This window comes from Pelecanus crispus, chromosome 11, assembly GCF_030463565.1.
Source record: "Pelecanus crispus isolate bPelCri1 chromosome 11, bPelCri1.pri, whole genome shotgun sequence".
In the NCBI taxonomy this organism is placed as follows: Eukaryota; Metazoa; Chordata; class Aves; order Pelecaniformes; family Pelecanidae; genus Pelecanus; species Pelecanus crispus.
The window spans coordinates 38624468-38694339 of NC_134653.1; the positions used below are offsets into that span (position 1 = coordinate 38624468).

The 69872-nt window shown below is 49.8% G+C and overlaps 2 protein-coding genes across 5 annotated transcripts; one reads left to right on the forward strand and one right to left on the reverse strand.

Annotated features, from left to right (window-relative positions):
* Positions 1-1134: 1134 nt before the first annotated feature.
* GNB1L (G protein subunit beta 1 like) lies at positions 1135-30550 on the forward strand. Of its 3 annotated transcripts, none has more exons than XM_075718783.1 (7): positions 1135-1261; positions 13367-13490; positions 13732-13857; positions 15886-16048; positions 19811-19909; positions 24677-24892; positions 29800-30550. In XM_075718783.1, the coding sequence occupies exons 1-7, from the start codon at positions 1135-1137 to the stop codon at positions 30064-30066; spliced, it is 1122 nt and encodes a 373-aa protein (XP_075574898.1). In that variant the 3' UTR covers positions 30067-30550. The 3 variants fall into 3 exon arrangements, with proteins under 3 accessions (XP_075574898.1, XP_075574899.1, XP_075574900.1); XM_075718784.1 differs by lacking the exon at positions 1135-1261 and adding an exon at positions 11463-11590; XM_075718785.1 differs by lacking the exon at positions 1135-1261 and adding an exon at positions 11463-11590 and having other exon boundaries at positions 24677-24850.
* A 12716-nt stretch (positions 30551-43266) lies between these two features.
* TBX1 (T-box transcription factor 1) lies at positions 43267-52718 on the reverse strand. 2 transcript variants are annotated; one of them, XM_075718835.1, is made up of 8 exons: positions 52685-52718; positions 51089-51497; positions 47803-47904; positions 46424-46595; positions 46085-46240; positions 44775-44842; positions 44478-44578; positions 43267-43697 (listed from the first exon to the last, which is right to left on the reverse strand). In XM_075718835.1, the coding sequence occupies exons 1-8, from the start codon at positions 52716-52718 to the stop codon at positions 43267-43269; spliced, it is 1473 nt and encodes a 490-aa protein (XP_075574950.1). The 2 variants fall into 2 exon arrangements, with proteins under 2 accessions (XP_075574950.1, XP_075574949.1); XM_075718834.1 differs by lacking the exon at positions 52685-52718 and having other exon boundaries at positions 51089-51558.
* Between the last annotated feature and the right edge of the window lie 17154 nt (positions 52719-69872).

Genomic DNA, 69872 nt, shown 5'->3' on the forward strand with positions numbered 1-69872 from the left:
CTGGGGCATCCTCCCCGTGCACCCGGCTCACTGCCCGCCCTACTCCTGATTGCTCAAACCCTAAACGTTTCTGTTTAGGCTACTGCTTCTTATGTAGCTGCTAGCTCTTTTATTGTTTACAGCTTTTCTTTTTTAAATTTATTTAGATATTGTTCGTTATCAACATCTGTAGCATTTAGAGGAGACCTGCAAAGACAAAAGGAAAAAAAGAAAGGAAAAAAAAAAAATCACTAGTTCACTTGAATATAGGGCACAGAAAAGTTCTTTAAAATGTTTCTTGTAAAAAAAATTGTCTTTTGTATGCTTTATTTTTTGAAACATTAAGCATATAAACAAGAGCATTCTCTGTTTTAATTTGAAGATGTGGGCTTTGTTCACATGGAGACTTTTGAATATTTGTGTAGCTCCTCTGCTCTGGGCACAAGCTTTTAGTAGAGATACTTACACAAGCTGTAAACTGTACCAGTGCAGCTCAGGTTGGGTCAGGATGTCTGAGGAAACTGGTAGCGCTCTGCTGTTGATGAGAAATCCGCTGTAAACAAATCCTGGCTAGTGGTCTCAGATGTGCTGTTGGGAAGCATGGTTGGCTTTTAATCAAAAGAAATTGAGTGTTTGGTTCTTAAGAGTATCTTTTTTTCTCTTGTTTCAGTTAAATAAATGTTAACACAAACGAAGAGCTTAAAACTGTCTGACTAAAGCCTCAGCAAATTGAGCTTTGGTTCCGTGAGAGTTTCAATGTCATCGCCCTTTTTGTTTTCCAGTTTTCTGGGGAAGTACTTCAGCTATAGAGCAAAAATAAACAAAAGAAACCTTTTAAATCTACTTCACACTTAAAAACATTTCTGCATATTTTTAGTTACTATTTACTTCTTGCAAATTTATCTTGATCTGAAAAACAGTTTCAGATGTATTGTTTTCTTAACAAAGATTTGACCCTCATCTTTATAGACACAGTTTCGCTATTTTTCCTATCAGCATTTAGTTCAAAGGAGCACTTCTAAGCACGCAGGCAAAAAAACCAGTTCTATTGTATAAAATAGAGATGTGTGTTTTATATCACGGGAGTTTAGAGAACAATGCAAAGGTCAATTGTGTTGCTTGCTCTCCTGTCACATGACGTGGGTGTGTGTATGAATGCATCCCTGGAATTCCACTGTGGGATCTGCATCTTTGAAGCTGATGCTAAAATTACTGCCGAGGCTCTTCCAAAGGCGGATACTGATAGAAGATTCAATGAAATCGAAGGTCGCCAGTCTGGTAGGCGTTGAAAGATACCTGGCTATGATACTATTTCTGATTTAATAATGCGAATGGGAGGCTAGCCCTTTGTAATAATTAGGACTAATTACTGAAGAGGTGTTGACAGATGGGCTAAGAGGAAACAAACTGCCTTTATCCAGTGGCTTAGAGTCAGATTACTAGTCTTGTGTTATCTGTTTCTCAGAAAGTAGAAGCTTCAATCATTCACTAAGTCTTCAAAGGGGAAAGGGATCCTAACAATATACAGGATTTGGGATGAAGCTATGAAATACGTCTTTGACTCAAAATGGCTAAATTAATCTCCTTTCCGTAAATTATCATACTTTTAAAGTTTGAGTTACAGATGGAGAATCTGATTGTAGTACTGAAAAATATGTGAAATCAATAGTAATGACTGTCCTGTGGTTATTTGTTGTCGCTGCTCCTGCTCATGGATTAGTCTAAACTCAGTTCCTTGCTGTTAATTGTATTAATATGAATTCTTTGATTCCCTCTTATGCCATGCTTGCTATCCACCTGAAATGGAGACAGGAGAAAATACTTAGTACTCACACGTTCAGTGTTTGTTTTATGCAGATGTCATATCTGCTCAAGAAGCAGAAAATACATCTGCCAAACTTAATTATTTATTTGCCTTTTTAGGAGACAAGATCATGCAAATTTTAGGAAGAAAACAAATGACAATATAGTTGCATTTATTGAGAAACTACTCACTGATGTAGGATTTCCTTAAAAAGTATTTCTTCTTTTCTTTTGGATGCAGTGTCCATCCAGTACATCTGCATGAAGTAAGCAGATATGATTGTCCAATATGAATGGAGTTAGCAAAGACATTCAGGGGTTAATGCTTTGTCACTAGAATGAGGACTCATGTGACTTACTTTAGGCAAATGATTTAAAAGTCCAAGAACCCTCCATCTTCTCAAATGACTGCTTTTAAGTGCATATCTTCCCACTCTCCACCATATACAGGTCCTGTTTTTCTGAGAAGCATGAGATAAATATGGTTGCATATAATAGCATTTATAAGAAGAGGTAGCTTTCAATTATTTATTTACTTTTAACAAAAGAGGCCTTTTAATTAATGTTTAAATATTTATAACAGTTTTATTGTGCTGTAAAATCGGTTATACTTTGATCTAGATTTTCAGGTTTGAGATAATAGGGTTGGTAAAAGTTTTCCTAATGAATTTGGTCAGAACATGACATAATCTGATTATCTGATGAAAGATTGACACTTCAGTTCCTGCCAGCATAAAAGTGCGGTACAATAGGGGGCTGTTCAGCACACATTCAAAGGCTGGGAGTTCAAGTTCAGGTACTGCAGAATTGTTCAACGTTTCAAATTAAGTCGGTGAAACAGTTTTGCATTTTTCACTACCTTTTTGGTCCGGAACAGTTTATCATGGATGAGAGGAGTGAAGCTTGAAGTTGCATATGTAAACTATATAACTCTATTCTGTAACTTTGGTTTTATTTCTCTCCATTTGCTAACTAGTAGTTAGTGTTACTCCTTAACACATGGAGAAACTAGTTGATCAGAACATCGTAGACATAGGAAACAGTGTGAGACGCTGGGGATTAAGCATCATCAGTATTGAACCGCTGTGAAATGCGGGACCCACTTTTTATTAATATCTCTAACATTTTAACTGCTTAACATATGATTACTCTTACCTCGGAGCCTTGGAGATGAGTATATTTAACTGATGCATCCTACGTGCTTATGCAAAATGGAGATAGACTTACGTGATCAAACTGGCGTGAAAGAACAATTGTGGGTTTGTATCTAAAGTGTAAGCTTAGCCTAAACTGTTAAAATAAACTTTTTTTTTTTTTTAAATTTGATATTCAGGTAATACTTGCCTTGTAAATATCATTCCTATTTGCACTGGAATTACAGTGATCCTTACTAGATTTCTCAGTATAATTTGCTCTCCAGTAACTTGGCTTATCCAAATACTTACGCTGCACTGGATGGGAATCCTAATAGACAAATGACACATACTGTTAGTAATTAAGCTTGAATTTGGGGAGATAGTTCATAGCATAAAAATACTTTATAATCTGTAACTTAGACTCATATATTTAAAAGTGATATACATAACACTAAGTCTTCCCTTTTTTTAAATACTGAAGGGGTTCTTGGAGAAAGCAAAATACATGTACCAAATGGTGTGATCTTTACTGAAGTGCAGTTGCTTCTGACCTTGAGAGTTCACCTGAATAAGGATTTAAAGTTTTAGCTTAGTGAATTGGTGCAGATTAAAGTACTGTCCACAGTGCTTTGTCTCTGAAAACACTGCGTGGCATGTGAGTCTCACCGGCCGTGGGAAGGGGCCGTCGGCGCCTGGAGTCAGCGAGTGGAGCCCAAACCCCAGTTCGAGCGACTGCCGCCTCGGGAGGTCACTCGCCGTCCCTGCCTCAGTTTCTCCACCTACAAAGAATGACCCGTGATAATGCCGGTCTCGGAGACGTGCTGTACGTTACACACAAGCAGAAACCTTTTAAAGAGAAAATGCTTTGTGAAATACTGCTGTAATGATTGAATCGTGCAAACCCTTCCTCGTTTGAGCAGTCTCACCAATATCATCTAGCAGTTTGGATGGGCGTAGATCAGATCCAAAATTTGGAATTTGAATCATGAGCTGGACACGAATAGGAATTACCTTTGATTATTTAATATTCTTTCTATGTTTACATCAATTTATCCCATTTGCTATTTGCAATTTCAAAGTATATTTTTTAACTGTTACGAAAGAAGTGTTGAGAATATAAACATGGGGGGTAGGAAACAGGTACAATATTCTGATATAAAGGCATCTCCCGCTACGGCAAGGCTGGTAGAGCACTTAGCCTGTTCAGTTATGTGCAGAATCGTTTTTTCCTCTTCTAACGAATATGTATTTTGTGAACGTTTTTTGCACTTGTCTTTTCAATTCTATGAAATGTGAACTGCGTGATTAAAGTAAAAGGAAATATTTTGGAAAGCACCGTCAGAGCTCAACTTGCAGTGCATTTTAATTTAATTGCCTCCTTCTGCAAGGCACCTCACTCTTAGTAAGGCGCACACAATAGGGGGTTATTTCATAAGCAGAAGAAAGCATGCAGCCAGGAAGCAAGCATAAGTTTTAAAAGTACATGAAAAATAGATTGCTTCATTGTGTCTTCATAAGAGTCCCTACTTGGTGTCTCCTCCCACCAAATGTGATTTCAGGGATGTTCGTATTCAGAGAAACTTCTGACTGTAAACGACAGTCATTTTTACTGCAAGTATAGTCAAAGCGAAGTAAAACACCACACTAATTCCATGTGTAATAAAATATTTGTACGTATTTCTTTTATCAGAGTTTGATCCAAATATAATATTTATAGAGTAAGAAAATAATTTATATACTTTGGTTGTAGTTGAATCTAAGGTAACTCGATGCAAAATTAAAATGCAGTGTCTTGTTAAACTTACTGAGATACTGAAATGAATGTAATTTTAAGCTAAGTGTGAAAATGGGTTTTGGTCTCTTTCTCTCTTATTGTTGACTGTATCAGGCCAGATCCTGAGCAGAGCTCAGTGCCAATGGGACCAACTCCATTTCTAGCAGCTCTGGACACGGCCCTGTAGCTCAGGAGTCAGTTGGTAAGTCATTGTGTGATGTATTTTAGAAGTATAAGATAATTTCCTATAGGTATATTTTTATTATGTAATATCATGTTACATACACATTTCCTTAATACTGAAAACTCCAGTTACATTTCACACTTTGAAGAAAAAAAGATAGAAGGCAAAATGTCATCCGATTTGTACTGTGTTTCATGTTCCTATGCCCAGTGGGAGGAAAAGAAAAGTAATAGAACAGACAAATAAATAAACGTGGTGTTGAAACTGGCATGACAGTTTCTGCTCTTGCGCAAGGGAACTGCAATCAATTTATTGTCTTCATTGGTCAAATGCCAGAATAACAGTATAATATTATACAAGAGTAGATTAATTAAAGTGTAATTAGAATGGAATAAATTAAATAATCATAAAAGTTTGTCATGGGAAAAATATGTGTTCAGAATTAATTAGTTTTCAAATAAAGTGATATTTTAATTGCTCAGAGTTACAGAATCCTTAATTGCAGACATATAATTCTGGCCCAAATAACTTCAGCTGCTGTAACAACTTGATATATTTCTTCTCTGTCAATTCTTTTTAATAGTTTGTTACTAAACAAGATTATTGCAGGAAATGTCTGCTAAAGTGTCTGGAGGATGTTTAATTAAGCCCATGCTATCTGAGGACATTATTAGCTCGTGGAAGCAGAAGATTTGTAGCTGATGCTGCACTATGCAGCACCCCTAATTAAGGAGGATGGGCAGACAGAGCCCCTGGCTGACGGATTGCTCTGCATGGCTGAACTAGAGGCTACTCCAAACAATCTTTTGATGGTCCTTGGCTTATCAATGTTCTGCGAGATTACAATGATTTATCAAGTGTACAAACTTAAATTCATTTTAGGTCTGATGGTATGGTATAGAGAGAGTTGTATAAATACTTCTTTTTGCTTATATAGTGCATTTTCATATTCTTTAATTTTTCAAAGTGATTAGGCATTTGTTGACTTTTTTTTTTTTTAATTAATTTTATGGAGAGTGTGTTGCAGAGCTCAACTACTATGGGCTTTTATGCCTGTTTTGTTTCTCCAAACAAGGCTGGCTGTAGTTATATTGTCACACTTTACCAAGCAATTAATGGTTTCAGAAAGTAAAACAGATGGGTGTCTTTTCCCTCATCTGCAGAATGAACCTGTTTATGAAGCACTAGAATTTCATCTGTTTCAGCTGTATTTCATGCTGTATTTTAGACTCCCTTATTAAAAGCTAGTGCAGTGATATTTGAGGCAGGGGCTCTCATGTTTTCAGACCCCATATTTTTGGCATAAATGTATCCCTGATATTTGGCTGTCTCCAAAATGTTTACTTCAGTAAGATTTGCAATGCCCAAAATGTTTAACTGTGTTAAAAAAGGTCAGCCAGCTGATAGCTGAAGGCGAATATGTCAGAATGAAAGACCGAAAAAAAATTATCAGTCCGACACAGTGGGAGTATTAGAATGATTAATGTTTATGTTAATTTATGGCTTTTACATATTGATTAATAGCTTTTTGTTTCGGTGACCAAAATGTGTAAGTGGCAATGAGATCCATATGCTAACTCAGTGTCTTTCAAATAATTACAATCATTCTTAGTTTTGTTCCCATGCTGAATCTATGTTTTCATATAGAAAATAATTATCGTACAGTGACTTTTGTAAAAATTGCAGATGGAAGTATTTGAAAGTGAACCTCAAGACACAAGCCTGGGCCTCAGTATTGCTGAAGGTTACACACTTGACATTTATATACATTTTTCTTGCAAATTTCATTACTTAAAATCGTAATATATTGTGGTTTAGCCTTATTCAGTTAGGGGATGCTTAGAGACAAAAAAGGTGCTAACACTGTGAGGAGCCATTATCTGAGTGGAAACCATTAAAAATGTGTTGCATTGCATGATGGTTATTAGTCATTTTCTTTTCTGCTCCCATAAGATTTCTTGGCGTATCACCAATTGCTGATAAGCAATTTTGTTTGCTGTCTGTCCATTGACTGTTACAATTAAAATGTGGAAACTTCCATCGTTCATTGTCTAAATGTCAGGAGATAAGGTAATTTTGGGGAGCTCCTGAGAGGGGATGAACTCCTAACTTCCCTTGAAGTCAGTGGGAAATGGAGGTTCTCGGCACTTCTCAAAACGAGACTTTCGAAGTGTTTTTCTGAGCAGGCAGTCATTGTTAGTCCTTAGAAATGATTTGGTGACTATTTAGAATGAAAGCCCCGACAGCATTTAGTGTTCCCAACCTACAAGAGGAAGGACTCTTGTCAATTGTAATGTTGGCTGTGTGGCAACAGGTTTACGATACCGGTTAATAAAGGATTGTCTAGCTAGGTCATAGACAGCATTGCATTCTCGTTGACATCGACGTGTCTCTAACTGGCAAGTTTTGCAAGCAAGAGAATTCTATCTAGAAATCTATCTGCAGTATCGAGATACTGTGTGTTCCAGTGCAAGCACAAGCACACTAATGAGCGCTTCCAGTCCATCGCTGTGATTTTTTTTCTTTTTTAGTTATTTTTTTAGATTTTGAAGTCACATACAAAATACAACTATACATCACTGTGCTTAATCTCTACTTTGGTAGCCATAGGTAGATGGTAATAGGAAAAGTAACCAATTTAAGAGAAATCATTTGGTTGTCCTTACTCCTGAAAATTAAGAGTGCTTTATTAGTACATTTTACTGGTTAAATCAGAAATTTCTACTAATTCTAATTTCTGCTTGAAATCAATTTCTTGATTTAAAGATTTCTACTGATTTCTAATTTCCACTTGAAATAAACTGGTTTTTTAAATTAGCTTTAAAGAAATCCTAGAAGCATAATACAGTTTATATCTTGATTTAGCACCAAAGATAGCAAAGGGAGCTTTAAACTGAAAGCTGCGGTATTAGTTGACTGATGAGTGAATTTTCATATATTCCGGGGCTCTGACCTTTGCGACTATTTGTGTAGCACTTCCACATCTCTTGATCTGTGCAGGCAGTTGCTATAGAAGCTTCTACTGATTTTATTTTTGCTAGTGCATGTTTCTGTCTTTGCACACGACAGATATATTATGTGTTTCGGGGGACTGGGGTAAGAATGCAAAAAGCAGGCTGCCTGGCTTTTAATTTTGGATTATAACCTAAGTGGCTGTTTCCTGCTTCCCTAAGTGTTTTGTACGTGTTAGCCTGTTACAGGACACAAAAAGGTGTTTCTTTGTACAGTCAGTTACTTTTCGTCTCGGGTGCAAAGAGATTTCTTCAGATGACTGTCTTGTAACATCCCTTTCTATTGCTGACTTCCCTGTTTCAGCGTGTTCTGTCATTTTTTGATTTGTACAGGCAAAATGAAAAGCTGGGCTTAAAAATTTGTCACAACACGTCTGAAGAATTATTTGTTTACCAAACCATATACCTGTTTTCAGACCTTTTGTAGTCAATAACCTATAAAAATTCACTTTTGCAGTCAGATGAGGTGAACTTTAACTCATTCAACTTGTGCAGATTTGTCTGGCATCGCTTTTTAATTACATATGGAAATGCTACTCGTTAAATGGGTTCTTGTAGCCCTAAACTCTTGTTCTCCACTTCCTAGAAGTGCCAGGTAACGAGGCAACGCTTTGCGTCAGCCAGGGATGTCTAAGATGTTTCCACGTCCTGCTGTGTCCCGGCGTCATTCAGTGAGGCGAATCGGGTGCCATCGGGACGCTCCTGATCTGCCTTTGCTGCTCAAGTAACTCACACGGCAGCAAAGCGACAGCCGCGTGGTGAGGGTGTTTCTTGGGCAGAGGACAGCTCATAGTTCCACCACTGCGAAACCCAATTGCCTGCAGTGGGTTACAGGCTGGAAACATGGGAATGTTGTGTTTGGAAAGCTCATGCTGCAAGGGCTGCCGGCTGTACTTTAACGCTGGAGATTGCAAATGTCATGGAATAAACGAAGTTGTTTGCATTGCATTATTAATTTGAGGGAGTCTTTTATTGCCACCGACTTCCTCTGCAGTCACGGCTAGTGATCTGCGTGGAAAACAGTCGTGCACCAGCGCTGCGCTGTACAACATGGCACGGTGTCACAAAACTTTTGAGTGCGTGCAGGTAGGCACAGAAGTGCAGGCTAAAAAGGGGCTTTTCTATGAATGAAAAAGAAACAGCCTGGAAAGGGGGAAGAACAATTTACTCGCATCTTTCTCAACCCATTCTTTGCTCTGATTCTTCCTTTGGGAGGGTGGCACCTGGTAGACTAGGAATTTTCAAAAAATAACAGGATTTCATATATCTGTTTGTGAGCACACCTGGATGTGTTGAATATTTTGCAGTAGTAATTATGTCTGCACACCTGCTGGTTTCAGTCCCAAATCAGTTTGCCAGACATGCCTTAGAGAGATTTATTTCTCCTATACCTGAAAAAGCTCTTTTACCACTGAGTTTTTACTACTCTAAATAAGCCTAAAGAAAAAAAGATGTTTTCTTGTCTTTGCTTACGCAATTGGTATCTCAAACTGAACTGTGGAGTTTGTAGGGGGAGGAGGGTGTTTGGATGATATTTTAATAGCAATTTGTTTTTGCTTCAATGTGTGATAGAAATACAAGTGACAGGAGTGGGAACAGGAGAGTTGCTGAATTCTGCTGGAATTTTTCCTGTGGGAATCTGTTAATGTTTTTAATTCTCTGAGAGATTTTTCTAAGGTAATCCTTTTGACATTTACATATTTTAAATGACTCTCATTAAATAAAAGCTTAACTTTTTTATATCAAATGCTGAAGTGATGATACCGGAATACCACTGCATAGAAATTGAAATGGTTTGAAGATTATTCTAACTGCAACGTAAACAAAATAAGTTGTGTGAGGGGTATTAATAGTGAATTGTTCTTTAAAATAGCACAATTTTGAAGGAAATTCAATGGTTCTGGCATTTAGTAGAAGCATTTTTTTAGACCAAGCCCTTTCTAGTACCTAATGTGCGGTACACATAGCCGTTCGCTAATTGAAACACTGATTTGAATGGCATTTCCACTCCTCACTCGCGTAGCAAATAGAATCTACGCAGGAGCCCAGGGGTTTGCAGGGCACCTTGTGAAAAGTGCTTTTAGTTGCCTGGATCGTTTCGGAGTGTAGCTCAGCCCCCAGAGGTGGATGCTTCCAGCACAGGGAAGGCTGGAAGAAATAAAAAGTGGAACATTGGTTAGCAACTAAGAGTGTGACGATGAAGTGTTGCATCTCTTACTGGTGATACCCTCTTGCAAACAAATAATGCCATAAGCAAAAAAATGATTCATCTTTTAATGTCCTTTCACAGGAGGCAGGAGTCATAGCAATGAGGATATCTCGGGGACAAGCATATAGTCTAGCCCTGAGATGCTTTTAAATGAACTTTCTTCTGTAGGCTGCACTATGCTTGTTCAAGCCCTTGAGCCAGATGTTGCTCTCAGACCAGCCTAAATACTAAGCAAATTCATTTAATTAAATTTGCTGCAGATATCCCCAGTTAACGAGAACAGATTGGTCTCCCTGAGGCTAGATGGAGTTAACAAGAAAATAAATGTTGTGCTAATTAGAGAACTCATTTTCAGACACCTGGGGTGAAACTTTAAAAAGTCCTAGAGATTTAGGATTGAAAATTCATTTGAAAATGAGTCTTAGGCTTCTAAATCACCTAGGCACTTTTGAAAAATTTAGCCAGGGGCTTTAATCATCGCACAGTCATCATATTTAGCATGTTTGTAGCTGTCTGCTTAGCAAAGCATGATATATAACCATTATCTATTAGTATACCACAATGTATTTCATTATCCCTGTAAGTAAAGTAGAGATATTGAGCTACCCGGTGAGTTGAAGGTAGGCTAAATGTCATTTTTTTGAGGACGCTTATGTGTCAACAGGAACAGATGGATGCTTTCTTGGAGTTTTTAAGGCAGTGGTGCACCAAATTTCCGTCTATTTGCGACCTCCTGGGACTTTCTGTTGATTTAGGTACCTAAGAAATTTTAATTAAATCTTGGTCTTAAGTGACTTGTCCAAGCTCATGGATGAAGACGACGGCACAGATGCAATTTTATAGTTCAGCACTTGCTGGAAGAAAAATGAGATGCTTAATACTGTCGCACTGCCGTTCATCTGCTGAGTCATGATAGGAAGTAATAAGGAGTCATCTCCTAACCCCAATAAAAAATGACATAGGTTTAATATTAAGCCCAATTTCCAGATTCACATATCTGATTAGCAAAAAAGCAAGCAAAGAACCAGGCTCCAAGGAGCAAAAAGTCACTTCATTTGCTTACAGCTTGAAAGTATCTTTTCAGTTGTTGGGTTTTTTTCCTGTAGCCAGTCTGAGGTTTTTTCTGAAATATTGTCCTTGTAAAGACATGCATTAGTAGCATCTGTTTCATGCCAGGTGAAACCCTTCCCACAGCCACGCACACACTTGCTGTCTGTCAGCAAAAACTTTTGTGTCAGTAATTAGAAAAATGCTATTAAAAACCTGCCTTGTAATCCCAGATAGCCTCTGGGTTGACTCAGTTCTATTTTGTCTTCCTTGCTCAGTGCAGAACCCAGGATCATTCCACCGGGAAGAGGGACCCCGCTCCTCTGACAAGCCGCCTTGCTGCTGTTTCAGGGACGTGGTTCTGCAAAGCATCGTTCTGAGGGCAACGCATACAGCTGTAGCGTCCCAAGGAGGTGACCTTTGGTGACAAAATCCTTAGTCTGACAGGTTTGTAACGCAGGTGAGGCACCTTACAGATGGGCACTTGGGAGCTGGATCTCACCATGGGGGCAAACCCGTACATCGTGTAATCATCTGAGAATTTACTTCAGCCTGTCATGATTCTAGATTATCAGACAACATCATAAAACAGATGAGTCAGGGCACTAAAACATGGAAGTTATCCACTGAGCTCATTATTTTCATACCTAATTACACAGTGTTATTGAGGGAGAACTGCACATTATGCTGAAGAATCCTGTTTCATCACTAGTCCTAAAAGATAGTCGTGTTTAATTAGGACCTATGGATACCGTGGTGATTACTGATCTATAAACACTCAAGGTAGACCTGCAAATGAGGAGCAATAGCAAGTGCAGCCATTAATTACAATTCAAAAGCTGATGCTGAGGTGAGATGACAATTAAAAGTCGAGCTGTTTTAATTTACCATGTAACTTGTAGCTGTAGCACTCTGTTCTGATTCTCTGCACTTCCTCTGCTGTGAAGCAGCAGGCAGAAAAACACCTGCTGATCTTCCCTTACTGGATGTAGAAAACTTCTTTAATCCCATCTAATATATGCATGAATAGGAGAGAGTGATGAGAGTTGACATCTGTAGTGGCAAAAGCTGTCCTTTTCTGTATGAGGTCAGGTCAAAAAGGAAGAAGCAGAAATACAAGCGTGGCTAGTAATGTCACAGATAAAGCAGTAAAAACTTTTCATGGTGAAAACGTTTCTTGTATGCATGTTGTAATGCATTTTCCAATGAATTCCAGCCGGTACTTACAGTCAAAGAAGCTGCTGGTTACCTTGTCCCTGCACAGGTCTGGAGGGTCATTTGCAGCAAATCAGAACACAGAAAAGTCATCCTTGTCCTTTGGTGCTTGTGCCAGCTGCCCGCAAAGGTGTTAATGCGAACGGAAATAGTTGGTGAAGGTGCCAGATCAGTAAGAGAGTGCCTAATCAGATCACACAGACTGCCCCTGTGAGTCCATAATAAATTGTCCTTCACGTTTCCCATCTTAGACAGGGCTTCCCCATACACCTGTCCTGTTCTTTGCTGACTCGGACCACATTTTAACCAATGACAGAAAGCTGAAAGCATCCGTCTCTCTTGATCCTTTGGGGAATACAAACCCCCTGGAATAAAACGTTTAACACAGTAGTCACTAAGTCAGTGTGAAATACTGCATTTCCTTTTTCAAGTAACCGTGCTTGGAACCAAATATTCAAACACTTGGGAGTAATGGGATTCTTGTGTAAAAATCTCGAATCTCATCTGAAATTCGTTTCCATTGATATGTTCACTGCAATGCTTTTCTGTAGATGGTTGTGAGTGGAAGGCACAGAAATATTATTTTTATGGGGAGGAAGGAGAAAGACTTGCCAAGAGGCTAAGTGGAATGATAAATTGCTTGCCCACTGAAATTACGGGTACCCAGTTTCTTGCATTTTGTAGCTCTTCCTTTTTGCAGCAGGGAGAACAGCTGAACAATTTTGTATTTGCAGTTGCACAAGAGGTGCATACACGTGGCCAGCTCAGCACTTATCTTGCTTAAAAAAGAATGCCGCAAAAAATAGATTTTACAGCTGCTTGATCAGTTGGAAATATTTTACACTGGACTGTATGGCAAATAGAAATAACACCCAATAATGATAATTCAAAGAGGAAAGTGACTAGAAAAAGCAAATGTCCTGATCAGAATATATTTAAAGTTGTAATTTCACTTTAGGCTACCTTACCCTCTATGATATCTGTGTCTTCTTCTCAATCCCCCAGTAGATTGCTCGATGGCTCTGCCACCTCCGGACCCACAGTTTGTTCTCAGAGGTACCAGTGCTGCAGTCCACACTCTGCATTTTTCCTGTGGCGGCCAAGAACCTGATGTCCCCATTCTTTTCTCTGGGTAAGTAAACCAGGAGTTCTGGCGGAGTTGAGCATCACATGGACATTTCCTTTTAAAACAAAGTGTGTTATTTAGATAAATTGTATCTGAAGAAAACAACAAAATGCATGATTGGTGAATGATGGGTGTGTTATCTTTGCACGTACAGCTTCGGTTTTGAAAATAAAAATGGAAAAGTATCAGACTGTCTTACCAGACTGTATGCAGTGGTCATGCTAAAAGCATCTGTTCTTACTGCCAGGTCTGAGAATGGGTTGATCCATGTCTGGAACCTGAAAACACACAGAGTGGACACAGCACTGGATGGCCATGGAAGAAAATCTGTCTACTGTGTGGAGACAATGGGTGGTAAAAACAGGCTCCTCAGGTTAGCAGAGCAGGCAAAAACCAGTGAAATTATTCTTGTTTCCGTGATGTACAGGATTGAAGAAGAAAAAAAAAAGGGGGGGGGGGGGGGGGGGGAAAGGAATCTCCTATTTCTGGAGTCACTGAAAGTCTCTCTAACACATACAGAAATGAACAGAAGTACAAAAATACAGAAAAACTGTAGAACAAAAAGTAGAAAAAATGATACGATTAATTTCTTTATGATATATATGTGATGACATCACAACAACTTGGGGTCCATAGCATCTTTCTTACCGCTTTGAGATCAGGTGAGGTCTTTGGGTAAAGGAAATACACTTGGATTGGAAGTTGACAAATGCTTCACAACTGGTTCTCAGGGAAGATCAAATTTGATATAAAGAGTGTATAAATAGAGGCAAGAGGGAGAAAAGGAAGGAAGAGAAGAATCAGAGGTGGAGAATGGAAGACTGAAAATGAGCAAGAATGCTGAGCTGCACGCCTTTGCTTTGTTGCAAAATATCTTCTGTTCTCGTTTAGCAAGGGAAGGTCGGGAAGATTTGTGTACTTTGGATTAGACAGGTGATCTAGAGTAGATGCCAAAGTGTCTGTATGACTAGGAGGTGTTCTGACATGTTTATCTAGAGAAGACATCTCTTATAATATACAGTGGAACTCATTAGCATTTATATTTGTTATCTGCTTAAGTACAATTATCAACACTCTCCCCCATAAAATCATATTGAATGAGCATTGTTTGTATAATTACAGAGTTTTTCCATACCTCTATTTTTGCTGTATATAACAGTTCACATAGCAGTGCAATTTTAAGACAGCAGTTACCTGTATTTTTTGTTTCTCTGTTCTAAAGCTAAATCTCAACAATTTCTTGCAGTACCACGTTGTTTGTATGCCCAGTGCCATAAATGTTTTGACAGTTTGTCACTCAGCTGAACAGCAGATGGGAGTTTCTGTACAGAAGTCCCAACAGTCTGTAGATTGCATCTACCTCTGTTTTGGTTTCTTATTTCCATCAGGCAGTACTGCTAATTAAAATGAGACATGGATAAGGGATTTTTTGATGACTCCTTGTCCCAGGTGATAACATGAGGACACATACCCCGTGCTGCTGTAGTTTGTGGATTGGAAGCTTCTCGGCAGTGGTACTCTGTTCCAGAGCTGGGGGATCATGTAAATACGTACCAGCTGATGCTGTGCCCTTTGTCTGGCCCGCTTGGTCTTGCTGTCTGGGACCAGCACACAGACTTCTCCGTGGGACGGAGAGGCGTGCAGAGGAGTCTCTGCATGAGCTGCACTAGTACATCAGCGATGCCGCTGCTGGTTCTCTCGTTTTGGATGTTTTAACCACAGCGTTTCATTAATTCCTGCTGCTCCCTGCACTGCCAGTCCCTCTCCTATTGTGTCTCCACACATGCACAGTCGTAACAGTCTCCTGTGCCCTCCCTGTGGCTGTGGGAAGTTGACCACTGAATAACTGTAGCTTTTTATATAGTTTCGATGTGGTCTTTGTTGTCTTGCTATTTGTCTTTCAGCTGTCAACACGCCTGACATTTCTATTTCACTGCTAGGGTGAAAGAGTATTGAATGTGTTACTCTCTGGATACTTTTGTTTCCTTTTAAATTAGGTCTAACCAATGGTAAAATGTGAGTATTTTTATTATGAAAATGTCCAAATACTCGTGAGACTCCGTAAATATATATGCACATATAAATAGCAGAACTGTGTTTATCAAGTCTCTCTCCACAAGGAAACGTGGCTGACTGCAGTGTATCCGCCGGGCTCTCAGGTCCTCCCTCCTCCCGGTAACTTTTGAACCCATTGGCCAGTTCTGCAGTCAGCAGAAGGGTGGTGGTCTGGGTGACACTGAGATCCCGCACGTTTCATGAAGGGCCCAGTTACCCCCTCAGAAGCTGTGCTCAGCTCATTCCCTTACTTGCATGTTACAGACCCAACTTTGAGATCCTGACCTGCAGAAAGCCAGGCTTCCTCAGACCTGCTGCTCGTGGATAACTTGTTCTACTCTAACAGTCAGGGTCGTGACCAGAGGATCTGCCTGTGGGATTTAGCAGAGGGACGGACTTCAGTGACAGATTCTGTCTTCACGGAGAATGTGGGATTCTGCCGATGCTCTCTGTTAAAGGTGGCAGCGGGCCGCTGGCTGATGGCCATGGCAGCCAAAGCCCTGGAGGAGGTAGGAAGCGTCTCTTTTTCTGGTGCTTGGGAGATGGCTTTTGGTTTTGAAATGAGATAGTTCCAAAGGGGAAACATCGTTGCTCTCAAATTCTCTGCTCAAGAGAGGGCAGCGCAAGGAACCTTTGGGGGTTCTAATCACTAATTTTACCTGCCAGAAAGATGACTGAATTATACAACTCACGCTCTAATAACAAGGATACCCCAAGATTTGTCTGACATTTAAGTATTTGCAGCTGCTGCTGGTCTTTCATGTGCAGCAGTTTTGAAAACTCCTCTGGTGCTGCTGAATACTGTTAAAGGGGAACAAGAGTCCTTCTGGGGAGCTAATGGTCAGAAAGTCTGTCATCAGATGGAGGTACTCATCTTCCGTCTGAAGCCGAAAGTCGTGTTTGGTGAGAGAAGGGGAGGTGTAGGTGATTTGTAATGCGATATGTGGTCTTTCACCCCAGGCTAATTCTTTAACTGGTACTTTGGCTGGAAATAGTTGAATTACTATTAGCGGCCAGAGGTTTGCTCAGTGTGAGATAATTGTAGGGTCCGCTTCGGTTCCTACTGGGTAAGTCCACATCTAATACCCATTATCACAGCAGTCGCTGACTGACAGCTGTGTTGGCAGTTTCCACTCCTGCTGTGCAGAAGTCGTGGGATTGTTTTCTTTGAAGGACTATTTGAGGACATCACACAAAAATAAATTATTTCAAATACTTGACATCAAAATACCAAAAATATGAAAAAAGAAAAAAGTGGCATGAAATGTTGTAGCTAATTGCAGATTGTTCATGAGCATAAAAGGTCACATGCTTTTCTGGACTATAGGATGTGTATCTTGAAACTGAAAGTTGGATATTTTACGTACAAAGTAATAAGTGGGAATGGTGCCTGTATTGCAAGAAAATGTGAACTTTTTATTATTCAAAAGTTAAGCACATGTTTAAGTACTTTGTTGGCTCACAACCAGAATGTTCAGCCTTTTACAGAACTAAGTCTGTAGACACAACCACTGTACCAGTAAATACAACCATTCTAAGTACCATACCTTGTTCTGATCAAACAAAGAACTCTCTCCATTTTACAGCAGTGTTCAGTAACATTTAATTTAAACAAAATTGACAAGTGCGTTCTTGTGTCAGCCAGAGGAGAGTTTTTGTGTCGGGCAAAGAGCGCGCACACATTCTGGTAATGAAGTATTAAGTAATGGTCTGATCCGAAGAGAAGACGTTTACCCCAATGTCTCTTTCAACTCATCTCTGTTTTATTTTCATTTGTTTGCCTGGGCCCTGCAAACTGATAATGATTTGCTGTCTCCTGAGGTAAGAGTTCCCCTCTGTGTATGAACCTTTCTATTAGAACTGCGTCAGGTTTCAATAAATTCACATAAGCTCCCATAATATATAGCGCTTCCAAATAGGCAGCACTGTGTGAGACACAGTACATTTGCAGCTTATGATTAAAATTAAGACTTAATAAGTGTTTATGCTTGGCTGGTGCCCAAAAAAAGAGTAATTTTGTCTTAAAGCAGGTTCAGTCCATAAATAATGAGATCTGAACAGGCATTTATTTGTTCATGATTGCATTTAAATCACCAATTATGAGTTACATGCACTTTTCTTGCCAATTTGCCAGAAACATGTTAAAAGCTTTATTAATGTGAAAAAGAAAAAGGGTGTGTTTCCTTGTGGCCAGTTTTAGCCACCCAGGAACACTATTAACCTCAGGCAAAGGCAAATCTTTCTCCTATTAAGCAAAACCAATATAAACACAGAACTTCAAGTTTTAGGTTACAGTTGTCAAAATATATGAAATAGTATTTATTTCTAAGGCTCAGTTGCCTCTAATGCAGACAGTCTCTGGAACTGTCAATCTAGCATAGGCAGCTCATGCCTGCCTGCCTTCTGCAAAAAGCTTTTCTCATCTTTGTGTTTTTCTTTGGCCTTCGCAAGCCCAATTCTAGACCTTGTATCCATTCATCCGTTTTTAGTCAACGTAAAGTGAAGGAGTTTCGGGGTGGGCTTTTTTTTTTTTTTCTCCTTATAACCCGCAGAAGTGCCTTTATCACAGTACACTTATCCTTCCTTATTACGTAAAAGTTGCAGTTTCAGTCTTGTCTAGGAAGCAATGCGCTTTGGAGAGCCAGTGATGAAAGACACAAGATGAGAACAGGTCATCTTCACATTTATAGCCCATTTACTGCAACTGCTAACTTGGTCATTATGCTGATAGCAAGGAAGTTGCCAAGAGAAAAGCATCTTTTGTTAAGAGTGTAGCTCCAAAGAACCGGAATTTCCAGATGATCAAACTTTGGTCTGTTCATAGGTTTGGTCTACATATTGGATGGCTCTTTGCTGTAGTCTCCATTCCTCAGATCTGGAGAATAGTTACCTGCTCCATTGTTACGTGGCTTTAGAAAGTGTTCTGTACATCGTGTTTAGTACGTTGTCGACTTGCAGTCCTAGAGTGCAGCTGGCTTTTGGCAGGCTAGCTGACAGCCTCTAGAAATAGGAAGATGTTCTGGCAAGCTTTGAACTAAAGGTATGGGATTGGAAAGCCATCGCAGCTGCCGTGGCCTTGATTGATGGCTCCCAGAGGAGCCATATCTGTGTAATACCTCATCTCAGATGCTTAAGGAAATTCGCATGACTGGGGCTGTCCAACAGCACTGCTGGGCTTTTGCACGTTCTGAAGTAGCCTAGAATGGCTGGTGATGCTGGATTTGTCAAGTGTTTGAAGTCCTTTAATTTTACGAGACAATGCAGACCATTGTTTGTTTAATTAAAATAAAAGATCACCTTAGTGATTAAGTATGCATATGAGAAACAGCGATGTTCCTGGCAGCGAGTTTTTGATACCTAAGAACTTTGATTTCTCTATAGTTCCAGCTTGATAATCAGCTCAGAGTGAGGCACTTCCATGTCAATCAAGAGACTCAAAACCTTCCAGTACCAAATTGCAAAGGCAGACACCCCTGATCTTGCCTGCAATCATCCTGAGGTGGAAATGAGCTACTTCCTTGGCAAAGACTTGCCCCATGCTAAAAAAAAAAAAAAAAAAAAAAAAAATCAGATCCATAATTCATTACCGTCAGTGCAAGCAACAGTGGAAGCTGCTATGTAGACAGAGAGCAGGTGTTTAACACAGTATTGTCTGACCCTGCTTTGAATAGGGTCAGACAATATTGTGTTAAAAATACCTGTATGCCATCACTGCTCCAGCCTGCATTAGCAGATAATTCTGGGTTTACATTTCGTTAGTGCAGTCAGCCAGTAAATAAAAAATCCACCTTAGAGATATATATGTAGCCTATATTTCCACACAAGCTCTGTGTTAGCATGACAGAACAGAGGAGACAGTGCAAGTGTCCACAAGTGAATATAACAAAAAAAGTAGCAACAGAGATGGAAATAGGGGAAAGGGAGAGGAAGCAGGGAAGTGTCTTCAGATTAAGCGGTCTGCAATATTATCTAGTGTAAGCACAATATCATCTACTGCATGGAAAGAAGACTGTAATACAGATTAAATAGGAGTGGAAGAAAGCATGTGTTCATTCTAGCAGTTCTGTCTGGTCTTTCCTAAAACCATGCATTTATTTAGATAGCTGTAGATTCCCCTACAGCTCCAACTTAACATGCATTCCTCAGTTTCCTCCAGACAGTTTTTACTGGAAGAGTTTATACTAGCCTTAATCACCTTAAAAGACTTGTGTTTTTAACAGCAGAATTTTGACCTGGCACCTGACCAAATACTCTTGTTTTCCTGATGTCAGGTTCGGGTTTTGGAGCTGCCATCCAAGACATCAGTCTGTACCTTGAAGCCAGAGGTGGGTGCCAAGCTGGGCATGCCCATGTGTCTGAAGTTATGGCAGGTAAGGCAAGAGCGCCTGCTAATTGTGAAATGTTTTCCCTGTGATTCATTTTATATGAAGCACATGAATCTTTCTTCACTTGGATTTTGATTTATTATCAAACCAATCAAGTAATTATACTATTAAAGGGGGGAAAGATTTGTGAACATCCCTAATGTAACTTTCAGAGCTTTCCAAGCTTTAATGGAAGATTTGCAAATGCTCAGGGAAAGCTTTGTATCCTTAGGATAGGTACGGTTTTTGCATCAATCAAGAGGAAAATGAGTGACTTACCAAAGCCAGTTGTTTGATATGGTTTCTCGCTGCATTAAGAATGATGAGAAATGCCTGGGTTACTTAAAAACAGTGATTTTAATGGCAGGTTACATTCACTTCAACGCCCTCAGGACAAGGAAGCACTCTATGAACATTTCTATTCCAGACATACAGTAGGAACAAAATATTTAAGGTTGTATTGAATTTGGACAGAAAGGTAAATAAAAGCAGTTAATGAAAAAACCCCACATCTGCAGGGTATTCAGCAAATAATGTTTACGGGGCGCCACCAGTGAAAGACAAGTTATACAAAAAGGTGGCAGTAGAGGGAGGAAGGAGTTCAGGTGATTGAATTGGTGGCAAAGCTGATTCCCAGTTTAACGCCCTGACCGCATATGGTTATAGCTCCACAGTGCCATCCGAGCTCATTTCAAGTATGTTATTCCTGCAGGTTCATCTGAACATTTGTATTGGTTTAAGTTGAAAAAATTATCCATCAGCTGTGAATTTGAGGCCTTAGTGTCTTGACTCAAGGTCCTGAACCGACTGCAGTCTAGAGGAATTCAGTTGCTGACTTCCGACAAAAGTAGGAGAGGCCACAGTTCAAGTCCCATGGTGTAATTATAAACTAGAAAAAAAAAAATTAGAAGGAAAATTAAATAGACTGATTAGGCTTTTATTAAACAGAAAGTTTCTCCTAAAAAATGCAATCTGTGTTCAGTACTTAGTGAAGTGAATGGGGCTTACTGTCTCCTGGACATATTTCAATAAGATGAAGATAACTGAGGAAATGTTCAGTGTTGAAAATTTTGTTGCCTGTATAAAAAGTCCTCTGTCTTGCCATATTTTCTACATGCATTAATATTGCTATTCCTCTAGGAAGCAGAGCAGGTGCAGAGTCTTAATTTTATGTAGTTTTTAATTTTGTTGCCAGTGGGGATAAAGCAGAGGACTGGGAACTGGGAGAGGTAAATTATTCCATGCAAATTCTGGCTTCGGGAAGTCACAACTTCCTAGACTGCAACAGGCAAGGATAGCTAATCCCTTACAGCCTCACAGCTGTATCTGCTCTTTTACAAATGTGTGCAACTCTGTTTAAAAGCATGGGGGAGGAGGATACTCTTAAGGGCAAATAATTAGATGTGGTGTACCAAAGCGATGCTCTGCGTTCTGTTTTGTGGTTTCGCTGGAAGTGGCTTGCTGAGTAACCCTGTAACCATAAAAGCAGAAGAACATAAGCTAACCCAGCTGCACCCCTTCCTGAATAGAGGCCGTCCAGGATTTCTTTGTACATTACTGCATTGGGCAATATAGGCATACCCAGGAGATGAGCACTCCCCAACGCATCGCTTATGGGCAATGTGTTGCCTAAGAGACTATTTGATGTTGCTTATGGCACAGTAAATTAACAAGTTGAAACAGAAGCTGACATGGAGAGAGCCACATAATGGTTTGAAGGAAGTATGCTCAGGGTTGTTGTCCAACAAGAGTTTGGGGCTGCAGCCGTGTATCACTGTATTTTTCTACAGGCCAATAAAAAAAGATCCATGTATCAGGGAAACAACGCACCTTACCAGCAGCAGCATGAATTAGAAACTTTGCTACAGAGCAGAAGGAAATCGAGGCTTAGGTTCGGCTTGTAGATGAAGCCTCACTGGCTTCTCCTAAGCAGTTAAAAAGCTGGCAGCTCTTTATTTTGTTGGTTTGAAACTTTTTTTTCCCCTCATTTTACTAGGTCTGTCCTTCAATGTATTTATTCATTCAATGTTTTTTTCCCTTGTGAAGGTTCATCTTCTTAAACGCATTGTCCCTTCAGCTTCACACCTTCCTGCTATTACTAATTGGGTGGGGTAGGATTTGCAGGCGTAAGAATAGTCTTCCCTTAAATTTTTTGCACTCCTTGGGGAAGGCATCATGTTGCGTAATGGTGCAAACAAAATAATTCAACAGGAATAATACATGTAGAAACTGGAAATGCAGAGTTATGACTTTATATAAACTATAGCAATTATTCCTGTTGAGTTGACAGCAGATCACCTTTTCTTCCTTCCTTGACAGTTATCCAAATGCAACAACAAAATGTTCTGCTTAGGAAGAACAGTGAGTTATAATTTAATTTTTCCACTGAAACAGAACATGAATGGTGAAGACCTTTTGCCAGAAGTGTCCGTTATTAGGAACTGAAATAAATAGGCCGTTGTGAACCACTGCTTGGTGAGTCCAGGTATCAGACTGAGCGCTCACTGATCTTTCAATAACTTTTATTATTTAAGTCCGAGTATATGTGCTCATTGAAATGTTACGCTTCAAATGGTTAGGGAAAGTCAGGAAGGAGCAGCGTGGGAGACCTTCATTTCATACAAAACAATACTTTGTTTTTAAAATAGACCAGTCTTAGATCTCACCTGCAAATTACTGGTTTTCAAATCTAAGCTAAGATAACCCACTGTACAAAAAAAAAAAAAAAGGTTTTGCTTGGCACTTCCCATAATGCTGAGCACTCACCTGTCTTCTCTTATCTTAGTGAAGGTTATAAGCACCTATGAAAATGTGACCATCCCGTTTTGAGTAAGGCAGAGGAGCCGACCCTGCCCATCCAAATCTTGTTCCATTGGCTGATGCAAGCTATGCCTTCCGTAGAGCCCCAGGGCACTGGAGGAGTCTTGTGCTCATAGAAAAGCAGTACAAATAATTGGGGGGGGCGGGTATGCCTGAACTGAGGGGGTTTTTTAAGCTTAATTGAAGTACCTATGAAATACTTTGTCTTGAAGGTTTTGCCCTTTATTAAATATAAATAAAATCTGGAATGTTTGTTTCATTCAATTTTTTTTTTTAACTTTTCCCCTGGTATTAAAAACCAGGTACTCTTCCTCCAAAATACCTGATGAGTTAACATTAATTCACATATATTTGACATGTATTCATTGCTCTGATATTATATTATTTTAGCAAATCAAAACTTTGACAGGAAAATTGTGCACAGTTCTGGGCATTATGAGACGCCTTCTCTGTGGGTGTTTCTAGCCAGAGCACGCTCCCTACCCTTTCAAAAGAAAAGGGGTCTCAGAGCAAGCCGAGAGGCTCCTGCAGGATCCCGGGTGTGGGCAGACCCCTTCAGAAAGATCATGTAGGGGATTTCCCCTTGTTTCCTTCTTTTAAGGGGCAATGTTCTTCCCCGCTCAGCAAGATCCGTTCCTCATTTAAACACTTCTTTAGGCTGAATAAATCCAAGAAAGAACATGAGGCTTTTACTCAGCAGCCTTACTACCCAGACCACCCATCTCTTGTTAGTTTAACTCCCCCTAGAACAAATAATAACCAGTGGGAGAATAGTCTGGACCATTTATAGAGGCAGTGAGCCTTTGGCCACTGCAGGTTTGTATCATGACATTGACAGCCAGCAAGTTTGAAGAACCTCATGCAACAATGTGATGCCAAGAAAAATTAATTCTTTAGAAATGTCCTTTACCTTTATTTTGAACTGAATACCAAGCAAATGAATCCTGTAGGATCAGACAGTGTTTGGAAAGAGCTGAATAAGCTATTGGGATACATTTCTTAGGGTAAGATGTCCCCACGTGAAGTGGTCGTAATCCCAATGTCTATTTGGGTGTTTCTTCTCCTGTTAAAGAAATAACTGGCATTAACAGATGCCTGTTTTTTAGTTGCTTTTCATTAGGGATTTGCATCTTCACTCACGTAACCAGTTACTGCTCATGGGGTCATTAGTCTTTTGGCTGGAGCAATGATGAATATTTTCCTTAAGTGTGACATGTAATCCAGTAATGTTCCCTTCTTTGAGTTATTTCAGAGGCTTAAATAAATTAGGTGTCTGCCCAGGGTGCCATGCCCTTTGGCCTGTGACATCATTAATCAAAATAGCTTTCAATTGGTTACAGTGGGACTCGGGCGCCCATTAACCCCTTGGTGACTCACCCAGAGATTCCTGACAGAGGTTCAGTGTTTACCTTTAGGCACTGTGGTGCACTTGGGTAAACGATCCGTATGTGTAACCCTACACTTGGCAATGTGAAACTGGAATCTTTAAGCATGGCGCTTCTTTCAGTGTCCATACGGGTTTGTATAGCTTGACAGTAACTCAGCTGCTCTAAGTAATTTTTTTTTAAGGCGTGCAAGCAAAGTTCAGGCCATGAAGTAAACTTCTGAAAACTTCAGGCAGCCTTTTTTCAGGTGTTGTAGAGGGCAGTAGTTTGGCTTTTCAGAGAGAAATTTTCTGTATGTACACATATGTATGTATATTATAGATATAAAACATTGGGCTTTATATCTACATATAAAAGTCTTAAGTGTATGTCAGCAGTTACCTAGTAACACTTTTTGTAAGTGGATGGAGTATCAAGATTTGACATTCAGACTTCTAAACTTTTCATTTCCATGCCAGTCAGCATTTTCATTTATTTTCTTGGTGCTTGGACTGAAACCTACCTGGGGATGATAATTTTCCTAACAGACTATTTCCTTCTCAAACAATTTTACTTTTTCCTTGATCAGCTCAACTGTGGTTCACAACCTTTGCTTCTGGCTGGCTATGAAGATGGATCAGTGGTCCTTTGGAATTTGTCGACGGGAAAAGCGTTGAGCCAACTTGATTGCCACCAGGAGCCAGTGATGAGCCTTGACTTTGACTCGGAGAAGGCCAAGGGGATCTCGGGCTCATCTGAAAAGGTGCTTAGCATCTGGAGCCTCAATGAGCAACAGAACCTCCAGGTCAGGATCACTGGCCCTCTAGTGTCATTTATCCCACTTTGCACTAACAGTTTGATAGACTGAAAAAATATTTAGTCATGAAGAGGAGTTGTTGCAGATCTCTAGCTAATTAATCACAGACTGGTTAGAATGTCTGTGCTATGTGACTAGACTTAGCAAAAGATGGTGAGGATTTAAAAAAAAAAAGAACAAAAACCCCCCTCACATGTTTCTGGTTTTACCAAAGTTGCAACAGGCACACAAGCCCAGCATTACTCAAGCCATTGCCTCTGTATCTTCATTTATCACGTTAGTAGTATCCAGCTCTCGGAATGTCCTAAATGTTATAAATGAGTTATAAAAATGAGAAACAAAGGATTGCTTTTCCAAAGGTTCTGCTTGAACGGATAGAGCTTTCTTTCCGCTGTGGGAAAGACAAAAATATTCCATTAAATACTTTACAAACAAAAAGGAGTAGCCCAGCTAGCACCAAGAGGACATAAGGTTTAGGCCACCAGCTTCCTTTGGCACCTTTAGAGCCCTAGCTGGAGACAGGGAAAATAAGTTAATTGGATATATCAGTTTGTGTCTGAGCTATGCATGCCTGGAATGGCTGGTTTAGAAGGAGGTCTCATAACCACCAGTTCAGGCTATGCTAGTGAATGGCAATAAATACTGCTTAATCTAGACAACTTTAGCAAGTGTTCCAACAGTGCCAAGGGGTTAAGTAGGTTTTAACTAGGTGTGGAAATGAAGTGCATAAATAAAGGCTTATGAAAATTAAAATGGCCCACGCATAGCCTCTCCACTGCTGAGTGCTTTTACCTTTTCTAAAGTGGCAGTTGTCTGCTAAACACATGCTGAAGAGGACCCGAACCGGCCCCTGTATGCCCCCATGTCATCCTTGAGAAGAGAGCTGCTGGATACACCAGTTCAGGGAAGAACAATAACCACTCCTCCAGCTTGTAGCTTTTGTGGAGATTTTTTTAGGTAGTGTGTGGCAAGTTAATGCTGTTTTCTGAACAGTGCTACAGAAAGAAAAGCAAGTGCTTGGACATCCAACGGAGACTCGTCAGCTGGGGGACGCTGTGAAGGTGTGTGATCTGTTAGGCATCACCACAGAACTCCCATTCATGGAGTGGTAGGGCACGAAGACCCCAGTGCATGTAGTGTAAATGCGTCCAACTGAGATGAAGTTTGGACGACACAGTGCTCACCGAGAACATCTGAACTGTAATAAGCAATACAACATGAAGTAAAAGAGGGACTCTAGACTCTGAATAAGTAGCAAAGGTGTTCTAAGCCGATGTGACAAAGAAGAGTTTTAACAAGTCTGATGCACAATTGTCACAGTTTGGGGGTTTTTTGTTATGTCTGCCCTGGCCTTTCTGTCACTATTGGCACACATCTGCACCTGGTGTCCTCAGCTCAGGGAAGCAAGAGGAACATGAGCAGACAAGTCCCAGTAAGAAACTTCGTATTGAGACTAGTTTTCTAAGGCCGAAGTGTCAGAAATCTGACATCATGGCAGGCTTCTTAAGGCTTCAAATACTCTGGTGCTGGAGAGGAAGCTGTTCCTTTATGTTAATTATAGCATAGCTTTTTCCTAAATTCAAAGAAAATATTGTTCGCAGCACATTTCAGTTATGAGTTAAGCGTAATGCAGGGGTACAGGTATGACTCATGGGAAAAATAAACAGTTGTTCACCTGAAAGATTCCAGGTATTGTTTTCCACAGGGTATCCACATTCCCAGGAGATGCAGGATTAGTTCCATCTTCAGCACATCACACTGAGAGATAGTAGCTTTTCTCAGAAGAAATTTAAATGCCAAGTATTATAAACTATAAGTAATGTTTCTATGCTTCATGCATAGTGTGAATGCCCTAATAAAATGCATCTTTCATATGAGCGCTAGAGATTGTCAAGGACATAGATTAAGTTTTTTTCCACTATTGCATTAATAATATAAACCAGATGGGGATTTTTTTCCCTGACATTCCAGGTACCTGAGGTAATGGTAGATGTTGGAAAGCCACTCAGTGGCACATTATTTTTATTCTAAAAGGTTTTAATAAGTAAACGTGGTGCATAGCTATCTGCTGTTGGAGAAATAATGACACAATGATGGTACTTCAGCTCTGTTTTAAGTGGCAGCGTTCCAGTGTGTCAATGAATAGATGATGAAGGTAACTTCATAGTTTATTGCTATGAGGAAAGTTTGGTGTATTGTCTTCTACAAGAAAGTTGCTGAAATCATCACTGTCAGCAAATGATTGGAATGGTTGTGAGCCTTCTGATTTGGATGAGATAGTGTAATTACAGGATGATGTTTGTGGTAGAATGTAGGAGGTAAACAGCTTCTGCAGGTGAATAAATAAAGCAGAACTAAGAAATCTGATGATCACAGAAGGTCCTTTATATATGACAAGAAAAAAAAAATCTGTAAGCTGTAATGTAAGTAAGCACACAAGTTTTGTTGGTTGGGTTGCTGAGGCTTTTCCCTCAAATGCTGAAGCTAAGGCTGCAACTATCTTGGCTATTTATCTAATAAGAACAGGGCGTAAAGACATCATTTGGGTGTAGGGGAGAGAGATTTGGAAAAAAAAAAAAATCAGAGATAGCATGTGTTAAGGAGGGAAAGAGAGTTGGGTATCTGTTGGCCTCAGCATGTCAAAATTTCTTAATGCATCTGCCAGTAGATGCACGTGTCCTTGGTCATGACTGGCTGAAAGCAGCTCACCTGTTTTTACCTCTTTGTTTTCTTAATTACAATCTGGTTTTCTGGTTAGGAAATGATGTTGGTACGCATTTGACTGCAGTAGTTGCCCATAAGTGACTGGATGGCTCAAATCCTGGCACTGGGATTTCACCTGGCTGCATACACCTTGAGCAAGTTGTTCTACTTTGTTTTCTTTTTCTCTCTCACCTCTTGTATTTGCAGATCATGCACAAACGCCCACTGTTCCCTCATGTTCCATAGCCAAAAGGCATCACCATTATAGGCTTCATTTTCAAGTTGTAGCTTGCTGATGACATGCAATTTCTCCCAGTCGTCCTGATTTTGCTGTATGGATCTTGCCCACATAATTGACAGTAATGATGGGAAGCACCACGCCCGGGATTGGTTATAGCCATTAGCTAATAATCTCAGTTACAGAGTAAGGCCCATCTTATATTTGCCAGGCTGGTGATGTCAGCAATAAATCCTTCCCTTGCCAGGACGCATATGCCAACAAAAACCCCACTGAAGCCATGCTACGTTAGCGTAACTGGGGAGTTTGGAAGAACATACATACTAGCAAAAAGCACAAGTTTCACAGTAGCAGCCCTACAAAGAGGCCCGCATACAGCCTCCTACTGTTCCTCAGCCTTGAGCAAAACTTGCTGTCCTCTGTTCTGAATTGGTTGTAGACATATTCGTTGGGTCCTGTTTAAAAGAGGAATGTATGGAGCGTGCAAGAAGCGCATCGAGGTTTATTTAGCCTTCTTTCTCACTGAGTTGCACATCTCTTGCTCTTTAAGTAAGTAGCTGGGCAGTTGTTACGTAGTTGAAAAATAATTGCTTGTAGCTTTGGGCCTGTAAGATTCAAAGATGTGTTCAACTGCATCTGAAACCTACTTTGACCAGCATTTCTGGAGTTTTAGTTTTCTACATCCAGTATTACAGTTAAAATTATCTGCAACGAATATATTCTTTATAATCCTGTACTAACTATGCATCATAGGATCGTCCTTTGAGGAGGAAAGCTACTCAGAGGTAGTACGCTTTGCAGTCCCTTCCCGCCTCAGAAAAACAGCAACAACACGCAGCGTAGTAAAACATGCACTGAATTACATTAAGCTTTGGTACAAGATAGTTACACATTCAGTCTTAAGTAGATGGTGGCATTAATGTGTCATTTCCAGTTGTGCTTATAAATAACAGCACTTTAAGGTCAGCATACACTCAGAAGGTGTTTTCCACATTGTGACAAACGCCAGGCTGTTTCAACATACGTGCACATGCGTGTGCACACACATGTGCACACACACACTGGTGCATATGCTGCATGTGTTTCAGAGGTAGACTGCTGACTAACACAAGTTACCTGAGGTGAGAACAGCAAAAGTGTATTATACTGAGCTTTTCCTCTGTGCTTCAGGGCAAGCTCATGTCAGTGAAGTGAAAGCTTTTTTTCCAGGGGCTAAGTCCTGCGCAGCCCCAGTGCCTCCTGAAGGAAGCTAAATGCCATCCAATTTAATTGTGCCCCTCAGAAACTTGTGCGCCAGTAGTCTCCAAACAGTAACAAAAGGCTTCCAAGCTTGAAATCAATAACTTGTTCGTAAGCCCCTTCTTGGAATTTGGTGTAAATAAAAGTCTCTTGGGAAGGAGTACTAGAAATACAGATTTCCTGACACTGTAACCTAATTCCTGGAAGCATTCCTTTCTCAAGACTGTGGTAAATGCTACCACAGCTTATTGGGGTTTTTGTGAGGGGCCACAGTAGTGGAAATAAGTAGCAGGTAGTTTAAACATCAGCTCGGAGTCTCAGCATGAGAATATTGCAGAAGCAGGGAAAATATATGGCCATAGCTCTGAACATTGCAGCTCCTGCAAGAATAGCTGGAAGAAAAGAGCGAAGCTGTGTCGTCTGGTTCTCAAAAACCTCGACTCGCAGCTTCACTTGTGACAGAATATGAATAGTTTTAAATGCAATATAAACTAAAAGCATACAAGGGATGCTTTTATTTTTAGAGACTGGTGCTGGAGATAGATAAGCCCAAGTTAATGTCTTTTCCACCCTCTGTCTGTAATTGTTCTCACTAAGGCAACATCCACTGTGTGGTGCGTATGGGTGGGCACTACACCTTCTAAAATCCCAAAAGGTTCCTTTTTCTTCTGTTTGTTTTAAACAATTAGAGCTCATCTATAACTTTCTCACACAGGTTTACAAAACACACAAACTTGTCAACGCTGGCATATCTGATATCACCATCCGTCCAGACAAGAAGATTTTAGCAACAGCAGGGTGGGATCATCGCATCAGGATCTTTGGCTGGAAAAAACTGAAGCCTTTAGCAGTGCTGGACTACCACACAGCAACCGCCCATTGTGTGTCCTTCTCAGATCACAAAAACCCCAGTGAGAGACTGCTGGCAGCTGGCTCAAAAGATCACCGCATCAGTATCTGGTCAATATATACTCAGATGTGACATGTTCTGCACTGTCATGGACTAGAACAGGATTGGGTGAAGCGATTCTTTACACTGTAATTCAAACCTGGATGTGGGGAAGTAGCACAATGTATTTCCAGGCTGAAGTGAGAGTCCTGGGTTAATTTTTATGCTGCTTGTTCAAGCTGCAAGTTTTGTTTTCCAGAGAGGGAAGTGGATTTTTAAAATTCGTAACAAGCAGAGCAAGGCCGGTCACGAACGAAGACACAGAACAAGTCACTCTGAGTTCTGCTACAGGTTTTGCAACAGCTTTTCTTTGGCAGGTTGCTTAAATAACTTGTGCCAGTATCTTCTTTTGTGAAAAAGGACTGGAATCCCTCAGACTGCAGTGGGGGCAGAATACGTCTGTTTGTGAGTCATTTATGTATCCAGGAATCTGAATCAGTGTAAAATATCACTCCTTCTTGACAATTTATACCCATTAAACCACCTCCAGTGGTTTCTCATCGTCAGTTACTTTTTCTTCCACGTAACTGAAAGGCTATCAGAACAACCTTGATTTGTTCACACTCCTGTCAGTTCCTAACTTAAACCAACAGCCAGGAATGTGACTAGGGACGGCCTTTGGCATTTATGAATTTCATTATGTCTCCTGTCACCTCAAGCCTCACAATTAATCACAAGAAAGAAAGGGAAAGAAAAAAATCTTCCCCTGCATTGCACTGCAAAGCTATGTAAAGCCTTTTACAGAGCCAGTACTAAATCCCTTCTATAGACTGACTAGCTGAAGGATTTAAACTCAGCAATCCAATTAGCGCCCTTCTCCTTGGAGAGTTAGGGGTGGGTTTCAGCATGGCAAGGCTGGGATTCAGCTACACAACTCCCATTAACATTTAGGGGAATTGCATGGATAAATCCTTATCCACACTGTGCGAACTGCCCCATTAACTTGTCATCTCTACGGTCATGGAAGCTGAAATTCATTCAGGAAGGGGTTTTTTTTTGAGTCGTGAAGCAGCATTTGCAGTCTTTTAAAGCATATTAGACATACAAGTCTGTTCATAGACACCTTACTGTTGTATTCAGTCACCAAGCTGCAGTTACAACTGTCCTACTGAAGCAATTAGTAAGGGCCAGTTTGTTAAAAAGGAGGTGGCCTGGAAACTAGAACTCAGCTTTACAAACTGAAGTGGTTTGTGTCCAGGCTGTGCACTGTTGATACTTTATTGGAAATATTTGTTTCTGCCTCTGTGCAGAGCTGACATCAAAGAAAAAGTCACCAGAACTGTAGTGAACAGCAACATCAAAAGACTTTAGAAATTTCAGGGAAAACACACAAGCAAATTAAGGTCTGGGTCTGCCATCCAGCTGTGCTTTACAGGCAGAGAACACTGCTGGACTAAAAGCCTTAAGCACCAAGCCCAATGTTCTTTCCATTAAAACACAGAAACAGGATACAGTTGCCAGGTTTTTCTAAATAAAACTCGGCCTTACACATTTTGGAGTGTGACAACACTTTAAATAATGCATTTCTTTGATTATTTCTTTACTATTCGGTAGCTGCATGGAGGATCACATTGCAGCTGAAAGCTAAAGCCTGATTTTGTGTGATCCTGAGTCAAGGGGAGGTGCTGGTGCTCATTACATCTTCCAGAGTTGCGTATATGGCGAGTGCTCCATCTCCACCCATCATCCACCTCCCACGCAGAGGAGGAGCTACCTACGCCGTACAAGAGGCTCCTGCCAGCAGCCTTAGGGAATGAGACAGGCTTTTCTCTCCACAAACCTGCTGCTGGAAGAAACCTTTACAAGGCTTGGGACTGCTCAGTGCTGGAACCCAACATGCTTTTAGACTATCTGAAAAGCTTAGCTTCTGAGCAAAATTGAAGTTTCCACAGCTTATCACTAAAAAAAACACCCCCAAAACCAAACCCAAACCCAACCCCAACCCTCCAGACACATAGTCAGTGTCTGAAACTCGGCAGAAAAGGAAAGGAAATCCAGGGCTCGCCCATCTTGGGTGAATGGTTGCCTTTGGAAACGAGAAAGGCCAAGCCTGATCCCGGCAGAGAAGAAGTAATCGCTCTCCTCTCATCCTTCTGACAGGAAAAGGCAGCTGTGCCACCGGAGCCTATCCTGAGTGGTGGGTGAGAAGCCAGTTTCAAGACTGGAGCAGGGACTCAGGTGCAAACCTCCCCAGCGTCTCAGGGCAGCTCCACGCTCAGCACGCCCCTTGTCCTGAATGCCAGTTATGCCCCATGCTCCGGGGCCATCGTGCGGCTCCGAGGCATTGCCGCAGCCTGGCCGCTGCTCCTGGCACGGCTGCCACATGGGCTGGCTCACGGCCACCCCCACGCTGTATTTCCCTCCTGTGTTCTAGACCTCAGGTCCCAAAGCCGTACGCAAAATGCATCTTTAATGAAGGCCCATGCATCTTACATCCACCGTAGGAAAAAACTTTTTATGCAAATACTGTGATATTGGCATGGTGGCGGTGCCCTAGGAAGAATGGATCAATACCCCATGTCTTAATAGGAGTGCTATTAGATCAGAGCCTGAAAGTTAGGAACATTTGAGTCTATTCTTTCTCTGAAAAATGCCATTTACTGTCAACGTCAGTGTCTAAAGTAATTATGGAGACTCATAAGGGATGTTTAGCTTTACCAATAGGCCTTTTGGAAGATACTCTAAAGATTACCAGGTGCCTTTACATCTAACTAACCGCCCTTTGCTGGTGATAAATATTTATGTTTGTCTGACTAGGTAGATTTAAAAATAAACTTGTCATGCAAGCACAAATTGAAAATGAGGGCATGAACTGCATCTGTAATCTTACTAGCAGAGAGACACAGAGGTAAAGAGTTTCATCAGCTTCAAGAGAAAGGACACGTTGCAGATCTGCTTGCAAGAACAGACCCATCCTATACGCCTTTACTTCCCATTACCAAAGCAGTATCCATATGATACTTTTGCACATTACAACAATTAATTAATTAACACTTTGCATCAGTCCTGATTTTATTTAAACACTCAGTAAAGGGAATTTTTTTTTTTCTCACATTATAGTTCCCTTGAAATGAGCAACCAGCCAACATTAGTTTGATTTAGAGTTGAGCCTAAATCACCAGAGTTAGAAAGTGAATTACAGTCTTCTAGAAGTTTATTTGCTTAAGGAACTGACCTGGACTTTCCCAAAGCAGAATGATTTCCAGCAGGAAGGATGGCCTGTATTGCTATACTGTAAAATGCAGTCGTCTGATTGCATCTAGGAAATGAACAAGTCTTCTTTTCCCAAAAAATTTTAGAGCTTTTTACAATGGTAACATGAGCACGGTTATCGCTCCCGATCTCAGCTGACTTGCTAGCAGGCAGGCTGTGAGTGAAGAGCCACCTTAAGCTGCTGGAGTTAGCTCTGGAATCTCACCTGCCAGAAAGGAACAGGGCTAGCCTGTACCTGGCCTAAAGGATTCAGGAGTGAAGGTGATGACAGCTAAATTATTACAAAAGGCTTCCTCCCAGGAATCGTCGTCTTTGGCACTGTGAGGGGGAAGAAAGCAACCAGCATTCGTAAACTAATAGAAATAAATCCCAAACACTAGCATTTGTGCAGCAATTACATGGAATATTTATCACCACTGGAATGAATGGTGATCTCTGACCCTCTAACATTTTTTGCAAATGAATCCATTAGTTCCAACCCCTTTCTCTTATCAGTACATGAGCCATAAAGCATTGCAGTCCTAGGTGTAGATGAGCAAGGAAAGAGGAGATTAATTGTATTTGTAGTAGAGAGTGAAAAAGGAAGTAGGCTGAGGGCCTGCAGTGAGACAGTTGTTAAATTTAGCCCTATACAATGCGATTGCATTAGTAAGCCAATAAATTCTCTGCAGCTTGACTTGGATTGTTGCAAAGGTTTGCGTTTTAAAGAGCAGATTTTTATAGTTAAGTCAATACTGGCTTCTGGACTGCTTCAATTTTTAGTACATTTAAGATGCATCTTACAAAGCCAACTTACAAATTAATAAATCTTTCCTTTAATTCAGTTTGCCAAGAACAAAGATAGAACACTGACTACTGCAGAAGCCACGTTAGTGATGTAAACCAAAGGACTGGGGATTAAACACGGATTACTGAGCGCTAAATCAATGTGTTTCCTTTTCTGGCTGTGTGTCTGTGGTGTGAAGTATGGATCATTACATAAAACACGGCACATGACTGCCTGGATTAATACTAGACAATGTTACAGCAGTGCTGAGACACAAAGTTTGATGTTTAAGTGTAGCCAGTGTGCTACCAAGAAAGTGATGGCGATGACTAGGGCAGAAGGCATGTTTTTTCTGTTGTTTGCAGTATTTTGAAATTCCAGCCTGGGTCCCCCTCCTAGAGTAATTTTTCCAAGTAAACCTGGCTGTGTTTCATCCATGCCCTACTATTCTGGGGCATGCTGAAGGTTTCTTTTATGATGTGAACTAGCCAGAATTAAGATCATACTGGGGTTTTTTGGCAATTCATTTAAGGATCTCACAGTATGAAATGAAAGGCAAAAAAACCCTCATGTCTGTACTACCAGATACAGCAGACAGAAATGTAACTTTTTAAATAGACTTAAGTTGAAGCATACCAGTCATGAAACTTGCCAACACCACCAAAGTAAGCGTGGAGCAAGTAGCCATATTCTGGATACCAAATTCTTTGTCCCCAACCTTACGGCATACTCTCATCCCTTTTGGTCAAGACAAGACCAGCAGCCAGTGTGCGGGCTGGTTAGTCACGCAGCCTTTCTTGTGTATGGTTTTATTTACCACCACCCCTTAGCAAACACCACAAAATAACAGGGCTGTTTGGCTTGAGCCATCTGCTCCTCTATGCCTTTTTAAAGCTAGCAGCTCATTTACTCAGCCTATTGAGAGTTTTGTTCCAGAGTAGTGACACCCCCCAAATACATTTAGTAGCGATACACACCCCCAAATACATTTAATGCTCATGTCTGAGGAGGTAAATTTCATTTTAACTATTAGTGGTTCACAATCCATCACAAAAACTTTGAGACTATAATGTATTATCAAACCGTATAATTGGGATTGTAGCAACATAACCTTTCAGTTGTGAATGTTTTGCTCATCTGATTAATGGCATGAAATACATCTGTCTGTTCTAGCGGCATTACTGCGTACTGCTTTAGTCTGACTTAGAGGAATTTGATTTGCAGTTCGGTATTGTAAGAGGAGAGGAAGGGGGGGTGAGGGGAGCAAATAAAAAGAAGCAACTTGCCCGTGTAAGTTAGGTGATGTAAAGATTCCGGAAAGCATGAAGGGCCTTGAAGTAAATCACCTCCAGCAAGGTGCCAGATTCATTATGGGAAAAGGACAAGGGTGGCAGGAGGAAAAGTACCCAGAACAAGATACAGCGACAGGTCTGTCTTTTTAAACTGGTCACCAGCTCATTTCAGTTTCAGAAGTACCTCCCCACCATCCATTTTTAAAGGTGTTGGAACACTAGGAAATCCTGTAAACCGCAGCCGACACCTGTAAGTAAGCCTGTGCTCACCCAGAGGAGCATATCCTCGTTTCTCTGCTATGAACAGCTGTAATGCCAAATGCTGCAGTGCCGCTGGAGACGGCGGCAGCAGGGGCTGTGGTCCTGAAGCAGCCACATGCAGAACCGTCCCAGAGCAGTACTGACTCTCTGTGCAGGAGAGTGACATGGCAGTGAAAAAATATTAATGCTAACAATTCTCTATTACAATTCAAAGTTCTAACTAAAAAAAACCCCACCACCCACAAAAAACTGTGTTGCATTAGATTGAGATTACAGGTGGATGCCGTTTCCTCCTAGTTTTTATTCACAGTATATGTAAATTCGGGCAGAAAAAAACCTATAGAAATCCTTTGGCACTTTGTGGACAGCAACGATCTCTCTTTCCTACCAGCTGCAGGGCTGATTGATCCTGATTATGTCCAGCTCAGGGAATCTGGGGAGGATGTTAAAATGCTGAGCCATTATTCTGCTCCATAGCTCTGGCATCTCACGCATGCAAAGGTAGATTTTTCCAGGCACCCATGGCACGTCTTGCTATAAGCATGTTCTGACATAGGTAGGAGGAAGGTTGGTGCACTGGGCCTACATAATAACTTTAAACATCGCAGAGAATGTGGACATAGCCATTTGTCTTGATGGTAATTAAAAAAATTGCTGATATAAAATCTCAGTGATACACGGATACATTGTGCTCACAAAAAAAGCATCTGGGCTGCTTTTAACATAATACTTATGGTAAGTACTGTCTTCGGATTTTTTTTTTTTTTCTCCCCCTCAGATATTTTGATGGCATGCAGATTTGGCATCACGCTAAATAGAGACATCGAGTCTTTATAGTTTTATCTCTTGAGCCCATCTGGTTTGAAGTAGTTGACAACAAGCGGGAAAGGGAATAGAATGAAAGACTCGCTCCATGTTTGCTGAAGCACAAGAAATGTGTAAGGCAGCGCTCAAATAAGATCAGCCTGGGAGGAGCGCCGCTGCACTCCCCTCTCCCCACCCCTCCGCTGCCCTGGTAAGGTGATGGGAACGGGACGGCTTTGCCCGCAACCCCTCCGCGCTCGGTGCGAGCACTGACTGCCCGCTCCTGGAGCTCACCCCCAGCCAAAAGGCAGGAGCAGGCAGGAGTGCCGAGGGAGAAGGAGCACCCTCTGCGCCCCGGAACGAGGGACAATGGGAGCGCTAAGCAAGCAAAGCAAACACAGAGGCAGAGCCCTTGTCCGTCAGCCAAGACCACTGAAAGACTAATAGTGCAAACACCTCACGCAAAGGTGCTTCAGTAAGTTTCACATGTTGTTTATTCTGGTTTTAATTTCCATTTGCAATTTACAGATACAGCCCAAGGACTTCAGTCTGAGTACCTGGGCACTTGTGCAATCACCCCTCGTCCAGGCAGGTACAGAACACAGCACTAGCACCGAAGCGTCCTGCCCTGCCCTCTGAAACAACCGGTGGGTTAGTTACCAGAACTAGCTTCAGTGGGAGCGTGTTTGGCTGCAGGAAAGCACACCCTTTCCTTCTCCAGCTACCGATGACCCCTGCGAGCTGTTCATACAGGAGCTACAAAATTCTGTGACTAGAACTCGGGCTGGAACAGACGTGAGAGGGCACTTGCTTTCTCAATGAGGCGCACAGTGCGAAATGCTCGTCCTCCCCCGGAGGTGATGAGAGGCTATCCTTTATCAGCTGCAGAATCGCTCTGGGAACGTAAGATGGAAGTTGCTATACAAGTTTGCATGATTTCACACCGTGTAGCAGCTAGCCTTGAAAATGCGTGTGCTCGCTTTCCCTTTATGCTGCTCCGTCTCCTTGTAGAATTAGGTCCTAAATGTGACTTTTCTGGCTTTTGTTCTTAATCACTTTACTAGTTCAAATTTATAATTTTAACCTAAACGGGAGTGAGTGATTTATTGTAATTATTTTATATAGGCTGCTCTTCATAAACTTTTTTTAAAAAATCTGGAAAAACATTTAATTTCCCATATGGAAAGACACATTTATCATACTTTACTCGGATATACTTGGCCGGCTATTGCACATATATGCAAAACATATGTGACATATTCAAGGCTGAATTTCATAAAACAGAAATGCTATGAAATGTGATATAATAAATATATTACACAGACATATGTGGCCAATTTATAAAACTATGGTATCTTTGGTAAATTTATAATAGGTCATTTCTATTAATGGGGGGGGCGGAATGAGTGCATTTTTCTGGCATGTGCAACACATACAGTACTTTCCATCGATTTCCTGAAAGGGGTGGACCTTTGAAAAGCTGACTTGTACATGTACATAGAGAGCGTATATGGGACATGTCCATATTTTTCAAAATTAATGTTTATCTTCAAAACCAGCTCTTGCTTTTTGCATTGATCATGTGTACAACATACGGGGCAGAAAAAAGGTATGAAATACTATTCCTGGAGATTAGCAAACCTCTGATACACTAACTAGAGTCCCACAGACAGCGGGTGTCTCTCACTTTAATAGCGAGCACATTTTATAAGCAGACCCTGTGCTCATGGTAACGGCCAGTAATAGAAATCTTTGGGTAGCTTTCATCTAGCTGTGTCAAACACTCATGTAAATGAAATACCTTACTGATCAATTGAATTGGAATAATTAAATGACGAAAACCAACCTGCATACATTTAGAAAAAAGTTACATACGTACACACATACTAGCCTGTATGCTAGCAGACTGGACTCTTCATAATACCGGCTTACAGCAACGGCGGAATTATTGCTGGCTGATTAGCCTCAAATTCCACCCCACAGGTTACTGCCCTTCCCTATTTATGCCTGTGTGCTTCAAAGGCCGAATCTCTGCTTTATAAAACAAATCCATATCTTTCTCTCAGATGGCATATTTGCCAGATCTCTGCTAAAAGTCCTCTGCGGCTTCATTTTCCGTGCGTGGGTGAGCTGGTCCGTGCGATGCCCGCTCTTCCCTCTGGAGGGAGCCTGCCCTGCAGCAGCAGCAGCGTATTGATTCCTAGTTTTACTGTCATCATATTGATTCCTAGTTTTACTGTCATCATAATGATTCCTAGTTTTACTTTCCTTAAAAAATAATCCATCCACCAAGCCAGGAAACATGAAATTAATTATGACTCTCCCCTTAATTGGTTCAGTGGTGGACTTGGTAGTGTTGGGTTAATGGTTGGACTGGATGATCTTAAAGGTCTTTTCCAACCCAAACGATTCTATGGTTCTGTGATCTCCTCCGCGGAGCCACCGCGCCGCGACACCCACCCCGCATGGACCCCCCCCCCCCCAGCGCCCGCCCCCGCGGCAGCGCAGCACCTTGGCACCCGTGGCGGGTCAGAGCGTGGCACCCACCGGCTCAAAGCTCTGCCAGCAAAAACGCGTTTGTTTTCAACCCGTTGCGAAACTGAGCAACGGAAGGAAAAGCACTCAGAACGTGTATGTGCACACAAACACACACGCTCTTCCTCCACCCCAGCCGTGTTCAACAGGCTCACAGCAGCTTTTTGAGCTCCTTGGACGAAGCTGCTAAAACTTGCTTTGCAAGTACTGCTGCGTTAGCTCTTCCAGCACTCCTCCGGGCAGCAGGGCTGAGCTTCTGCACCCCAGACCTAACCTGCGGGCGCCTAACTTGTTTCCAGCGGCTATAGGCATCCCTTTGTGTACGCTGAACGTTGCACAGCACGAGGGAACCGGCTTTCCGTATTCCTTTCAGACCAGATCAAGGTGCGACTGCCCCTTGGCCGGGGATCCAAGCGTCACAAGCTGAAATCCGCTTGCTGGAGAGAGCGAGGTCCGTTGGGCAGGGAGGACAGCACACCAGCTGAGGTGGCCCTGAGCCACGCGGCCCCACTAGCCGCGGCTCCTTGGAGGGGTGCACTAGGAAGCCCCTAGCTCATGGGAGACCCACGCTATCCCCCAGTGGCCTGGTGGCTACAAAAATGCCTTTTTATGCTTGCGGCAGTCCTTGGGTCATGCTCCCGCTGCAGCCCGCTGTTACACAGACTGCAGCGTGAAGGAAACCAGAGTACTTGCTCCCCTGGCAATGGCCAAGCGCACGCGTGCTTAGGATTGACTGAAGAGCTGCCAGCGCCCCAGGATGCTGACAGGCATCTACTGGAACTACCTTCACAGTTCCACCCAAAGCATCTCCCTGAACAGGAGGAAAGATTAAAAAGAACATCCATGAAGCATGTAAAGGGTGTGCATGAACACTGCAAGCACACAGAAGTCTCGTCTGCACGCTCCTGTCCTACATTGAATTTAGTCAGAGCCATTAGCAAGGAAAAAAATAAAACCACCGCCACCAAAAAAAAATTCCTGAAAACCTGAGCTATCCCCAGTGTTTGAGCAGGTGATCAAGACCTCCCTTGTTTCACCTGTGGGTGCCTAATCCTGTATTTATCCGCTGAGGTAAGTGATGTGGTTTTCAGACCTTTGGAGCAATCGGTAAATTCAGCCCGTACCTCTGGAAAATGGAGCTACATATTCTCTAGCCCTGTTTGGAAGAGACAAAGGGTGCTTGTAAGCTCTGTGCTTGGGCCTGTTTTACCAGCAGCTTTTAAATACACAGTGTTACGTGGGACTTGAGGCGACCGTAAGTGGACGCGTTGTCTGGAAATGCTCCAGCCTTCTTTCCGAGTGTGTGCCACGGGCCTTGGTGACAGCATGTACTGCGTGAATTTTAAACATACATGTAATCAAATCATACAAAGTCATTTTTCGAATGAAACCGGAATACATACAGATAAAGCATGGCCTGTACATGATATACCTTGACTAACGGGCTGACAGGTAACATGAAATTAAAGTGTTACAGCTTTTCTGTGATTTTCAAAAGGCTTCTACTACTCAGTGTGCAGTGTTATGGGGTTTTTGTTTGTTTGAAGTCGATTTTTTTTGTTGTGATAGAAAAAATAACCCTGCTTGCTTTCCATATCTGGAACACTCCCATCCAGTGAGATAGACACAGCTATACAAGGAGGAAACACCAGTCACAGCTCCGAGGAAGCTTGATTTAAGGACTAGAACATGTCATGAAATGGACTGCCAACGTGCTTAATACTAACATGTATGAGCACCCTGCATGTTGATGGCCTAAAAGCAAGGTTAGAAATACCATTTCCATAGTTAAAACTGCAGTCTTGATACAGCTGCGTGGTCTCCTCTTCCCATTCAGACACCGGACTTCTGTAGCGGGTCTTCTGGCACAGAGGATAGACTAGTGATCCCGAGGGCCCACTGCCCACAGCCAGAGGTTGCAGTTCCGTGATTTTTCTCTTCTTCTAGCAGAGATAAATTAAAATTCCTACAATCGAGGCAAGGACCTTGAGCCACTTTCTGTAAGAGCACAGTTTAGTCCCGGTGTCTTGGATCATGCGGTCCTCTCAGCTCTTGTGCAGTAAAGTACGTTTGAAAAGGTGCGCGGCCAGCCTGCACTGAGAGCCAGCGGCACTTCCTGCAACACTCTGTGTATGTTTAAAGAAAACAGCTGCTTACAAATACGAACGGAAGTGTACCATGTGCATGCCAGCCTGGGACCCCAACCCTGCACCGTGACCGGTCACTACAGCCACGGGCGCCTCCAGCAGCCAGGCAGCGAGACGGGAGGGAGCCGTCGCCGCAGACCGAGCAGCTCCAGTTTAGCAGCCCTCCTTATTTAGTGACCTCGTTTTGCAGGGCAGGTTTAGACTTCGGAGCAGAGAAACTGGCAAATACACACAAGTAATCAAACACGAAATGAAAGAAAGAAAGAAGAGGAAAAATATTTATAAATGTCACTGTCCAATGTCTTTTCCATTTAAATGAAATAAGATTATCTACATATATCTACAAATATCTACACGTATCTACACTGTTTGCAGATATGATTTGGTTGTCTTCACTTTTTCCTACACTGCAACTATCGAGGAAAAAAAAAAAGTGTTTGTATAATCTTTGAAAGAAATAATAAATATAACAACTTCATTAAACGTTTGACCAAAGCTTTGGCACTAATCAGTTTACAGATACAAATCATACTGAAAACTCTGAAATAATAGCGGCAAAGCAACAAAGCACATCCGAGAGCCATTTCCCACTGACTAATAATAAGCACGAGGCTATTTTACATCAACCTTTCTGAGAACATTAATTATGATTTAGTCAGACACCAAGAATCTCACAATTCACTGCAAATGTCAAATAAAATACATATTTCTTGCACAAGTCTTTTTCACGGATCCAGATATATTTTTTTTTATAACAGAAAAAAAAAATACATAAAATAGTCATGTTAGCCTGTATCCCCTCTTAAACCCTTCCAAAAAAAGTTTTGGAAGCCCAAAGCCCGCTGCCAGAGACGGAATAAACATCGCTATTAGCACTGCCACCTGCACAAGGGAAGGATTGTTTTAAAAGGTTTGTAGTGAAAATGCACGAACACGGATGAACAGAGGACTTAAAAAAAAAAAAAAATACCCCCCTTGTTTTCATGGAGTCACGTGGAAGAATCAGAAAAGCGTTCCCAATACTGTACAGCAACAGAGCTGAGGAGCTGTTCAATACCTTCTGCGAACGCAAAGCGGCTGCCCTTCGGCGAGCATCTGGCAAAACCACAGCCAGCCATGCAAAGCGCATCGCTGGAGACACTGTGATGAACAAGCCCGTCTTTTGAGCGATAAGGAAAGACCGCTGAAGGAAGATCTTAAAGGAAAAAACGAAAAAAAAAAAAAAAAAGAAAGTACTTACCAGCCGTAAGAGGGAAGCTGCAGCAAGCAGGTGGGTGCAGAGCCGGCGCTGTGGGACCGCTGCAAAGGCCAGGGGCGAGGCCCTCGGGGCGCCCGGCGCCGCGCTCAGGGGCCGCGGCCGGGGCCAGGCAGCCTGCGCTCCGCGGGCACCCCCGCCCCGGGCCGCGGGCCCCGGGCTCGCCTCGGCCCCGCCGCGGCCGCGGGCTCTGAAGCGCCCCGGGGAGGCGCCGCGGAACGCGCGGGCGGGGCCGGGCCGGAGCGGACAGCGAGTCTGACAGCGACGGCTCCACGCGTGCCCCTCAGCTAACCCCGCTTCCTGTGCGCGGCTCCGCAAGAGCCTCCCGGGCCAGCTGCGGGCGAGAGCCGGCGTCCGCGGCAGGCGAGGCGCGGCGGGCGAGCGGCACCGCGACGGCACACGCCGGCCTGGGCGACTCGGCAGCCCGCGGTGCTCAGGGCGGGCCCGCGGCCCTCGCCGCCCGCTGCTGCCGTTACGCGTCCCGCCGGGCCGGGACCGCCCGTGTCAGCGCCGGCACCGCGGGCAGCCCCAGGCCTCCGGCGGGCGGCTGGGGCGGGGGCAAAGCCCCTCAGCGCCGCCGCTCCCCCGCCCTCCCGCCGGCCCTCGGCGCGCTCCGGGGCGCCCGCGAGAAGGGAGGCGCGGCGGCCGGGAGCAGGGCGATAACGACACATGGCTTCGTTTATCAAAGTGCAGCTGCGGGTCACACCGCGACGGGGAAGCACCCGCCGCGCCCCGGCACCCCGGCCCCTCGCCGCCGCCCGCCCTCAGGGGCCGCCGACGGGCGGCGAGCGGCACGGGGGCCCGGCCGCCTGCGATTGGGCTCTCCGGCTGTCGGTCAGGTCGGGCCGGCCTATCAGCGCACTCGTAAGGCGGGAAGAGAGGAAAGGCGGGAAGGGGGGGAGGACGGCGAGGGCGGCGCGGGCGCGGCCGCCGCAGTCTCTGACGCCGCCGGCGGCCCCGTTATCTGGGCCCGTAGTCGTAGTTGGCGGGCGCGCCGGCCGAGGAGTACATGTTGGCGGCCGCCGCCGCCGCGTTCATGTGGTGGTGGTGGTGGTGGTGGTGGTGGTGGTAGCTGTGCCCGCGGATGCTGGGGAGGGGGTACGGGGCGGGCCGGCTCTTCGCCCCCAGGTAGTGGTCGTAGGCGGCGGCCGGCGGGTACTTGTAGGGGTGGTGGTGGAGGGGCTCCGAGGCGGCGGGCTCCAGGCGCAGTTCGTGGTGCGGCGGGCTGGGCCGGCCGCCGCCCGCGCCGCCCACGGGCACCAGGCCGCTGCCGCCGGCCGGCAGCGCGGGGCTGAGCACCCGCGACATGAGCTGCTGGTGCGCGGCCTCGGCGTGCAGCGCCGGCCCGCCCGCCGCCTCCCGCTCGTACTCCCGGCGGCTCTCGGCGGCATCTGCGGGGGCACACAGCGTCAGCACGGCCCGCGCTCGACGCCCGCTCGCGCAGCGGGCGTGAACACGCGAGAAAGCGGCGCGGGGCGGGGGGGAGCCGGGCTGCGGGGGGGGGGGGGGGTGCGGCAGCGTGCAGCGGGGGCCGGGCTGCTGGGACGGGGCCTGACTGTCGTGAATGGCGCTGAACCGGCGGACAAGCTGGTACGCGCCTGAGATTTTTGCAATTGTGCAACACTAAACAAATACAGACTTCCCTTTATTTTGCAGGCCCGCAGAGCGCTGGAAGAAAGGCCCTCGGTTGTCTTTGCAGTTGTTTGCTCTGCGTAATGGCAAAGGAGTCGGCGGGGCAGGGGTGCCGTTCGGCCTGGCTGCGGCTCCCGAATGGGCGCGGGCCGGCGCTGGACGCGCTGCCGAGCTGCGTTAAAAGGGCAACGCGAGGAGCAGCCGGCGGCCCTCTCCGCATCCCTGCTTAAAAGCTGAACTTGCTGCCCAAAAGTCGAAAAAGGGACGCTGAAGGGAAAGGGCGGTGCTTTGGAAGCAGCAAAGCTGCTTAAGTGCAACAACGGGGAGCGTTTTACACCCAAGAAAAAATGAGTTGGGCTCTGAAGGTGGCTATTTTTGTGGTAGTGCAAAGCTGAGCAGCAGCGGAGCTGTGCCCGCTGCAGGCGGCTGCACACCAGGGTGGTGAGCGAGGCTGGCCCCAAGCATGCATGCGCTGAGGCCGGCCGCGCAGGCCCGCAGGTCCAGGGCGACGGGCCGGCCCGGCTCTTGGGGGCTCTCACCTTTCTCTGTCCCGTTCTGGTGGGCCGGGGAAGAGACTGGATTCCGGGATCTGGCAAAAGCGCTCATGAGAGGAAGAGCCCCTGGCCTGTGATTCCTGGGCCTGGAAGAAGAAGGGGAGAAGTGATACGGGGCCGACAGAATGAGCGCCTGGACCGTTGTTGCTGTGAGCTGGAGCTGAGAAATGGGGCCTGACCCAGTGCACCCCGAACTCTGTGCAAGCCTTGTGCAAAAGTAAGCCGGGCAGGTGCACGCTAAACTGGGGGTGAGAGTCGTAGTCAGTAAAGACGCAGCCTTACCAGTCCTCAGGATCGCAGTCTCGGAATCCCTTGGCGAAAGGGTTGCTGGCGATCTTCAGCTGCGTGATCTGTAAGGAAAAGCGGAGAAACGTCTCGAAGCGGCACACACGGGGCTCCCCGGTCAGACAGCGAGCGTGTCCCCGAGCAGGCTTCAGGAGCCAGCGGTGCCTGGTGTAACGGAGAGGGCCCAGGTAGCCGGTGGAGCTGGGCTGCGCTCTGCCGCAGGGCACAAACGTGCTTTCCCTCGCTCAGAAAATGCGGGCCGGTGCGCTACCTAATACGAGTTCAAGGCAAAGGAAGGGGCAGCCCGAGTCGGCTGCGAAAGCTGTGTAAATGCACTTGTAAGAAAATGCCACATTATATGGGTCACCACCGGAGCAGCTAAGACAAATCACTGGATAAATCATACTTATGTATTTATTTAATTCGCCGGGGAGAAGGCAGGACATTTTCTATATTTAAGCAAATCCACGGATAAAGTATGTGATTGTGAGTTTCCGGAATGGGTTGAAAAACAAACTTTAAGCCCCTCAGTGACAGTTCCAGCCTTAGAGGTCAAACTGATAGAAAGCAGGAGAGAAGGAGCAGCTGTCCGGAGCCATCAGGCAAATGCCAGCCGGGAGGGACTCCGGAGCCCCTTAAAGGCGCAGCCCCGCTGCCACCCGCTGCCGGCCCGGGGACCCGGCCCGATGCCGCTGCCGAGGCTGGCACCGCCCGGGACGGCACCGCCGGGGGCGGCAGCGCCCGGGGGCGGCCCCGCGACGGCTGCGGCGCCGGGAGAGCCCCCGCCGCCGAACCCCGCTCCCACTCGCGGCGGGGGGTGCTGCCTGCGCACCGCACCGGTGCCGTTTGGAGCAGCCGCGGCGTTACCTGCTGCCCAGAAACCCGCATCGCACCGAGGGGGGGGGGGGTGGTTCGTTTCGTTTTGTTTCCTTTTTTTTAACGTGCAATTGTATTCTGGGGTGGCGCAGACCGCCGCGAGCGCGGAGAAGTAAAATCGCAGATTTATCCAAAGAAGCTGCGCGGGGCATTTCGCGGCGGGAAGCCCCTCGCTTCCCCGTTGCCCCCGTCTCGCTGCACACCGGCAGCGGGGCTCCCCGGGGCTCCGGCCGCTCCCTCGGCGGGCTCTGCCCGGCGCTCGGCTCCCCTGCGCGGCCCCGGGAGGGCCCGGCGGATGGGGAGGGGGGCGGGAACACCCCCAGGCACCCCCGCCGCCCACGGACACCCGCAGCCCGGCCTGCGGCCCCTGCTACCTCCGGGGAGACCCCGACCCCACTTCCTCGTTGCCCCGGGCCCCGCTGCCGCCTCACCCGGTGGTTCTGGTAGGCGGTCACGGCCGTGAAGCGCGTCTCCTCGAAGACGAAGGTTTTGAAGTTCTCCTCTGCGTATTTCTCGCTGTCTTTCCGGGGGTCCACGTAGACCACGTGAAAACGCGGTTGGTATCTGTGCATGGAGTTCAAAATGATCTGAATGATAAAACGAGCAAGGAGACAATAACTGATCCAGGCGGAGCATGGAGCGAGGCGAGCGCGGCCCCGGGGGGCAGCGGGGGCTGGGGGCGGGCAGGGGCACCCCACGGGAGTCAGGGCGCGGGGAGCCCCCCCCGGCGCGGCCCCGTGTTCGACACCCTCGCCCCCGGCACGACTTACATGCCCGTTGTCATCCAGCAAGTTGTTGGTCAGCTTGAGCTTATCGAAGGAGACGATCTGCTTCATCCACTGCGCGCCTTTCGCCGGGGAGTCGGGGTGGTAGTGCACCCTCCCGGGGGTGGCGGGGTCGGCCTTGCCGGCCACCAGCCAGGAGGAGCTGTGGAAGGCGTACCTGCCGGGGGGAGCACCCTCAGCCGCGGCCGGGGGGGCCTGGCCAGCGAGGGGGGCTGCAGCCCCCCGGCCCCGTGCTGCCACCCCCCGCTTCTTGGGGCGACGAGGGGAGCGACTTGTCCCCACAGCCAGGCTCGTCGCGGCGGGTGGGGTGGGGAAATAATATTTCATCAGGTCGCTGATGGAACTGGCGGGAGAGAAATCTGCGGGGCGGCGGAAATTTATAGCTACCTGCGCAGATTTGGGAGAGGAGCCACGAAAGCCCCCCCTTCCTCTAAAGGAAAGGGTGAAAGGCAGCCCTCTGTACAGTAATGTTCTGGCTTTACGTGAAGAGTGGAAATTTATGTGTAGATTAATAGCAGGTCCAGAGTCTAGCAGCCTTGTTTCATTCTTTGAAAGTACATATTCAACAGTAACATTTAAAACAGAGAAACCAATCTTCTATACACGTGTTTACTTTAAAAGCCAGTGTTTGCACAGGGGGAATTAGACACCATTGGACTCCAGCAGAAACATTACTTTTTAAAGATATACTCAATTGGATGTTATATATCCCACTTCCCTTGACAAGCAAACATTTCTAGGACGCCCTGAGAATTTGGATATCTGTCTAAATATTTATATATCGGACCCTGAGATTCCTACGCGGGCTGCCTGCTCGGCGTCCTGATCTGAAGCTAAATACATAATGCGCCTTTCACTGTCTTTACATTAAAGGGGTTGCGAAGCAGCCCGCATCGCGGCCCTTGCCACTCGCCGGTTTCCAGGGAGTGGAAACCAGGGCAGGGCTTTGTGGCCGGGACGGCCGCTGCTCCTTCCAGAGCACAAAACCCGCTCTCTTCACCCGAGCACCCCGCGGGCTGCCCGGCGAGCACGGCAGCCCCGGCACCGCCAGCAGTGCCGGCACCCCCGGGCCGCTGCCCCGGCCCTCGGCGGGCGGCGGGGGGGATTTTTGTTAGGGGGGACGCGGCGTTTGCGGGGTGGGGACGGGGAGCAGCGGGACGGGCTTTTCTGGGCAGCACAAGGCGGCCCCTGCCCTGCCGCCCCCCCGGGAACCTGCGCCGCTGCCCGCGCCGCTCCCGGCCCCAAACTCGTCGCGACGGTGTGAGACGGACCCCGGGGCGGCCGCATCGCCTCCCCTCCCCGTCCCGCAGCCACCCGTGCGCCCGGGGGCAGCGGCGGGGGCCGGCCGGCGGGGCGTTACTTGCCGGTATCGCTTGTCGTCCACGGGGACGAAGTCCATGAGGAGCATGTAGTCAGCCATGGGGTCCATCCCGAATATCTTCACCTGGAAGGTGGGGAACATGCGCCTGGCACAGAGAGGAGAGAGGGGAGCTGAGCTGGGGCGCAGCGGGGAGCCCCTCGGGGGTCCCCGGCCCGGGGGTGCTCAGGGCCGGGTGCGGGAGCCCCACAGCCTTCCCGGCCCTTCCCCTCCGGCTGCCCCGGCGCCCGCCGGGCTGCCATGTCAGGTCCCCTCGCAGGAACGGCCGGAACGGGGGGAGAAGGCAGATGCGGGCGGGCAGAGGGGCTGCCGTGTCCCCCGGCCCTCGGCAGCATCCCGCAGGCCGAGCCGGGGCAGCCGGACACCCGAAGTGTGTCCCCGGCGGGACGCGGGGGCCGGGGGGGACAGGCGCGACCGCCGCCGCTGCCGTGGGGAGACACGAGTGAGAAGAATTCGCCCCATGCTTCCAGCTGCCCTGATCTGGGGCAGATGCAAGGCATTTCCCCGTCTCCCGACCCACACCCGAGCCGCGGGTAGAGCCCCAGGAGGCTCGGGCAGCCGGGGGGGCACATCCAGAACCTCCTGCGGGCGACGCGAGGGGACCGAGTTCCCACTTCTACAGCTTCTGCCCCCGCAAAAAAACCCCTGCGCCCGTTTTACAGCAGCGGTTACAGCAGCAGCGTGGTCCCTGGGGCCAGCGGGAGACCTCCCGCAGCCCGGAGGGGCAAACACCCCGCGGGGCAGGGCCCAGGGGCAGCGGGGGTCTCCCAGCGAGCCCCTCCCGGCTCCGCTTCGCTGCCGCAGCCCGCTCGGGCTGCCGGTCCCGGCACCTTTGCGAGGCGAAAGGAGAGCGGGAAGGAGCCCGGGGGTCCCGGGCAGGGCAGGTCGGCCCCGGGGCTGTCCCCGCTGCTCTGCTCCGCGCAGACCCCGGGGACCCCAGGCTAAGGCGGGGGCGCGGGTCCCACGCTCAGGGAGGGCACAATTGCTCCGAGGGGCCGCGGGGCAAACGCGATGGGGAGTGGGCTAAGGGAAGGGGCCGGGGCGGGTCCCCCGTCCCTCCCTCCCTCTGCACACACCGGGAACGGGGCCCGGCCGCGGCTCCCCGGCGGGACGCGCCGAGGATGCGCCCTCGCGTCGGGGCTCCTTACGGCTTCGGTTTTCTTATATATATATTTATATATATTTATATATTTTTTCTTCCCCCCCCCCCCCCCCCCCGAATATGAAACCAAGCGAGCGACAGCGGGCGGCGTTTCGGGAAGGGGGTTTGCAGCCGTTGAAAAACCAAAGTCCCCCCCCCCGCTGAAGAAACAACCCCATCAAAGCCGGGCATCGCGACCCCCCCCCCCGGCTCACTCCCGGGGCCCACGGCCGGACCTGCGGGGCCCCTTCCCGGCGCTTTTTCGGTTGTGTGCCGCTGCCCCCGGCCGAGGAAGGGCTCTGGCCCCGCCGCCCCCTCCCGCCCGGGCCCCGCGCTGCCGGGCGCACCGGGACCGGGCGGCTGCGTCTCCCTCCCTGTAACGCTTTAGCAAACTCGGGAGGACGTTTCAAATCGCTCCCTCTGTTATTATTGTTTTTAAAGGTGTAAAAGCCCCCATTAACTCCGGTTCCGGTGTTTCTTGTTTTAAAACTTAATTTTAAAACAAACAACCCGAGATGATAAGACCCACCTAGACAAACAGCAGGGCCAGCCCAGAGGCGCGGGGAGAGAGGGGGCTTCGCAGCGCCTTCCCTGAGCTTTTTCCTGCTGGTTTTTACTCCGTTTTCTCCTGTTTTTACCCGCCTGTCTGGACATTCGTCGGAGTCATAAAATAAACGAAGAGGAGCGGGGGGAAAAGCCCCTGATTCCAAGCGAGTTGGTTCGTTTCCCAGCCCTTTTGGAGTGGGGTATTTGCAATCCTTTCGCTGTCCGGGGAGAGCGAAGGAAGCCAGACCGAAGAGCTCCCGTTTGCAGAGCCTCCGCCTGCAGCCTGAGCGACCCTTTCCGCTAAGGAAAGCAGCCCCGGCCGCGGCGCCGGGCGGGCTCCGTCTGCGGGGCTTCACGCCCGGGGTCCCGCAGCGCAGCGCCGGCCCCTCCGCTGTTCCACCGGGGACGGCGCCGATTTTTTTTTTAATTTTAGCAAAGCGCCCATTAAAAAAAAAAAACCGCAACTGCGCATATATAAATAGATTTCGTTTTTTGCACCTTCGGGACCCTCGAAAGCGCCGCGCCCTTGGGGAGCGGAGCCCGGCCCGGCCGCGCTGCCCCTTCTGCCCCGGCGGCTGCGGCAGTGCCGGGGCTGCAGCCTTCCCCGGGGCCAGCTGAGAGCAGGCACCGGGGGATCTGTTAATTTGTTTGGTTTTCTTTTCTCCCCCCCCGCCCCGCCGGATCGCTTTAAGCGAAGGGAAGGGGCCGGAGCGGCAGCAATGCCCCCCCCCCCAGGCAGCCTCTGCCCGGAGCCTGCGCCGGGAAAGCTCCGCAGCTCTGCCCGAGCCGCCGCGGCGCTTCCCGGCGCTCGCAATTCAGTGCGGTAACGAGCAGCCGCGATCGGGGCTCCTCTCCCGCCCGCCCCCGTTTTGCTCGTTTCTAACGCGGTGCCGCCAGCCGCCTCCTTTGTTTCCCGGCCGGGAGCCGGGTCCCGGCCCCGGCCCGCAGAGCCCAGCCCCCGGCGGCCGCAGCGGGGCCGAGCAGAGCCGGGCTCCGCGGGCTCGGTCCTCGATAGTCGGGAAACGCCCCAGTCCCGGGGGACGGTTCAAGGTGCAGAATTAGGGTCTGCCTGCCTCCCCGCCGGGAGGAAAAGACCTGCCCGTGCCAAAGCCCCGTTTGGTTACAGGTAGCGCCCGGCTGGCTTCTGCTCTCCCCGCTGAGCCGTCGCTGCCCGCACCGGGAGCGCAGCGTCCTCCGCGACCGGGGCTCCGAGCCCCGTGCGGGGCACCCGAGAGCCGAAGGCGCCCGGCGGGGGCGAAGCTCGGCGGCGGGGAGAGCGGCGCGGCTCCCCCGGGCCGGGCCGGGCCGAGCCGAGCCGAGCCGAGCCGCGGCGGGCCGCCCCGCACGCCTTCGCCCCCGGCCCGCAGGGAGCCGCGGTTCCGCCCCGCAGCACCCGAGGCCTTCGGGCCGCGGCAGCTCGCAGGTCTGCCCGCCGGAGAAGCGCTGCGATCGGATGACGGCAGCCGCCGGGCCGCGCCGCCCCGCAGCTCGCCCTCGGCCGGCCTCCAGCTCCCCCCGAAGCGGCGGACCCGGGCTCCGCCGCCCCGGGCAGCCCGGGAGCCCGCGGCCGGGGCCCCGCACTGACCTGCCGGCCTTGGTGACGATCATCTCGGTGCCCAGCTGGTTGAACTCGTCCCACAGCGCCTTCATCTCCAGCTGGACGCTCACGTTGGCCACCTTGGGGTTCTTCTTCACCGGCGCCTTGGCCGCGGCGGCCGCCCCCGCCGAGCAGCCCGAGACGGCGGCCGGCCCCGCCGCGGCTCCCCCGGCGCCCTCGGGCGGCTCCGGGGCTGGGGGCGGCGGGTTGGCCCCGGCCGCCGCCGCCCCGCCGAAGGGGTAGCCGTGCTGCGGCTGGGGCGGCGGGTGCGGGTGCTGCGGAGCCGTGCAGGGCTCGTAGTGCGGCGGCTCATGCTGTCCGTACGGGTCCCCCGGGGAGGGGGAGAGGTGGTACCCCCCGGAGGCGTTCAGGCTGCTCAGGCTGTTGGCCGTGAAAGCTGCAACATCGCAAAAATGGGACAGCTGGGTGAGCCAGGGGCTGGAGATAGCTGAAATCATTCCAAAAACAGGCGGTCAGGGCTCCGCTCCGGCTCCCGCTTCCCCCAGCTCCGCGCCGCTCCGCGGGTGCCCTGCGCCGCCTCCCGCCCCGCGCCCGGCCCAGCGGGCGCCTCCCCCTTCCCGCTTGGCCCCGGCCCCGCTCCCCCCGGGGCAGGCGGGGAGCTCGCTGCTCCCGCTGCCTGCCTGCCTCGGCGCTTTTCTTTTTTTTTTTCCTTTCCCCCCCTTTTTTCCCTTCTTTTTTTTTTTTCCCCTTCTTTTTTTTCCTTTGCAAACCCGAGGGATCTGCCAAGAGCCGCGGCGGTGCAGAGCCCGTGCTATCTCTGCAGAAGGCCTCCCTCGCCGCACACCATTTGGGACAAAGCAGACTCCCCCCATCCCCCAAACAAACAAAAAGGGAAAAAAAAAAAAAAAAGAAAGAGGGGGGGAACTCAAAGAAAGAAACCGGTTGTTATTTCCGTGTAGCTACGGTGCCGCAGGTAACGTCCCTCGCTCCGGGGCCGCGGCTGACAGGGGAAGACGGATCTGGTTTGGCAGCCCCCCCTTCCTGCCACCCCCGGGCCAGAGAGGGGGAACAGGCGGGGACCGGAGCAGAGCTCCGGGCCCGCGCCGCGCAGCCCGGGACGGCCCCGGCCCGCAGCCCTCGGCCGCCGGCCCGAGCGGGCCCTGCGGCGCTTGACAGGCCGCCCCGGGCGGCGGACGGCTCCCGCGGCTCCCCGCCGCCGCCGGAAGGCTCCCGAGGGGACCGGGGGTCTCTGCACTCGTTCCCGCCGCGGCCCCCGGGCCGGGCAGGGGCTGCAGAGCCGGCGGGAGCCGAGCCCCGGCCCGCCGCCGCCCGGGGCACGGCCGGCGCCGCCGGAGGATGCTGCGGCCGCTCCGAGCAGCCGCGGGTGCGAGCGGCGGAGCCGTCGGAAGCCGCCGCCGGGGCAGAGCCTCGCTCCCCGCGGGAGGGTGCGGGGGCCCGGGCGTGCCGGGGGGCGCAGCGCCGAGCCCCGCTCCGAGCGGCCGGGCGGGCAGGCCGCGCTCCGTGCGCTGCCCCCGGCGCCGCCGCCGGGCCGGGAGCCGTGAGAAGGCTGCGAGGCGGCGCGGGCGCGGGTGCCGGCCCCGCGGGCCCGAGCGCGGCGCTCACCTTCCATGTCCCTGGTGACGGTGCTGAAGTGCATCTTCTGCGGGCGGCAGCCGGGGCGGGCGGGCGCGCTGCCGCGCTCCTCCAGCGCTCCCTTCCCTGCCTGCTCGGCGGCGGCGGCGACTGAAATCAGAGAGGCGATACTGAAAGCATTTGCCTTGGGAGACAGAGGGCTGTTTTCGTCCATAGGGGAGACACCAATGCAGGAGCAGCAGCCGCGGCAGCCTCCCACCACGAGCCCCCCCTCCCACCCCCTCACTCCCCTCCTTTCTACCGCACCATCCAGGGAGGTGCGAGCGAGACCCCCCTCCTTCCAGACGGGGGGGTGGGGGGGAGGGAAGCTTAAAAAAAAAAAAAACACCAAACCAAAACCAAACCAACAGAATAGAACCCAAACCCTCTGTTTCACCCCCCCCGCCCCGGGAAGGGCGTTGGGGAGCAAGAAACTTCCCCGGGGCCCTTTGCAGCCAGCGCCGAGCACCGCGACGGCTGGATCGAGCCCTGCCAGCGAGAGGGAACCGGCGGGGGTGGGGGGGGGGGAATAAATAAATAACCCCACGAATTTCTTCCCCGGGGTCTCAGTTTCTCTCCCCCCAACTTCCTTCCCTGCGATTTATTAATTTGTTTTCTCTCTTCCCTTCCCCCCAACCGCCACCCTCCTGCTTCTGCCCCCCCGTCCCCTCCTTTTCTCCTGCACGTAGGGAAAGTGGCTCCCTTATAGGCGCTTTCCCCCATCCAGGGGCTGGGAGGCGTCACATGGAAGCCGGGGGTGTTTGCCTGCAGAAGCGGCGGCGGCGGCGGCGAAAGCGAAGTGAAACTCCTGCCGAGACGGTGTCAAAGGGCTGGGGAGGCCCTTCCCCGCCTCCCGGGCACGGCGAGCGGCCGGCGGGGAGGGATGGGATGTGCTGCGGGGCGGGCGGAGGGGCCGGCGGTGTCAATCACGGCGCCGGGAGCCGCCGACGGGAAGGGAAGGGAAGGGAAGGGAAGGGAAGGGAAAGGAAGGGAAGGGAAGGGAAGGGAAGGGAAGGGAAGGGAAGGGAAGGGAAGGGAAGGGAAGGGAAGGGAAGGGAAGGGAAGGGAAGGGAAGGGAAGAGCCGAGCCCGGCCGAGCCGAGCCCGGCGTCACGCTGCGGATGTCCGGCACCGAGAAGGGGCGGGGGGGGGGGGGGGGGTTGCTCCCCTCTCCTCCGGCCCGCACCCCACCGCGGGGGCTCGGCCCGAGCCGCGGCAGCGGGCGGGGGCCGGGCACGTCGGGGGGCGGCAGGTACCGCGCCGGCCTCCGCGCCGGGAGCCCCGGGCCACCAGGCCCCCAGAGCACTCGCCGGCGTTGAGCGTTTCCTTCGCCCCAAACAGCGGAGAGAAGGGAAAGGCACCGGCGGGGCGGCGAGCCCCTGCCCGGCCCGGCGTGGAGCCCGCTCCCGGCGGCGGCACCTGCGGGGCCCGCCCGGGGCCGGGGCCGCTCCGCCGCCCTCCCCGCCCCGGCGAGGCTGCGGCGCTACTCACCCTGCGGCACCGGCGTCCCCCGGGCCCTCCCTCCGCATCGGCGCGGGGCGAGGCGGCGGGACCGCCCCGCCGGGCCCGGCCCGGCCCCGCTGCCAGCCCCGCTGCCGGTCCCTCCGGGCGGGCGGCCGCACCGAGGCGCCGGGGGAAATGCCCCGACGGGCGGGCGGAGCCGTGGGGCGCGCCGGTGGCTGCCGCCGCGGCGGGGCTTGCATAACCCGAGCGATGCGCGGAGAGCCGGAGTGAGCAAGCGGGTTATATATAGCTGCCCCGTCTGTAGCCTGCGGGGCTTGATTCTTCTGTTGAAATATTATCTTTGGATGCGGTAAAAATATTTGCAGAGAAAAATCTAGACTCCTCTTACATATTTGAGCATATGCTCCTGCAGCGAGCGGCATAAGGGCAGAGCGTGACACCACCCGCGTTTCGCCTCCTTGCTGCTGCCTGCGGCGCGGTTCCCGGCCCGCGCCGTTTCCACCCCAGCTCAGGGACACGCCGCGGAGAAGCGCGTCCCGGTGCTGACCGGCGCTGCGTCCCTGCGGGCAACACGCGGAGGAGGGGACGGGGTTTCCTTGGGGCACCTCGGGCCGACATCGCCGGCGGGGAGCGGGGAGCGGGGAGCGGCGAGCGGCTCCAGGGCTGCTGCCGGCGCGACGCGGGGCTCCAGCGCGTCCCCCGAGGTGTGCCCGGCTCTGCGCAGCCTCTGCCCCAGGGGGAAGCAAAATTCCAACACCCCACCCCCCCCCCCCCCGGAAACTAAGAAAAGCCCCGATCCAGCGCCCCAGCAGAGCCGGGGATCTCGGGGGTCGCTGCCCGTGCCTTGCTTGCCCGCACCTTTTCCCAGGCTTATCCCTTTCTCCTTCCCCGCTCCTTAGCTAAAGCCCCGGGGCTTTGGCTGGGACAGACGTCGGGGACAGCCCGGGCACAGGCGGGCCCCTCGGCCTGCCCGCTCGCCCCGCTCGCCCGGGGCTGCCGCACTGCCGCGGGCACGGCACCGGCCGGGGATCGTTGCCAGCGGGTCCCGGCCGAGCCGCGGGGCTGCAGCCCCGAGCCCCCAAATCCCCGAGAGGAGACCCCGCCGCCCCGCTCCCGCACCCCGCGCCCGGCCTCGCAGGGCTCCCGCAGGCGTGAGCGGCGCCGGGCGGAGCTGAGCAGACGTGGGGGCGAAACCGGCCCCGGCTCCCCCGCCGCGGGGGAAACGCGGAGCCGCAGCGCAAACGGGAGGGAGCGGCAAACGGGCCCGTCCCCTCTCCTGCACCCCCAAAAGGGCCTAAACCCAGAGACCGCGTCTGCCGGGCGTCCCGGCCAGCCCCGCGGGCGCCTGTCCCGTCCCCCGGCCGCTCCGCAGGGCCGGAGCTGCGGGGCGCGTCCAGCCTCGACGGGCGGTGGCCGACCCCGCCGTCAGCGATGCGGCTCTGCCCCGGGCCCGCGGGCCCCCCGGGTCGGGGCGGGGGGAACGGAGCGAGCCCAGAGGCTGTCGGAAGGGCAGCAGGGAGAGGGCGAGGGGGGTTTCTCTGCCGCCCCCGGCTCTCCCCTCGCCCCAGCAGGTGGGAGGGGAGGTCGGGGCTGCCCGGCCGCCGGGAACGGCTCCGCGCTGCGGAAACGCCGCGGGGTCGGCGGGGAAGAAGGGCAGGACCCCCCCCCTCTCCGCCTCGGCGGACACGCATCTGCTTCGCCCCGCACCGCCCGGGCCCCGGCGGTGCCCAAGGCCGCGGCGGCACCGAGGGAAGCGACGCGTTGCAACGACTCCCGCGTCCCCCCCGACGGCAGCCCCCGGCCCCGCCGCGCCACCGCCTCCCCCGGCCCCGGCCGCGCTTCTCCCCGCGGCAGGTACCCGCTGCCGCCCCCGCCCCGTTCGGGCCCGCACCCCGCACCCCGCACACCTGTCAGGCCCGGCGGGGCGGGCAGGGCGGGCTGCCGCCTTCGTGCCCCCGCGGCAGGGCTCTCCCCGCCGGCTCCCCCCGGGCCGGGTGCCCCCGGGCGCGGACACCCCCGCCCCGCTCCGGCGCCGGGGCCGTGCTCACTCCGGGCCACGGCCCTTTTGCTGCCGAGGCGCCCGGGTCCCCCCGCCCGCGTCCCCCCCGCGCCCCCGAGCCCGGGCCGTGCTGCAGGTGCTCCGCGGCCCCGACGGGCTCTCCCCGCGCCCCCGGGGCCCGGCCGGGACACAGCCCCGCCGCCCGCCGCCCTCCCTCCGCCCGCCCTTCGCACTCACCACTCCGCCCGCATCTCTCCTCTCGTCCCTCCCGCGATCCCTCCTTTCTGCCCGCTCTCCCGGCCCTCGCCCGGCCCCGCCGTCCCTCCCGCCCCCAGCCCCTGCGCCCCGGCGGGCCCCCGGCGAGCCCGGGCTGCGGGGGGGGGGGGGGGGCGCAGACCCCGCAGACCCCGGCCCGGGCTCGGCGCGGCGGGAGCCAGAGCTGCCGGGGGAGAGCGGCACGGCGCTCCGCGCCCACGCGTGTTTCCCCGCACGCTTCCCGCAGGCAGGGCCCCGCGGCGGCGCGCCCCGGCTGGGCCCCACGGCCGGGCCCGGGGGGTGAGCCCCGGCCCCCGGGACGGAGCCATGCGGGAATGCGGAGGGCAGCGCGGCCGCAGCGGTGCTGCTGCCCGGCAGCGACAGCTCGCAGCGGTTCGGCTAAGGGAGCCGCGGACACCGCGGATTCGTTGTAAGCGGGGAGGTGAAGAGGGGACCGGGGAGATCTCGGCAGGTGAAAAGAGCCCGCAGTCCCCGCGGGTCCCAGGAAAAACGGGGATTTTCTGGCGTTTACTCTGAGATCGTTATCGATAATTACTGTTACTATAATTACAGTCATCCTCGTTATTGCTCCGACTACGGCGACTGTTAGTATTATTTTGCAACTGACGTTTGAACTGTAGGAACCGAAATTAACGAATCTGTCTAACAGATCCCCAAATCAAATGTGCTAACCAGGTCTCACCGAGAAAGACAGACAGACAGACAGAAAGTAGGGCAAGACGGACAGAAAGAAAGAAGAATGAAAGAAAGAAAGAAAAAAGAAAGAAACAGACAGAAAGAAAAAGAAAGGAAGGAAAAGAGAAGAAAGATTAGGGAAAATAGAAAAAGAAAGAAAAGGGTGGAAAGAAAAGAAAGAAAGACAGAAGGAAAGAAGGAAAGAAAGAAAGAAAGAAAGAAAGAAAGAAAGAAAGAAAGAAAGAAAGAAAGAAAGAAGAGAAGAAAGAAAGAAAGAAAGAAAGAAAGAAGAAGAAAGAAAGAAAGAAAAGAAGAAGAAAGAAAGAAAGAAAGAAAAAAAAAGAAGGAAGGAAGGAAGACAAAGACAGAAAGAGAAAGCAAAAAGAAAAAGAGCACCAGAAGAAGACGCGGGAAAGGCGGCCAGAGCCCACAGGGACAGTCGGACGAAGGCACGGCGAGCCCAGCCGGTGCGGGGCCTTCGCCCACCGCCTGCCCGCTCCCGGGGCGTTCGGGCTGGGGGTGCTGGCACCGCGGCTCGGTGCCGGTCGCGTCCCTGCGCGGAGCCCCGCGGGGTGCCCGGCGCCAGTCGGGGCTCGCTCCCCCCGCAGCTCGCCGCTCGCCCCGACCCCCGCTCGCCCCCGTCCCGTCCCGCCCCGTCCCGCGGCAGGTGCGCGGCCCCACGGAGCGCGGCTCCAACTCCGGCGGCGGCCGGGAGCGGCTCCTGCCCGGGCCGCCGGGCTCCGCGGGGCCGCCGCGCTGTGCTCCGCGTCCGGGGCTCGGGGCGGGGGAAGGAGGGAAGGGGAGGAGAGGGAGGGGAGAAGAGAAGGGAAGAGAAGAGAAGAGAAGAGAAGAGAAGAGAAGAGAAGAGAAGAGAAGAGAAGAGAAGAGAAGAGAAGAGAAGAGAAGAGAAGAGAAGAGAAGAGAAGAGAAGAGAAGAGAAGAGAAGAGAAGAGAAGAGAAGAGAAGAGGAAAAAGGAAAGGAAAAAGGAAAGGAAAAAGGAAAGGAAAGGAAAGGAAAGGAAAGGAAAGGAAAGGAAAGGAAAGGAAAGGAAAGGAAAGGAAAGGAAAGGAAAGGAAAGGAAAGGAAAGGAAAGGAAAGGAAAGGAAAGGAAAGGAAAGGAAAGGAAAGGAAAGGAAAGGAAAGGAAAGGGAAATACAGAAACAGAGAGAAAGAGAGGGAGGCAAAGAACAAGAGAGAGACAACGAAAGAACGAACTAATGAAAGAAAAAGAAGAGACATCATAGAATCATAGAATCGTTCAGGCTGGAAAAGACTAAGATCACCCAGTCCAACCATTAACCTACACTACCAAGTCTACTCTAAGCCAATCAAGGGTAGACCAGACTAAACCATGTCCCTAAGTGCCACCTCTGCCCGTTTTTTGAACAATTCCAGGGATATACATAAGCACCTCGAGGAAGAAAGCATCCAATAATAAATAATTATTGTTATAACCAGCACAATCCTCATGAAAAACAGTTGTGTTGTGGTTAATGGGCAGTGATGCGCCTCCACGGGCTGCCTGGCCCTGCGCAGACGGGCATGGTGGGGAGCCCGTGGCTCTATGTGGGGCTCCACAGGGCCCCGGGGAGCGGGGCTGGGCTCCTGCAGCCCCCGCACCCCCCACTGGCCCCTGCTTGCCAGCCTTGGCTCCACGTTATTTGCCATGGGGATTTTGGGCTGGTTTTATGGGGTCACTTGCCTGCAGATCCCAATGCAGAGATCACGCACAGGGAAATTCTCAGAAATAAAACTGTCAGCCCCTCTCCCCCAGCACACAGCCGGCGGGGTTTCTCCCTTTCCCCCTCTTTTTTCCTTTTCCTTTTTTTTCTCCCCCCTTGCCCCTTACCACTGCTCATGCTTCTCCAGTGAGATATCCCTGCTTTCCTGCAGTGCCGCTGCCCTACGAGGCCCCTCATTTGGGGCTGTGAAGTTTTTGGGACACCCGCCCAGCTCCAGAGTGCAGAGCTCCCTTGGGAGCTCTGGGGTGGCCTGGGCAGGGGGACCTGGCAGTTGGGGTCATTGTCTGGGGCTTCCGCAGGAGCCCACCCCAGCTCTTCAGGTTTTGAGTGCACCGGGAGCTGCCTCTAAAACCAGTCACTCTCTGTCATTCCTGTCCTCATTAATGTCCATTACTGCCGTCAAAAAGCTCCGTACGGGGGTGCTGCTCTGCTGCCTGGGGCTGACGCACGTCTGCCGCTTAATATGTGCGAGTGAATTTGTGCCCGTCCCCTCCAGCCTGGCCCCTTCCTCAGTTGCTCCCTGGCTCCGGCAAGGAGCGGGAAGCTCTTGCCTGGCTGCCTGCGCTCCCTGAGCACGCAGGGAAATGGGCTGCAGCTACAGGGGAACGAGGCGCTTTTAGTTTGAAAGAAGGATTCCCCCTCCCAGTACCGAGGTGCCAAAAAAGGCTCAGCTGAAGCGTGTTTCCTTATTGCAGCGCAAGTTTGGGGAAGAGCAGCGAGGAGCCTTGCAGAGCGCAGGAGGACACTGCCGCTGCGCTGCATCCAAAGGGAAAGCAGCTGCCTCGCTGCTTCTTGCTAGATCCTTTCTGTGGAGCAAGAGTCGTTTTCAAGGCACCCAGTCGCTAGAGGGAAGGGGAGGCCTTTCTCCATGACTCGGTCGTGGTTGTTGCACCGAAGGTTTACGTTCACTCAGTCCCACAGCAGCATCCTCTGCAGACATTTATTTTGGCTGAAGGCAGCCTGGTTCTCTTTCGGGTGCGGCCCCTGAGGCCTGACCCACGCAGGCGCCGTGCACAGCGGAGCTGCGGTGGCCACGCGGGTTGGCTGCGTGGGGGCCCGGATGGTGCCGCCCTGCACGGGGCTGCAGCCAGGCGGGCGCAGTCCTCGCATGGAGGGGCACTACGGGGCGCAGTCCCTGCCAGGAGACGAGGTGTCCCCCAACGCTCCCTGCCTGCAGTTGCTGTAGACCATCCTGTAAGGATTTTTCCCTTGTTAGGGCTTTTTCCCTTTTCTGTTAGGCCAGTAAAATACCCCTGACGTGCCTTGTTGTTCCACCTTGTCCCCTGTCACAGCAAAGAACAGATCAACATCGCTTGTTCTGGAGCTCACATGTTTTCATGGGGTTTTGGTGTGGCAGATGATGTTATATATTAATTGCTAACACAACACAGTGTGTTAGCACAAACAAATTAACAAACAATAAACCGCAGGGCTCAGCATGCTAATGGGAGGCTGCACAATCTACAGGGCTCCCACTGGGATAAATCCTTTCCCTGCATTGCCGGGCATTTCATTGGACATGTTGCAAACTTAACCCAAGCACCATAAGGAACGGATGCTTCAGCCGACGTCAGCTGCTTCTTCAAATCCAAGCCAGCATAAAAACTGACTAACGCCATCCCAGAGATTTTTCCTCTTGCGTCAATGCTGGAGCTGTACCCTCTGGAACACATCCAGCTGAGAGGCAGCGAGCTCTGCACTGTCACTGAGGGCAGCTCGCGCACGTTAGAGTCATATGGGAGAGTGCAGTCTCTGAGAGCAGAGACCAGACCTGAAGATGAGCCCAGGACCCTTCCTGGAGCCCATGTTTGTCTGAAAAAAAGGGATGTTTCTTCTGCCAGCCTGCTTTACTCCTTTATCCTCTCCTTCTCCCTTTACCCACTCGTGGATGTGCCTGTTCTCAGGGGATTTTGTGACCTGTGGGTTTTTCTCCTTTTGCTATTTCCTCGTGCCTTGGGGGACACCTCACCCCTTTTCAGAGCGTTGTGGTGGGGCAGGTGAGGCAGGAGTGGTGGTCCCTTCTGTCTCCCTGCAGACCCGCACCAATATTACTGGCAGCACATCCCTCTCCCCGGGCAGAAGGAATTTGAGGATTTCAGGCCATTGCTCTAGCTCCTGCTTCCACCACCCCATCAACCCTGGCAGGTACCTTGCAGTGTGTGCTGGGGACAGGCAGATTGTCTCTGCTGGAGCTGAAGGCTGCTGGAGCAGCCAGCCGCTGCGGTCAGGGCCTGCCAGGCACAGGGCCCGGCCGGCCGGGGGGTCAGAGCAGAGGCAGAGCTGCTTAAGGCTATCTCTGCTGTGAAGTATGAATTGCCTCGGTCTTCAGCTGTACCCACCAGCCCTGCCTGCAGGCATGATGTGCCCTGCACCCTGCGTGCTCCTGCCTGCAGAGTCCTGGCCGGAGACCTGGCACCCCTTAACAGGCATCTCACGGAAAGAAAGGGGCAGGGACTTTGCCAAATGCTGGGAAGCCCTTACAATAGGCTTTGTAATCCCTGCACAAGCCCTGCTAAGGGCAACGGTGTGTTACTAAACTAACTAAGCATAATGAAGCAGAGCAGAGCGGAGAGAGGCTCAGTGCTCCCACTGCTGCCTCTGCGGTGCCTCAGACAAGTTCAACACGGGGTGCCCAGGGTCACTCGGCACGTTTAAATCCCTTTGCTAGTTGCACCTCCATGTCCTGTGCAAGCAACAGTGATGAAGTTTAGTCACCTTGGGAAAGCTGTTTGGCATTGAAAGGGATCCAGGATAATCTTGGCCTAGGTTTTTGTATAATTTATTTATTGTATTTTTAGGTTTTGTTGTATAAAATAACACTGCACCATTTCTAGCTCTTCTCTGATGACATCTTAGTTAGCTCTTGTTCTTCCTACTCATTAATTCCATTTCCCCTTTTTTAGTTGAAATGCCAGCCTGGAACCGGTCAGGAATCCACATTCCCATGGATTTTTATGTTTCTTGCGATTCTCTCAAAGAATATTTTTCATGGAAAAGGGTGTTTGAATCTAACCTGTTCTCACACACGTGGCTGATGTATGAGGAGCATCCTCCTGCTTGTCCTACTGGGCTCAGAGACAGGGTTTGGAAGAGATGTGAAGGCGCACAGTCAGACTCCCCAGAGATGAGCAGAAGCACAGCTGTTTCCTTCCTCATAGCTTTTGCTGGAGAAACCCTGGCCCTGCTGAAGCCAGTAGCGGGACCCCTGTCATCTGAGGAAGGCACATGTGTCAGGGGATCCATCACACACCCGCGGCCCGAGCTGTGCTGGCCGCTGGCCACCAGCCCTGGAGGCGAGGGCTCTCTGCCTCTGCCACGCACGGCTCACCGCAGTCCGTGGGCGCTTCCCGTGGGCCATGGCCTGGGAAACACGGCCCTCCCCACAAATAGCACGAACCGACTGGCACTGAGGGGTGGTTCAGTTTCGGGAACTGCCGATGCTCACGCCTTCCTCTGCGGAATTAGCACAAGGACAGATTAAAGAAAGCCAATTTCCTTTCTCATCAAATCAATTCCTTCTGGGGCAAACAAAGCCACGAGCGCAGTGCTCTTGTCCTCCCGTGATCTTGTGGTTTGCTCTGGCTGGAAGAAGCAGCTTTGGAAAACCCGAGCCCATTTCCTGCTCTGCGTGCTGCAGTGTATATCCTCGCCTCAGCCCTGGAAATGCTTTGATGGATATTATTAGGCCCGGAAAGCATTTGGAGCTCCTTTCTTCCGTACAAGCTGACCAAACTGCTACAGGATGAAAGAGGGGCAAATTGGAAGGGTCTGTGGATGCTGCGGGCAGGCTGCCTCGCTGAGGAAGCCCAAGTTGCGCTGCTGCCTGCGACAGGGACAAGAGCAAAGCAGCCGTGAAGCCAGGGTTGCTGCCAGCCTCCGGGGCGGGGGGACATCTCCTTCATACCCTGCTGCCAAGAGGCAGAGCTGTGGTAGGGCACCACCAAACCAATGCCAGGGAAGCCTGGTCCCTCCTGGCTGCATCCAGCCCCATGCAAGGCACCTTGGCCTCTTCTTAAATCCATATACCAGGTCCAGCAGATCCCATCCCCTTCCCCAGCCCACCCTCATCAAATCCTACGAACGAGGGGAACCAGCCTTTTGCCCCTCTCACAGCGGCCATTGCCCACCCCAGGTCTGCATGCCCCTGTCCTTGCTCAGCCCTCCAGCCATCAGGAGCAGGAGTCTCCCTCTGCTTTCAACGGGAAAGTGGCTGAAAAGCAAAGCCAAGCAAAACCTTCTCTTTGCGAGGGACTGGAGCTCTGATCGGTGTTTTGCTGCTAACACAGTAAGAAATGACAGAGCGGAAATCTTGGGGAGCGAACAGCACTTGTGGTTATTGGTGAAATCCCATATTAGTAGAAAGGTCTGGTAAATGGGAGCAGGAGTCGCTCTGACTACAGCATCTGTTGGATGTGGAGAGTGGTTATGACTCTCTCCAAATACAATGCACATGTAGTGGGGAAAATGACTGCTACAATAACAGGAATAAATCTTAATAGAGACTTGGGTGATAACAGACACCATAGGGGAGTTATCAAAATGAAAAACATATGGCAGCATCTCTGCCAGACCTGCATGGAAACCCCTTGGAAGGACTAGCAGATCTTGTACCTGAAAAATGAAAAAAGAGCAGGAGAGACAGTGACCGGGGAACAGGGCTGAGGAAACAAGATAAATTCCGTCATCGTGCCCTGCTGAGAAGCTAGAGCAACGGGGGTTCAGTGTCAGCGTCCTGCTCCCTGTCTCCCTTCTGCACAAGTCTGGGTCTAAAAGCAGCCCGGTTCGACAGACTCTTCCCCACTTCTCTCAGCTTTGGCAAGGCAAAAGGCTGCAAGTCAGGCTGGACAGGGGCCGTTTTGACTATGTTCAAACAAGAGCTCGACCTGGATTACTTATTAGCATGAGATCCCGTTTCCTCTGCCTTTTGGCAGCAAGCAGGGGCAAGGCTGGCAGAGAAGGAATAATGGAGGAGCAAACTCAGGGCCCAGGGCAGTTCAGGCACAGCCCTGGGCTGTAAGGGCAGGATGGATTTGTTTTCCTGCAGTTATAGGAGCAAACTGAGCCCAGACTTCATGGTATGGCAAAGAACAAGCAAACGGGAAGCTCGGCTGGAACTGACAGTTTCTTGGCAGGAAGCAGTGAGAGACAGGACAGAGCGACGTTAAATGAAATCGCACCTTCTCCCAAGCACTTAAATGTCTTCAGCAGAGGAGAAACCACAGATTAGCCAGAACGCAGAAACCCAGCTTCGCTTTGCTCTCCTCAAGAGCAGCCTGGTGGGTGATGGATAGGCGAGCGCAGTGGATACAGAGCAGGTTGGTGCGAGATGAGGGAATTGTTTGTCTCTTGCATTTGCAGGAAGGGAGCGGGAGGCATGACGAGCATCCCCAGGATCCCTGGGGCAAGGGGAGGTGTCCAGCCTCTGCTGCTCAGACCCCAGACTTCGGGGTCAGTGGCAGGATATGCTGATCGGTTACCTGGCAGGTTCCCCACCACCACAGGGAGCAGCCATTGCTCCTTGATTCTGTTCAAAGGCTGGTCCCACACCAAAACCTGGCTGCACTGGCCCCGTGGCCATATGATACTGGGGCAGAGCCCAGGCGCAGAGGGAGAGTCTCGAGCAGGGACCGTCACCTCCTCCTTCGCTCTCAGAGGTGACTGTGCAGGCTACCATCATCCAATCCAGGGCCAACTTGACAACTGGAGATTAAACAGTGGAAAATTCAAAAGACAGCTGAGGAAGGGGCTTATATTAGTCAAGATACTCGGCACGCTAGCGTTAGATGACCAGGGACACCAGCAGTAAACAGAGATGTTGTTATGGTAATGGAAACATGGCTGGAGGGAGGGAGGACCACAGAGCAGACCCTAAGTGCTTAATGCCTCTAAGTTGTCAGGGACTTCGCCCCTGGCTGGCATTATTTTAACTGCATCCTAAATCTGCAGCTTCTAGTCAGAGCAGGTGTCTGAGGACACGGGATGGATCAACTCTGGCACCTGCCACAGCCAAGACTGCGCTGAAGAGAGAGTCGGACGTGATTTTGGCTACATCAATTATCCACATTGATATAATCCAGGGTTAATAACCCTGACTGACTTGTTTGCTTACAGTCAAAAATCATCCCTGTCCTGGGGATCACAAGCAGGAGCCTGAAGCTTTGAGCTGGTCTATTCCAGAAGCAGAGGGGCAGATCCTGCCCTTGCTTCCAGAGGCTGGGACTCACTCATGCCTATGGCTGGGATAGTCACTGGGACGAGACTCTGTCCCCGGGATGGGTAGGGACCGTCTGACCCCAGACGGGCTGCAGACGCCCAGTTTTGGCTCAAGATAGTGTACATCAGCCAAAAGGATTTGTAGATCAAACAGCATCTTTACACCAGCCCCAACCAGAAGGTTCGCTTTATTGTGCGCTTAGTCACAATAAACTAGCCAATAAAGTAGTAATAAGCGGTCACCAAAAATTATTTCAGAGTCAATAAAACAAAAGTGGAGTTTAATAAGGAGAAATGAACTGTTAACACTCCTCTCTCCTATAAAACGTCGGGTTTTACAGGCGATGGGTGAATGCAAAGCTCCCCGGTCTTGTGGGACAGGCAGCATGACCATCGCTGCTGCTTGCCGTGAGCAAGGTGACAACCTCAAAACCCCATCATCAGCACAGCCCCAGTTCGCACTTCTGCTGCTGGCTGGGGACCCCTCCACGAGGCCGTGGGCTCCCCATGGCTGCGGGATGCGGCCCGCCGCCCACGCCCCGTCTTTCCCCTGCGCTGATGATGGGGAGCGCTGCGGTGACGCAGCCCTTCCCTGCAGCAGTCACAGCACCATCGGGAGCCAGACAGTAAAACTGCGGGGTGCTGAGCTGAGTTCTCGCACTGAGCAAACAAGCCTTTCTAAAGGTTTAGAGGACCACCTTCATGCGCAGAATGACCCCCCATGTTTAAACCAAACAATCTTGACCTCTCTATGAGTTTTAACCACATAAAAGCTCACCTCTTGGACTCTCCATTAGGTTTTATGATGTGCTTCCATATTTAAATGGACATGACTCACACCAGGGTTTCTGCTGTGCGTGTGAAGGAAAGAAAAGATGAATGCCAGATGTTACATATGAATTACTTCAGGGGGAAAAAAAAGGAGAGAAAAGGAAATTAAATGTTGGGCTGGGCTTTCACAGCTCTCCCTGCTCAGGTGAGCATCAGGCTGGTGTTTGAATTTGCTTTAAAAATGCAGCCTCCTCAGCCCGGCCGCACTCCTGGCTGCCCTGCAAGCATGCGCCCCCCCCAGCTCACCCTCCTCGCAGCAGGGACTTCAATTTTCTGTCAAAAGACTTCTGGCCAAACCTGGCAGCTGTCAGCACCTCCGTGTTTATTTGTGGAGCTGGAGGGGGCAGGAGGGGGAGCGGACAGGGGGTGGAGGGCAGCCCTGCTTTGGGGTGATGCGTTCCCTCACCCAGAAAACCCTAGGTAAGGCAGGCAGGATGGCCATGCGATGCAGGGGAGCTGCGCAGGTGGGGCAGCGTGGGTTTGAGGGTGCAGGCTCTAACCACTGCAACTGGAAAAGCACCTGACAAACTGCAGCCATCCCCACCAGCTTATGGCTGCTTTCCTGCTGGCTCCAGTGGCTTGGGGAGGTAGGAAGGGCTCAGCAGCAGACCACCTTGCAGCCTTGCCCCTGCCTGTCCTGTTACTCTCTGAAAGGACCATCTGTGCCTGCACAGAACCCCTAGATGTCATCGCCTCGACTGCTCTGCTCTCCACGGGCCCATCTGGCACACAACTCACATTCCCACCTTGAGGGGATGATGGCAGAGCCTCCAGCCAGGCAAGCATGAAATCCCCAGGCTCGTGCCATGGGTTAGTCCTTCCCTGCACTTGGTGCCGTACACACACAGAGCATGAAGCACGGCCATGCCCACACTGAAGTCATGGGCACCAGCTCCTGCTCTCAGAGCCAACATGAGAGCACAGGGGCTGCAGAAACCCTCAGCACCACCCACAGTGAAAGAAGGACCACTCCACCCATCGCATGTTTTCCAGCATGGGTGGATACAACCTTAAAAACCTAACCAGCTATTCATGCTCAGCCCTTCTCAGGAGTCTCCTTCTGGGAGGGCCTGATGCTCCACGCGGCCTCTGCAGCTGGCCCGGGGACCGGCACATCGACATGAAAGGGGTCCTGCTGCTCCCAACCGGGGCGGGCTGTCCCGCTGCAGACAGATGAGGCTGAAACTCCACACTAAGCATGTGTAAGGACATTAAGCTGTTGGAACTAAAGGATAATTTGAAAAGTATTTTTCTTAATACTGGCATTAGGTTTCCCCAGCTTTGCAGTTGGTAAAGAGAAAAAGAATGTCCTTACTAAGGGAAAGCAAGTGAAAGCTGAACCGGGGAGGAATTAGTGGGTGGTGGATGCTCGGAACCGGGTCATCTTGCTTGGATCAGGGCTCTGATCATGCTCGGGGCAAGAAGAAGGCCTGTTCCCAGCCCAGCCCCTGCTGAAACGCCCTAGGGGTCATGGCCTTCCCTCACTGGCAAACTGCAGCATGGCACGAGGGAACCAAAGTGGCCACACGCACTCTCCCATGAGCAAGAGCATCTGTGCTGCATCCTGCCTGCACTGAGGGTAGGGCTGCACTCCCGCTGGGGCCCTGGAAACATTCAGGTTAGGCAAAACCGCTGTTTTTCCAGAAGTGATGAACTGAAAGATTTTTCATCTTCATATCACACAGGAAGTCCCCTTGGGTACCTGCTGAGCTCTGCAACTTCTTTATGTGGCTGCTGAGTGACCTGGTTATGAACAGACAGCACAAAACTCTGCAACTTTTGTTTCCTTTCACATTTTTAGACCTCTCTCTCTAGCCGGGTAAAGCAGTGCACAGTCAGTGAGATAAGTAGGTCTGCAGTTACAGCAGCTGCAAGTGGAGTCTGGTGAGTTATGTTAGTTCTCAGCACTGTCCCATTCCCGACCCTGCAGGGACGACAGCCCTTCCTGAATGCTCTGGGGCTGCTGAGTCACAGCCCTATGGTGCAGCCTCTCCGCTGCCTCTCTGCATTCCCACCTCTGCCCCTGCAAAGGTCCCGGTGCTGCTGGCTCTGCGCTTGCTTCTGCTTCCGCTCCCTGCCTCTGCCACTACAGGCCAGGGCAGTGGGTGGGATGCAGGGCCCGATGCTGCATCCCCAGCTCCTGAGTGCAGGAAGCTGATAAGTTGGTGGCTCGGGGAGCTCAGGGAGGCATGGTGCTGGCCGCAGGGCATCAGAAGAGCCCGTGTCCCTCATAGAGGAATTCCTGTGCCCTTGCAAAATGCCCGCGTGAACGGAGGCAGGAAAATTAGCTGCAATATGGCTTTTTGTGATCGCAGAGAAATTGCGAAAGGAAGGAAAATAAAAAAAGGTTCCATTTTCCTCTTGCTCCCCTTCCCCACGATGCTGGAAGGGCTCAGGAAGTGCCCAGCCACCAGGAACAATGTGAAAAAAAACCCGGTACCGTTTTCCCTGGTGAACCTGGCAGGATCCCAAGCAGGGACCGTAACACGCGGCAGGAGCGGGGCTCCCTCGTGCCTCTCGTGAGGACTGGGCTCACTCCTTTCATTTCCCTCCTCTTCCTTTGCTGAGCCCTGCTGCCATGTGCCCAGCACGACAAGGAGGGATGTCTCACTCTGCCTGGGCACGGTGGGGGCACGTGCAGCAGCAAGGGCTGGCACGGGGTCCCCAATGAGCTCCCTGTCTCTGGCCCGAGTGGGAAGTGGTGGCTTGCAGAAGGACACATGCTAGGTCACTCCATCAGCCTCTTTAACGTCCCATCTCACCCCCAAAATGCCTTTTGATTGAGCATTGCCCAAAATCTGTCTCATCCTGAACTACTCATGTCAATGCAGACATTGTAGCTGTGACAATGTGCAGGACATGTTCCCGGGAGTGTTCATCAAATTTTGCAAGAGCTGCAACCACAAGAGTGTCTGGGCAGAACCAAATTTACCACTAGCCACGTCCTTTCCCTGCCTGCTGTGCCCATCTGGCACGGCTGGGGGAAAGAACAAGGCAGGACTTGATCCCTGGGGTCACAGCCCTGATGCATCCACCACAGTGGGGTGAGGGGAGGTCTGCGGACAGGCTGGGCCCCGCCACATGTTTGGTGCAGGGAGGGCCCAGGATGGTGAGGAGCACCCATGCGCCCAGGCAGCGTGTCACCAGGAGCAGGCACCATGGTCCGGCCTCCTCCAGGGCCTTGCGCATCCCCTGGGCTTGTGTGTAAATGCTATGCTTCCCCAAATAGATGCTTTTCTGGGAATGTCCCATGGCCCCGCGGAGGCTCGGATGGTTGGCATCGGATGACCAAAGCTGTTGTGTGCTCCCATTGTTCCCCAAGGCAGTTATTAATAGAGCACCATAATAATAGGGGATATTTATAAAACACCTCCATGCCTGGGAATCCAGAGCAATCTGCAAACCTATGCAAGTCCGTCTGTCAGCCCTGAGCTGCTCTGGTGATAGCCACGAAGGGAAAATGAACCCTATATCCCATTGAATGGTATGAGAAATGCGCGGGCTGGAGGGGCCGCTGCAAAGGTCTGGTGCAAGGCATGAGCACCAGCACTGTGGTCCTGCAAGGGCGCAGGGGCAGGGACACCCCAGCCCTGGCCACCTCCCTGCCAGCAGAGCGAAACAGGGGAAGAGCAGGGGTCATAAATGCTCTTCCCCTGGTCCCAGCTGCAGTCTGGTGTTTGGGGGAAAGAGAGATGCCACTAAGGAAATCAAAGCCAGCATGGTCCGTGGCAAGCCGACCATGCCCAGGCTCCCCAGGACTGTCCATGGGACCAGGGTGCAGCTGGCGAGGGAAGCTGGACCGGTGCCATTGCCTTTCATGCAGGGTTTGGTTAGAAGGACCCATTTGCTGCCCTCCCATGACATCTGGGCCACAGGGACCAGGACCAAGCTCTGGGGACAGGCTGAGGATCTGCAATTAAATAGCAGAGCTTCATACTTGCAGCAAGCTCTGTAAATCTCCCAGGCCCTGTACAGAAGA

What these genes read in the sequence shown, in the direction of transcription:
- GNB1L (XM_075718783.1), top strand. Translation starts at nt 1,135, where the DNA reads ATGCATCCCTGGAATTCCACTGTGGGATCTGCATCTTTGAAGCTGATG. An exon ending in CAGCCAAAGCCCTGGAGGAG is followed by an intron (nt 16,049 to 19,810) that starts GTAGGAAGCGTC and finishes TCCTGATGTCAG; the next exon opens with GTTCGGGTTTTGGAGCTGCC. An exon ending in ATGAGCAACAGAACCTCCAG is followed by an intron (nt 24,893 to 29,799) that starts GTCAGGATCACT and finishes TTTCTCACACAG; the next exon opens with GTTTACAAAACACACAAACT.
- TBX1 (XM_075718834.1), bottom strand. Translation starts at nt 51,558, where the DNA reads ATGATTTCAGCTATCTCCAGCCCCTGGCTCACCCAGCTGTCCCATTTT. An exon ending in ATCGTCACCAAGGCCGGCAG is followed by an intron (nt 47,905 to 51,088) that starts GTCAGTGCGGGG and finishes TCTCTGTGCCAG; the next exon opens with GCGCATGTTCCCCACCTTCC. An exon ending in TGCTGGATGACAACGGGCAT is followed by an intron (nt 46,241 to 46,423) that starts GTAAGTCGTGCC and finishes TTTATCATTCAG; the next exon opens with ATCATTTTGAACTCCATGCA.